The 72,089-nt window shown below is 36.1% G+C and overlaps 1 protein-coding gene and 2 long non-coding RNA genes across 8 annotated transcripts in view; 1 reads left to right on the top strand and 2 right to left on the bottom strand.

The window, feature by feature from the left end:
* Window positions 1-13,836: 13,836 nt before the first annotated feature.
* LOC113041755 (uncharacterized) lies at window positions 13,837-14,357 on the bottom strand. Its single transcript, XR_003275463.1, has 2 exons — window positions 14,314-14,357; window positions 13,837-14,214 (listed from the first exon to the last, which is right to left on the bottom strand). It is a non-coding gene; the product is annotated as an uncharacterized LOC113041755 (long non-coding RNA).
* Window positions 14,358-17,170: 2,813 nt separating this feature from the next.
* LOC113041756 (uncharacterized) lies at window positions 17,171-18,342 on the bottom strand. Its single transcript, XR_003275464.1, has 3 exons — window positions 18,312-18,342; window positions 17,390-17,534; window positions 17,171-17,221 (listed from the first exon to the last, which is right to left on the bottom strand). It is a non-coding gene; the product is annotated as an uncharacterized LOC113041756 (long non-coding RNA).
* A 47,353-nt stretch (window positions 18,343-65,695) lies between these two features.
* LOC113041390 (E3 ubiquitin-protein ligase Itchy-like) overlaps window positions 65,696-72,089 on the top strand; it is a 23,648-nt gene continuing 17,254 nt past the window's right edge. For 5 of the 6 annotated variants that reach the window (XM_026199868.1, XM_026199871.1, XM_026199870.1 and 2 more), the window contains exons 1-2: window positions 65,696-65,831; window positions 70,588-70,678. In XM_026199868.1, coding sequence (XP_026055653.1) covers window positions 70,609-70,678 — 70 coding nt within the window. In that variant the 5' untranslated portion in view covers window positions 65,696-65,831; window positions 70,588-70,608. Of the gene's footprint in view, window positions 65,832-69,376; window positions 69,570-70,587; window positions 70,679-72,089 lie in introns of all 6 variants that reach the window. The other variant, XM_026199869.1, reaches the window with a different exon arrangement.

Consider the following 72,089-nt stretch of genomic DNA (forward strand, 5'->3'; position numbering starts at 1 on the left):
TGGGTTCATTCATGGGCTACTGAATTGGGAAGAGTTGTAAACATAAAAAAATAAAAAAATTAGAATAAAAAAAAAAAACAGTACTTAGTTTATACGGAGAAAGTGGGCTACATCCTTGACATTTATTGAAGGTAATGGATAATGACCTGTTGTTGAGAGTTAAAATAAGACTCATTAATATAGCCTACTATTTGGTGACTACCTATATTTTATATGTGCAATTTGTATATTTGTTTTTGTGTGTGTGTGCATCTAACAATCAACATTTAAAAACGGGGAGTTTGATAAAAAAAAAAAAAAAATTCTAAAAATGGGATGTTCTGGGGTTTTTTTTAGTTTAAAAAAGTGAATAAATAAAGATGGATTTATGCTATTTCTTGTAACTGCTGCAATATGAATTGCTGTCAAGTCAAGTCACCTTTATTCATATAGCGCTTAAAAAAAAAGATAGTGCCAAAGCAATTGAACAAAATTAATTAATAAAACAGTGTGTCAATAATGCAAAATGACAGTTAAAGGCAGTTCATCATTGAATTCAGTGATGTCATCTCTGTTCAGTTGAAATAGTGTCTGTGCATTCATCTGCAATCAAGTCAATGATATCGCTGTAGATGAAGTGACCCCAAGAAAGCCATGGGTGACAGAATGGAGAAAATGTGTTATATATTGGAGGTCTTATATATTGCTTGGTAAATAAAAATGTTAACAAAATATGCAAGTACATTTAAATCCAGGTATAGCCTAATCATTTGCATGTGCAGACTAATTCTTGTTATAATCTATAAATTCACTAAATAAATTATCTGTATTATTTTTTCAGATTTTTATACATGTACATACGTGACACATTCATATTTGTTGGATCATGAATGAAGAGACAAGGAGTCCAGTGTGGAGACGAGGAGACTTTTATTAATGCGGTTTACAATTCAAGCATCAGATGAGAAATACCAGAGAACAGAAATCACAGATACATACGTGAAAATAATAAGAGATATATACAGATAGATATAAGAAATTAGCAAAAAGATAACCGGATGGTATTTATGAATACTTGATGATGAATAAATAACTGCTTCAAAGGCTTTATTTCATTTTCTGGAATATTTGCATTGGTTTCTATGGCAACGATGTTGAGTTGGAATGTCTAGGGCAGACGGATTCTAACAGTTTTACTAAATATGATCAGATTCCAATCAGATATGGACAAAAACCAAATCTGGTCCAACAATATTAATAAGGCTAAATTATCTATCGTGTTTTGGCTGATAAGAGCTTTGTTTAGAAACCGCTGATGAACCGCTGAAACTGTTTCCTGTCAGTCATGTGAAATGCAGAACTAAATGCAATATCATTTCAAAATAAATAAAAAATGCCGTTTTAGGCAGTGCAAGTTATTACTTTTACCAGACTTTATTAGCTATTACAACGTTATAAAAGAGCTTTAAATGTATTTTTATCTGCAAATACATATTTGTACACAACTGTTTTAATTGACATTTTTTGGAGTGTAATTAGATCCTAAAATAAACAGCAGCTGAATATAACAGTTTGTGCTCTGTTGTTCATTTCAGTATTAGTGAACTAAATAAAGTGGGTTTCTGAATCAATTACAATATCAGTTTGGAGAGATTGTGTTTGTTAAAAACTGACATACAGGCCTGTAGCTAAAGCATTTTACAGCTTGAGGACATGCAAACCATACAGCACAAAGCGTGAGATGTCTTCATCAAACTATCCGAACCATCAGATGTCATTCTGAACACCTGGATATCAGTGAAGCCCTAAGATTTGGAGTTTTACATCTTCACCAGCTGATCTTCACTGGTTTTTGTTTTTTTAAGACAACAAATCTGTAAAGAAAACTTATTTTAGTGAGGCTCAACATGGCAAAGCACAATATTCTTTATGAAAACCTGAGGAAATTGACTTACATTTCTGACAAAACAAATTAACAATTAGCTTTTCACTCAGAGCTCAATTTATTTAAATGTTGACAAATTGTAGTTAAACGTTTCAATTCCAATCAAATGATAGAACTCAACAAAACTAGAAACATTACATGTCTATAGAAATCAAGACCTTTTACATTACTCTTAGTCGAGTATGATTAAGAACAAAATGGCTCTAATTTTCACATTTCTGCATTAGGAGCAACTTTAAGCTTTAAGATTTTTGGTGAATAGAAATCAGACAACTCAATTCAATCAACATAAGAACAAATGTAATAATACTTGCCCTCATGATTATAGAGAAGAAACAAACCCCCAAGACCACCGAGATGAACACAACTGGAGCAGTGAACACATAAAGTCTTTGGCGTTCAGAGGAGTCTGGAGGTTTTGGGATGGAGGTTTGTGGTGGCTCTGTACTGGAGGACAACAGAGGTTCTGTAAAATACATCAGACAGAGACATATTTAGAGGATTATAATCCAGAAATCAAATGACCCTTCAATAAGTACCACCTTAAAACAAGCTTTTACTCTTTTCTAATCCAAATCTAAAGATGCAGTCACATTAGCAATATTTCCTCAGATAAGGTCTGTTGTGTTATCAATAGTGTCGTGATGTTTGAAGCACAGTTCACACAGAAGCCACTTTCAGATCAAGCAGTTTTCTGCTGGTCAGCACACAACCCACTAAACTGAACCGAACACAAGCTAAAGATGCATGGGCAACTCTTTTTAAATTCCAGATTCCTAATAAACTTTAAATGACTTTATAAACACAATTGTTACGTGTTTTTTTTTCTCCTCATAATTCTGATACAGATATATTGTGTTAACATACTCACTGTTGACAACAAGTGTAACTTTCTTCTCCGAGACATTACTTCCAGTGAGGATTATTACTCCATAGAGGCCTGTGTTATTGGAGCGGACACTCAGAAGAGAGAAGGTTCCTTCTTCAACTCTCAGTAAGACTCCTGCTGTTTCCACAACATCACAGTCTCCACGATGGACACAGCAACAGTACTGCGCTATCAGCTTCTTCTGACGTCCTCTTGTCAAAGTTATCTTCACTTGATCCGCTCTCTCCAGTCCAGCAGTTTTGAAGGATACGGTAACATTCTCTCCTTCAGCTGCCTCCAAATTCACCTCAGCATCACACACAGCGACTGTTTGGGACACAGAGAATATTTATTATGCTTTAGAACAGAGTTTCCTAAGATTTTGTCTTCCAAAAACAACACCGGTGAAATCAGCGCTGAGTCTGACATGCCGCAGAAAACACACGTTACACTGCCACAACCCACGACTCGGGCCCGTGCACGCGAAAGGTCAGATTTCGGTGTACACCTGTGTGGGCCAGTGGCGAACGGACCGAGGGAGGGGGTCCCGCTCCGTACCTCACCGAGTCACCGTCACTGCCGCGACTCACTGCTTCAAGTTTAACCAACTTCTGGATAAATCAAGCCCACTTACTCGTATATAGTAAGCGGAAAGTCTTGAATAAAAGAGTTGAATAAAAAACACACTTTCCATTAACCCCAAACACTTACCTGAAATTAACATGAAGACGGCATAAAATAATTTCATTTTATATCGTTCCGGAAAAACGCCCAGATTGGCCTCAAAATACGAAACGCTGCGTTTAAATGTAAAATGCCCGATCCGTGATCCGCTTCGATTGCCGAATAACCTCCAACATCACCATCAACTACACAACTGCACACACACACACACACCAGCGCGCAGGCTGTTTATAAAGCTTCCCAGCCAAAAACCCCGTCCAGCAAACATGTTGGTTTATTTGTACATACATTAATGTGGGCGAAACACCACGGACACACACACACACCGGCGCGCAGGCTCTTTCTCTTTCACCACAAACCCCGTCCAGGAAACGCGTTGGTTTATTTGTACATTTCATTGGTTGAGGTATGAGGGCGACACAGCACACACACACACACACATACACACACACGTTTGTTTTTGTGAAAAGTGGGGACATCCCATTGGCTTAATGGTTTTTATTCTGTACAAACTGTATATTCTATCGCCCTACACCAACCCTAACCCTCACAGGAAACTTTGTGCATTTTTACTTTCTCAAAAAAACTCATTCTGTATGATTTATAAGTGTTTTGAAAAATGAGGACATGGGTTATGTCCTCATAAGTCACCCTCTCCTTGTAATACCTGTGTCATACCCATGTCATTATACAGAGTTGTGTTCTGATGTGTCACAAAAACAAGAACACCGGCGCGCAGGCTCTTTCTCTTACACCACAAACCCCGTCCAGCAAACGTGTTGGTTTATTTGTACATTTCATTGGTTGAGGTATGAGGGCGACACAGCACACACACACACACACCGCCTCTGAGATGATGAGACGAGATCACAGTGACGCTATCACCCGCTCGAACACCACCCGATTCGAACGTTATCACTCGATTGAATGGGGCGTTTATGTGATAACGTTCGAATCGGGTGCGCACCCAACACAGCCTCCGGAACTCGACATTCTCAGAACGCTGCAAAACGAAAGTATTCTTCTTTTTAATCGTCACTAGGAGCCGCCATCTACCATATTTTGTAAACTATATTCTGCCTAACTCTTACAAACTGATGGCTGTCCCAAGTTATAAAGCTATAAGTGTCAAGCCATAACACGCTTTTAATACGACTTACTTTATATTTACTGTGAATTCAGCATTGAAAGTTAATGTGAATAAAAACATTGTAAATTAGGCTATTATCACACTTTCATTGTACAGAAAGAGAGCAAAGAACATTTTCACTGACAGTCTAGTTCAAGCACTCTCAAAAACACCCATTAAAACCACTGAAGCTGTTTACACTGGGAAATGAAAATCTTATAGTCATACACACTGCACTTAATTCCTTAGAAAGAGAAATACAGACGGCGAGCTGGTGAGGAAACCCCAGCATTTCCGCATTTCAGCGATGACTGATCTGAAGCTCAAACAGCTCAACCGCTCGCGTGTGATTGTGTCTTACTCAACAACAGCCAACGCAGATTTGATAGAAACGATATAATAACGCTGGTGTGAACTTTATTTGTAACTTCTGTGATTTAACCGGAATGAATATAGTCTCTCCGCAACGTCTTTAAGCAATACTGAAGCGCTCGTGTTTGAAGACGTGTGCACGAGCCTCCAGAGAACGTTCTGTCAATAATAATATTCACCAGGGGCGTGTCTAGGGGGAGGCTGGGGGAGGCAGTGCCTCCCCTAGGATAAGCCCTGCCTCCCCGAGAAACGGACTGTCCCTCTGATGATAAATAAACATTTAAAAGTTGATTGTTTTGTGCATATTTTTCCATCAGTAGCAGATGAGTCTGACCCAACAAAAATCCAGTTTGGCGCTGTTTGACAGTGCTCGCGTGCTTCAGGCTTACGGGCTCAGAAAAAGTGCATCATGTGAGAATAGAACGCCAATGAAATGTTTACCTGGCAGAGCCTTAGAGCAGTGGCGTGTCCACAAGGGTTGCACAAATGAGCTTTGCCACTCCAGTTGCCACCCCAAAACAGCGTATGGGATCGAAGTGCATTGAGAGCGAGACATCGTGATTTTGACTGAAACAGGTTTTTTTTGAAAGTCAGAGAATTCTGCGACTTGCGACTACGACTTTGAGGTCCAACGCTAAAGTGCCCTCGCGGTCCCGTCTGCCCCCTGTCCTCAATTTCTGCCGAGGGTAGTATATTAATATTTTTGGTTGTGGACAATAAAAATGTCTCCACGATCTGCTTTCGAAGAAATATTGTTGCATTGTGCCGCAGCGCACATTCTATCAGCTGCAGTTCTGGCGCCACGGAATTATTATAATACATTAACATAAGTGTTATCTCAGCGTAGTTTCTCAAACAGGATACGGCACTTATTCACAAAATTATTATTATTATTATTATTATTATTATTATTATTTGCATCTGCTTTAAATCCTTATTGCTTATTTAAAATTTTCATTCGTGTGCTTTTCTGACGTTCGGTTCTTCTAAGCACAATCAAAGTGCGGCACGAAAACGAAAAAGCCCTTCAAACTGTGCCTGATTTCTAAGTTATGTTCTGTGCTAATACTGTCGAAACACACAAGGTTTATGTATAGACTAAGTTGGATATGTCTAAAATGAAAGTAAACAACTGAAAGAGGGTGCATGTCTGTATGCATGCAGGTCTTAAAGGGACAGTAGGCAGTACATGCTGCCGTGTGAATTAAAGGGATAGTTCACCCTAAAATTTAATTTCTGTCATTGTTTATACACTCACATGTTGTCCAAAACCTATATTAACTTCTTTCTTGTGCTGAACACAAAAGAAGATATTTTGTAGAATCTGTGTACCCAAACGGTTTCTGGTTCACATTGACTTTGATGGTAGTAAAACATACTCTGGAAGTCACTGTGAACCAGCAACTGTTTGGTTTTCTTCAAAATAATGCTTATATTTAGCAGAAGAAAGAAACTCATTCAGGTTTTTTTCTTCACTATTAAAATTTTTGGGTGAATTATTCCTTTAATGTTAATAAAACACCAAACCCACAAAATCACTCAATACTCTTGACTGAAAAAAAAATAAATAAATAATACAGTTGCTTTAATAGGAATCAGTGTATATAGTGTTTTATTTTTATATTTGTTCATTAATTATTTTTAATGCTCCTGCTAAATACATTTCTTGTACCTGAAAATAAAACACTTTATTTGTATTATATCTGTATTTTTAATGTGTATCTTTGTTCTCATTTTTTAATAACAAAGATAAAATAATTACAAAGATTTTTATCTTCACCCATGCACTTTGGCCTAAATATCCGCCATACTTTTTCATATTTTGTTACCTTAAAATGCTTTATAATAGGGAAATTAGTTTGGCTGTGATGCTCAAACAGCTTGCAAAATAGAAAAACCAACATGACAAAGAATCAGGATAAAATCATGATTTCTAAAAAAAAAAAAAAAAAAAAAAAAAAAAAAGACTTATTAGATTTTTATTATATCCCCCACCCCCTGAGGGAGAACAAACCCATACAGATTCCACACCCCTGTAAAATAATAATAACATTTGCCTATGTCAAGCACCACTAATAATAAATAAAATTAAATAAACAAATAAAAAATAAATAAAACCATATTTAAAAACAGTTATGTTGCCTCTGCTAATGAGATTATAAATTAAATTCTTATAGTTTCACAAAAATATCTTTTATTTCAACTCTCTAAGTCTCCTTACCCCCTGTAGCCTAATATGTTCCCTTTTATCTAGGCCTACATGTTTACATTTATTCATTTAGCAGACACTTTTATCCAAAGCCACTTACAACCAGAGAATAACATTCAAATACTGTTCTCATACTGTTCAAATGAGCATATGCATTTTTTTTTTTTATTACCTGGGGCCGCATTCACAAAGAAACTTAGAGGCTAACTGGCGAATTTATGGTAGCACCTACGTCTGGAACAGCTTAGAAGAAACAAATTAATTTACCTCTTGTCTATACAAACCTGACTTCAGATTCATTTAAAAAAAAAGCCTACTCTGTAGCAAGTCTTCTCACAAGCAAACCTGTCACTCATCATCAGGCAATCACTGTGATCTGTTCTATATATGAATATGTGAATAATAATAATAATATCATCATCATATTATTAATGTTGACCGGGTTTAACTAACTTTTATGTGACAGCCCTATAGTCTAATAGGGGCCCTGTACCTATCTGTGGGTTCCTGGCTTAGAAAAAGATATGCACTAAAACAGATTGTGTGTAGTAGGCTATAGATTATTTTGCGCCAATTTTTTCAGTTGTTTATGTTGCCCCCCCAAAAAAGCTAAATGCCCCCCCAAACATGACATCCTGGTAACCCCTCTGATATTCACAACGAACATTCATCATGATTTTAAAAACAACAGATTCCAGCGACAGAAACGCATGTTTTCTCTGCATTCATTTGCAGGAATGTCCCTCCTAAGTGTGAAAATCAGCTTATTTGTGAAATGTTTGTTAAAGCGAGTTATCTCTAAAATGCACTCATCTTTCACTTTAAAAACTATAACAAAGTAAATAATGTTAGTTTACCTGAAATTAAACAGTACATGTTTTAAATAATATAGCATAATAAAAAAAGGATCAATAATTCCGTTATTTGGCAGAGTTATGAATTAGTTTTAATTAATTGTCCGTTCTGCTCGTCACAGAGCGGAACTTTGTCTTTGACACTGCTGACATGAATACATTTACATTAATAGGTTGCTTAAAAACACATGACATAAATAATACTACAGTATACAACATATATAGCTATTAATACTGAAACCACTGACATTATCTTGTGGTATACAGAATCAGTGGTAGAGGGTGTGAGATTCCTTTATTTCCTGTTTCTTCTGCATCTCTATTAAATCAAATGCAACTAGAAATGTTTGTGTTTGATATAACAATATTTCTAAAAGTTATGTTTAGTCAATTTAAGAAAAAAATTATAAAAAGTGTGAATAAAAACAAAACAAGGCATGGATTTATGTTAATTTTTGTGGCTGTTGTCCCATAAAATGCCCAACTTGTTTTTAAGTGGTTTTGGTCTTTAGCTAATTTTGCCCTTCATGACAACTGTGAGGGAGGTGGATTATTTAAAAATACTTTATCCGTTTAAATTATATCAAGCCTTAAAGTTCTGTATAATTAAGGGCTAGGCCACTGTATTGGCCACAATATCTTTACTGGGATTATATTTTTGTAATAAAAATAAGCTTCTGTTTCATAAACTTACTGAAAACAGCCTGCCTTTGAGGTCTTTGATATTCCAATATCATTATGCCTCAATTAGCTAGTTATAGATTAAGAGTTGTTGTTTGAGATGTGCAGATGACTTGCTGCTGTGTTCTTTTGTTGTGAAAATATCACTCTGGGCCGGGTTTCCCGATAACGATGTATCTTAGCTCTTAAGAGCGTTTTCTACGTGCAAACTTACGAACGCTCGCAGCAATTCCACGAGCGTTTCCCAAAAATGCACTTAACATGAACGCGCGAGAACGCGCTCTACGTGCTACTTAGGAGTCGCTGTCCATTCGCGAAGTGCTAAAATGTAACCTTATATGGAATCGTATTCTGAACGTTTAACCTAATAATTGTCATCTGTTTTGGATTACGAATCAATACAATCAAGTCTATATAAAGCACCTACATACAGGCGGAGACACTGACAAAATGGCTGAAAAAAAAAAAAAAAAAAAAAGATACCTTTCAAAAGGATGAAATTACTGTCCTCTTAGAGGAGATAGAGAAAAACAAAGATGTGTTTTTTTTTCATCTTGTTTTCCCCTTTTTATTTATTTCATTTATAAATTCATGTAAACAATAAACGAGTACAATAAAGTGTACAATAAAGTACAATCAAAATATTATTATATTACTGGCGTTGCAGTGTGTTAAATCTAGATAAAAGTGTAATCTGCCGGTTGTCCTGCAGGTGTCCTCATAAATCTGTCTTCTTACAATGCACTTGGGGATGTACGATTACTCCAGAGCACTCGTAGATCTACGAAGATTTTCAAGTGCTACTTAAGCTACGATGCTTTTGGGAAACAGACCGTAATATTAAGATCAATCGTACGATCGTTTTTACGATCAACTTAGGCTTACGATGCTTTTGGGAAACGCAGCCCTGGTCCATGCACTGTCTGCTATTTTATTTAGCCTAGAAGCTGGTTTTCTACACCACATTATGTATGCGACCTACTGTAAGACTTTGAATGTTAAAGTGCAAATGAACACCTGGACACTCTTACTGGTTTACTACTGTTACAATTAAAAATGATAGAAGGGTAAAAACATGTCAAGTGACATGATGGGAGAAACACAACCAATAAAACTGGTATAATCAAGCATTATCAGTCATATTGGCTTGGGGCCCAAAAATAAAATTCAGCTTGGGGCCCCATAAAGGCTTGGGCCCTGTGTGGTGTGCTTCTAAACCTGATCTAAAGACCCAGACTTTAAAGGCACGCAAATTTTGAATAATAATTACATCTTTTTTTTTTGTTTGTAATCATCCTTTTAATAAGTGATCACAGAAAGTATTTCATACATGGGAATTTTGATCTGTTGGCCCTTCACGCTGCTCTTCTTCATCAGACATCATCCTCCTCCTCATCATCCTCACTGAACGGACGCACTGAACTCTGGACTGGTTCTCGGGTCTCCTCAACAGAAAGAGGCAAATCCACAGAGTCACCATCCACTTCTGTGACTGCAAATTTAAGAGAAGATGAAACTGAAGTTATTATCTTAATTTAAAAAAAATAACTCGTGTTAATACATAAATACCACGTTCTTTCAATGAAGAAAAAAAAAACACACACACCCCTACAGGGAAAGACAGAAGTCATGGTCTTCCACACAGCAGACAGACAGATGGACACTGATGGACACACACGTGACTGTAGACCCCGGCGCGAGCCTCTGGGTGAACTAGCAACAAAAACAACAGAGATTTTATTATATATTTTGAGCACTGATTTGTAATTATTGCACAGCACTCATATAAACAAATTAACTCTGCCCACATGCACATCCAAAATATCACTAAAATGAATTACACTATATCCGGACATGAATACAAATGACATTTTAGCCATTTAAAGCCAGCCAAATAATAATTTTAAACGATAGTTGCATGTCTTAAACAGCTAAAACAACCCAGCATGTGTTCTGTCCAATATTAACCCAGCATTTTTTTGTGGAAAAGTAAAGAAAAAACAACAAAAAATAAAATCAGCCATCTCAGAAATATGGTAAATAAGAAAACTATTCAGAAAACATTATAACATCATATCTTTTCCATTAGACCAAACATTCAAAAGAACATCACCAAATTTTCTTGAAATGACATGCTATTTGAGTTAAAAAATTGTACATTATGGAATGACAAAATTATAAAACTTATAAAAGTCCTTAAATAGTTCGAACCAGTTTCTCCAGTGTTGTCCTACCTGACAGTTGGCATGTATCTATGGCTTGAGGGTGCTGCAGTTTAATGACAGACAGAAAGCGGTCTGCAAGGAGAGTAGAGCTCCTCGCTGCTGGATGGCATGAAGAGAGGAGGCGCGTGGGCGTTGATTCCTCAACGTCACAACTACTCATGTGGGTCATGTTAAAAGTGAAAGAACAGTTGGTTACAAAGGGATCTGTCACTAAAAGGCAAAACACTGCTCACTAAGGCAGAGGGTTTGTCTCGTTTGGCCTATGCAGCTCAGTCTCTTTTTGTGGATAAACCCACATCTAAATTAATTAATGAGGTTCTAATAAAACTCGTATGGAAAAATAAATCTCATTACTTGAGAAAATCAGTCATATTAAATGTGTATAATAAGGGGTGTACTTGGGTTTATGTTCCCACCAATATCAATGTCCGCCCTTGACCTTATCAATCCATCTGACCTCAAAGAAATAGTCATACCCTCTCAAGAAATCCCGGTGGACATTTCATCGTCAATTCACCGGTGAATCAACCTTGGATTATGTTTGATTCGTCAAATTGGATCAACGTTGATATTGTGACGTTGTTTCACTACTTTTCAACATTGGTAAATACTGTACGTTCAATTAGAGCCTAGTTTGCATTTAGATCAACACTGTACGATAATATTAAGACTCTAAATTAATTTGTGTATTTTTACCCATGTTAAAAGGTACGACGTTGAAACAACTTCGCATTATCAACGTTGATTCACTTTGCAAAAACAAACATAAGTTAAGTATAGCCTATTCACCGTCTACAGAACGACCATAATTCGCCCATGATGAAGGTAAACGTTGATATCAACGTTGATCTAATTTGCAAAATCAAACATAATGAAATGCCCGCTGGGAATTCTTGGGAGGGTATGACTGTTTCTATGAACTCAGATGTACTGATAAGGTCAGCTATAACACCAGAATTAAAAATAAAAAAATGAATTTAGGTCAAAACTCACTTTCAGTCAAGAAGCAAGTGTTTGAAATAAATTGATCCGATATGGATTATAATCACAATACATGGCCGAAATATTTATAAACAATGCGATGCAAAAGACGCCCCGGTGGGCGTGGTCGTCAGATTATGACGTGTGGAGCTCTGTCTCTACAGTACATCGATGACGCGTCCGTCTCTATTAAATTATTCATGAGACTGTTGTTCTTATCCTATGAAGACGCTTCCCTTAATTATTCATTATTTGCTATGACAGAGGCTTCAGACTGCGAGACCGCTACATTACCTGATAGAAACCTTCATGGATCGGAGGAGAGTGTTTGTTTTTGCTTTGTAATAAAAGTTCGACACATACGCGATCAATTCACTTTAATTTAAGGTTTTTACAGCTCCGTGACACAACTGAAGCCGAAGCTGTGTGTGCTGTCTGTGTCTCTTCTCCCTCCTCTGCTCATCAGCACCTGTCCACCTTTTTAGCTTTCTTTAAAACTGTGGTGAGAACTACTAGTGCTGAATATGAAGCAATAATGCTGAACAGTTTATTGGTGTCTCTACTGTGATGCTGAGGACCGAGATTTTCCTGTCAGGCCATACTCCAGAAAAATAGTGTATTTTTACAGAATTAATGTCTGTTAATGTTATTTAATAAAAACACTTAAAACACGCTATAAATGTCTGCGTCTCATTTCGGAGGCTGCGTACGTCTTTAAGGATTTCTTATTTAAGAAAGGTTACAATAAAACAATTGACTCTGTGAGGTTTAAAATACTATAATTTTTTTTTTTCTTTGCAATAAAAACGGTTACTTTTCTTAAATGAGACCCGATGACGTATATATGCCAGAATCGGGTGTAGTCCTATATGCGACCTCCGGAGTACAGTTTCTAAATGAGACATGATATCAAATGGTAGTCTATTGTAAAATAGTTTCCCAAAACTGTAGATCAATATATTTTGCACAAATTACTTTAAACTTCGCCTTTTTTCAAATTAAAGTGCAGTATTTAACAAAGCAGGGCAAACGGAAACAGAAAGCGCAATCTTTGGGCATTATTTGCTCCCTATAAAACAGACTAGGATAATGTCATTATGAACATTAACAATAATTTGGGATAAAAATGATGTGATTTTATGAAAAAAAAAATGTAAGTGGCACTCTGTTGTGCAGCAGGATTTGGAAAAGCATCCTGAGCCGCCGTAGATAGTCTTTAACTTTGACTTTAAATGAATGTTGTTCAACTAAATGTTCAAATCAAACTGTTAGCTGAAATATCCACAAAATGAAAAAACAACAACACTGAAATAAGAGCTTGCGGTTCAATCAGATGGCATAAAAGTTGACATTTGATTCATATTGCACATAAAAATGGAAAGCATTTGTTAAAGTAAAGCTACAGCCTGCTTAACTATATCACAAGAGCTGTGTAGAGCAGAGCAGTCAGCAGTGACCCCGACCTGACCTCAAAACTGACAAAAAGAGCTCGGCTGTATGGAAAAAAATATATATCAGTCGATATCGATAATCATGATACATTTCAAATCTTTATTTCTTTCAAGTTTGAAGGCAGATATGATCCTAAGAGATAGTTGCAGAATTTTAAACTCTTGATCAACACGACAAAAACTTTCCTATTTGAATTCTTTACACTTTACCAGTTATTTTTCCATAACAAATATAACAATAATAATAATAATAATAATAATGTCTTTCCACAAAACAAATTTAAAAAACTGTAACATCATTAAAAATTGTAACAACATTTTTTTTTAAATGGTCAAATGTGATTGTTGTGAAATGTGAAATGTGATTATCTGTATTATTTTTTCAGATTTTTATACATGTACATACATGACAAATTTAAATTTGTTGTATCATTAATGCAGAGACAATGAGTCCAGTGTGGAGACGAGGAGACTTTTATTAATGCGGTTTACAATTCAAGCATCAGATGAGAAATACCAGAGAACAGAAATCACAGATACATATGTCTCTACGGCTCAGTTCCCAGGTGCACCATGGACTTGTTCATCATTCAGACACAGGGAATTAGTTCAGCTTGCATATAAAGACTATGACTATATGCAACAGTACGAGAAGAGTAAAAACTTAAAATAATAAGAGATATATACAGATAGATATAAGAAATCAGCAAGAGATTAAATACGTTACACTGTGCATTTAAATAAAAAAATAAACATATATAAAAAATGTGCACAAAGAGATTTTACATCTCCACCAGCTGATCTTCACTGGTATTGTTTTTTTGAAGTCACCGAATCTGAAAATAAAACAGATTTTAGTAAGGTTCAACATGGCAAAGTACAATATTCTTTATGAAAACCTGAGGAAATTCATGAACCAGAGATGACCTTCATACCTGAAGACGGCAGCGCTTCATCACTGCTTCAACATCAGCAGATGACTTACATTTCTGACAAAACAAAGAAACAGTTACAAGATGCAAATCAAATGAAGCTGAAGACAAAGATAAAAACAACATTCATTCAACAAACATTCAAAAACAAGAAAATAACGTAGTTATTAACAAATTCAAACATAAGAACAAATGTAATAATACTTGCCCTCATGAATGTACAGAAGAAACAAACCCCCAAGACCACCGAGATGAATACAACTGGAGCAATGAACACAGAAAGTCTTTGGCGTTCAGAGGAGTCTGGAGGTTTTGGGATGGAGGTTTGTGGTGGCTCTGTACTGGAGGACAACAGAGGTTCTGTAAAATACATCAGAAAGAGACATATTTAGAGGATTATAATCCAGAAATCAAATGAGCCTTCAACAAGTACCACCTTAAAACATTACTGACCATGTGATCAGAAAAGCTTTTACTCTTTTCTAATCCAAATCTAAAGATGCAGTCACATTAGCATTATTTCCTCAGATAAGGTCTGTTGTGTTATCAATAGTGTCCTGATGTTTGAAGCACAGTTCACACAGAAGCCACTTTCAGATCAAGCAGTTTTCTGCTGGTCAGCACACGACCCACTAAACTGAACCGAACACAAGCTAAAGATGCATGGGCAACTCTTTTTAAATTCCAGATTCCTAATGAACTTTAAATGACTTTATAAACACAATTGTTACGTGTTTTTTTTTTTTCTCATAATTCTGATACAGATATATTGTGTTAACATACTCACTGTTGACAACAAGTGTAACTTTCTTCTCCGAGACATTACTTCCAGTGAGGATTATTACTCCATAGAGGCCTGTGTTATTGGAGCGGACACTCAGAAGAGAGAAGGTTCCTTCTTCAACTCTCAGTAAGACTCCTGCTGTTTCCACAACATCACAGTCTCCACGATGGACACAGCAACAGTACTGCGCTATCAGCTTCTTCTGACGTCCTCTTGTCAAAGTTATCTTCACTTGATCCGCTCTCTCCAGTCCAGCAGTTTTGAAGGATACGGTAACATTCTCTCCTTCAGCTGCCTCCAAATTCACCTCAGCATCACACACAGCGACTGTTTGGGACACAGAGAATATTTATTATGCTTTAGAACAGAGTTTCCTAAGATTTTGTCTTCCAAAAACAACACCGGTGAAATCAGCGCTGAGTCTGACATGCCGCAGAAAACACGTTAAACACTGCCACAACCCACGACTCGGGCCCGTGCACGCGAAAGGTCAGATTTACACCTGTGTGGGCCAGTGGCGAACGGACCGAGGGAGGGGGTCCCGCTCCGTACCTCACCGAGTCACCGTCACTGCCGCGACTCACTGCTTCAGGTTTAACCAACTTCTGGATAAATCAAGCCCACTTACTCGTATATAGTAAGCGGAAAGTCTTGAATAAAAGAGTTGAATAAAAAACACACTTTCCATTAACCCCAAACTCTTACCTGAAATTAACATGAAGACGGCATAAAATAATTTCATTTTATATCGTTCCGGAAAAACGCCCAGATTAGCCTCAAAATACGAAACACTGCGTTTAAATGTAAAATGCCCGATCCGTGATCCGCTTCGATTGCCGAATAACCTCCAACATCACCATCAACTACACAACTGCATACACACACACACACCAGCGCGCAGGCTGTTTATAAAGCTTCCCAGCCAAAAACCCCGTCCAGCAAACATGTTGGTTTATTTGTACATTTCATTGGTTGAGGTATGAGGGCGACACAGCACACACACACACACACACACACACACACACACCGCCTCTGAGATGATGAGACGAGATCACAGTGACGCTATCACCCGCTCGAACACAGCCTCCGGAACTCGACATTCTCAGAACGCTGCAAAACGAAAGTATTCTTCTTTTTAATCGTCACTAGGAGCCGCCATCTACCATATTTTGTAAACTATATTCTGCCTAACTCTTACAAACTGATGGCTGTCCCAAGTTATAAAGCTATAAGTGCCAAGCCATAACACGCTTTTAATACGACTTACTTTATATTTACTGTGAATTCAGCATTGAAAGTTAATGTGAATAAAAACATTGTAAATTAGGCTATTATCACACTTTCATTGTACAGAAAGAGAGCAAAGAACATTTTCACTGACAGTCTAGTTCAAGCACTCTCAAAAACACCCATTAAAACCACTGAAGCTGTTTACACGGGGAAATGAAAATCTTACAGAGTCATAGACACTTTACTTAAATCCTTAGAAAGAGAAATACAGTCGGCGAGCAGGTGAGGAAACCCCAGCATTTCAGCATTTCAGCGATTGATGACTCATCTGAACTCCCAACCCGATCTCACGGCAATTCGTACGAATGCGTACGAACACACTCGTACAATTTCATACGAACTCCTCAAACAGCTCAACCGCTCGCGAGCAGTGGCGGTTCTACATTGAAATACACCCTGGGCGAGACCCCTTCGACCCCCCCCCCCCCCCCCCCCACACACACAAAAAAAAAATAGCAAACAAAGTTCTGCACAAACAGCAATATTTTATTATAACAACTGTTTTCATATGATGTGAGATCATTGCATGCATGTTTCCAATTTGACATTCCTGCACTTGTTAAATTGATGTTCCTCTTGGAAAACAATTTGCAGCAGAAGCAAAAGAGGCTGTTGTTCTTAATTGAATAAATCAGCCAACTTCTTGCCATCTTTTCACCACTTACTAATGTCTTCTTAAAATATTAGTGGTGGCAACTTCTCCCATTACTCTCATTCCTACGGAAAACAAAGCCAGGTGGCACTTTACTTGGTCCTCTGTGAACCAGCTCAGTCCGAATCCTGTCAGTCAGATGTGAGGGCCAGTGGGGCTCAGTGGGGGTTCAGCTCCAGGCATTTCTATCAGACAGCATATTGGCATATTACTCAAAAACACATAGCAGTGAAAAAACACAGCCTACTCTTAAATTATCAGAAATATTAAAATTACATTAAATTGCAGTTGTCTTGTAGCCCACACACACACACATACACACACACACACACACACACACACAATATGCACACCTGAAAGCTCATGCTGGGTAGAAGTAGAGGCAAAGAGGTCTTCATCCTCAATATATGATATTTGTGGAGACGTGTGTAGCAGAGGAGGTGGTTGGCTCATCCTGACAAGTGGCAGAGGATGCTCCAAAATATTTTAGAAGTGCCCCTGAAATTGCAATTTAACTGCATTTGAAATCAAGAGACCATAGGATAATGTTTTATAAAGCTAAAACAGCCTGGGGTCAAATTGACTCAAAACATAATAGAAGGGTTACATAAACATGCTCTTACACACTAACTGGCTGTCATTACACGCTATATCCTCCTAGACCCGGAAGAAAACATTTATTTATTTTATTTTCCCCCCATGTCATCACATTGTTTAGAGCATAGAAACAAATAGTAAAAAAAAAATACATTGAAAAATTATATTTTATTCACGTTATGCTATGGTCACTGGGACTCAGTTGTTTAAAAAAATAAAATGACTTTAAATTATATGTATAGGCAAAAACAAAAACTTTTTGGGTTTCAGGATATTTTTCAACCAAAATTTGTATATCAATCTAACTTTTCATGGAGGTGGCATTAGGTTACTGCCTCAAATTATACGCATGACACACTTTTAGTTATGACTTGTAAAACTATACTTAGGAAACTATACTTAGCATACTGTGTAGCAAATAAAATGGCGTTGGTTATTTACAGGGCCTAATGTTAAACCAACTGATGGAAATGATAACTGAACTTTTAACAGTTTTATTGCAAAGCACAATATTATAAATTAGATCTCGTGATTGAGTTGAAACCAAATTATTGTTGTATAAGCATAGCAAGCATCATAGCAAAAAGGCTAACACAGAGTTATACCCACCACCAATTAACATTAGCCCTTCATTCATGAAATGGATACTGTAATCATACAGAGACAATAGTTGCATACCTTTATCTTTTGCTCGTTTCTCCTCTTCTTCTTTTCTTTTTTTTCGAAATTGGGCACCTGGCTTTGACCTTTTCTTCTCCATCTCTGTTTATTTGGCACTCGACAATCAACAGATTTCCCATGCCCCCAACTGTCACTCAGGACCAGAAGTCAAGACTAAACCAATTCACCTTGATGGCCGCATAATCGTCTTGTATTACCTAGTTTCATTTGCAGGAACTATAGGCCTGTATTATAACATTATGAATGAAATGTGCGTTATTTGGAAGAAAGTCGAGGTGTGTGACTGACTTTAGCCTATTATTAATTATATTACTAGTGTGGATCCCCCGTCCCCGTCCACCCCCGCCCTGTCCGTTCCATTTGAGAGAGACCCAGAGGTGAAATGTCGCAAGCGCAAGTGCCTAAAACCGCTACTGCTCGCGAGTGATTTTCTCTTACGCAACACTAACTACTTTGTACTTCGCTCCACTTACTATTTTTTTCAAGTAACAATTAACAAAGATTTAATAATGAAAATATATGAAATAGGACTCACTTGTTGGATTTGTGTGCATGCTCGATGTTCGCCGAAGTTCATTCTGAGCGAGCGACTGAAGTGCAGACGGAAGTGCTGTAGTGACTCATTCCGTAACAGAACTATAAGGGAAATTTATTTAACATGGGAAGTCATCAAGAATGCATACATGACTTGGAGGTTCACAAAAAAATAAAAAGACTGAAATGGAGAAGAGGTGTTTAACCTACATTAAGAAACCAATATCCTCTAATGAAGTACACAAAAATCTTGCTTTGGGACTTTTCATTCCTTTTGACGTCTCCAAATACATTACAAATTATTCTTTAAACACCACTAATCGTGGGGGAGTTAAAATAAATTTCAGCAAAAGCAACAAATTAGGCCCATTTATTACATATAGGCTATCTTTTTATGCTTAAATGACAAACCAAACTTAACACTTTCCCAGGAGAGGATCAGTCTTGCATGTAATCTTTGGTGCATCCAACAGAATGCATCATTCCAGAATGTTTGTACTAAATTACTATGAAAAAACAGCTGTTCTGCTGTTTCTATCTCCAAATTGCATAATTGGCATATATTAGAGTCCACAGAGTTAAATCTTACTGATAAAAATTATTTTGCAGGATAAATATGATTCATAATTTTAAAATGCACCTCTTTACATTTAAGGTTTGACAGTATGTAAGAAAATTAGTTCTAATTCCAGACACTCTTTTCCTATCATAATGACAAAATATAAGATCTTTTTACTGGTCCTGGAAGATAGACAACTCTTCCAAAATCTTTTATCAGCAAAGTTAACATTTTCTATCATAAGATCAGGTATTTTGGGAATTATGGTTGAATATTTTACTTGTTCCCTAACTAATTTAATAATCTACAATGGTATACTCAGAATTATTTCATCATACATTTTAGAGGAGCAACATATTTACCACAAAAATCATCATAACTAAATATATGTGTATATGCCTGTCTTCCACCACTCATCGATGAACATAGATTTTATATTCACCAAAATACACCTGTTATTCCAGATGTTATGTGGTCTTAAATCGTTTAAAAATCCGTTTCCAGGGGCATAGAATTGCGAGGATGCCAGGGACATGTCCCTACCAATATCCAGCCACTGTCAAACTGTACCTATAGCAATAATTTAGTTCAACAAATTAAACCTACCTATGTATATGTTTTTGTTATATCGGACGTATCTGAAATGTCATACCATTGATATTACCATTGATATTAAGAAGTTAAAGTAAAAAAAAAAAAAAAACAGACTAGTCAACATGTAAGAAAACTGCGTGCTTTCAAGCAAGCGCATTTATTAAGAGGAATGTAGTTGTACACCAGAAGAAAAATGCAGTGATGCGTTTAGACCAACTCACATGTTGTAACCAATTCAAGACAGCAGTCCAAAACAGTTCATATAGAAGTTCACTTCAGGAATTAACAAAGTTGCATTGATGAGTTTGAAGCACAGTATTTGACAAAGCAGAGCAAACGGAAACAGAAAGCGCAATCTGGGCATTAGCTCCCTATGTAAAACAGTCTAGGATAATGTCATTAGGAACATTAACAATAATTTGGGATAAATATAATGTGATGTTATAAAAAAAAATAATAAGTGGCACTCTGTTGTGCAGCAGGATTTTGAACAGCAGTCTTTAACTTTAACTTTAAATTTTAAAGAGTGTTTGAAATAAATTGATCTGATATGGATTATAATCACAATACAAGGCCGACATATTTATAAACAATGCGATGCAAAAGACGCCCCGGTGGGCGTGGTCGTCAGATTATGACGTGTGGCACTCTGTGTCTACAGTACATCGATGACGCGTCCGTGTCTATTAAATTATTCATGAGACTGATGTTCTTATCCTATGAGAAGACGCTTCCCTTAATTATTCATTATTTGCTATGACAGAGGCTTCAGACTGCGAGACCGCTACATTACCTGAGAGAAACCTTCATGGATCGGAGGAGAGTGTTTGTTTTTGCTTTGTAATAAAAGTTCGACACATACGCGATCAATTCACTTTAATTTAAGGTTTTTACAGCTCCGTGACACAACTGAACCCGAAGCTGTGTGTGCTGTCTGTGTCTCTTCTCCCTCCTCTGCCCCTCAGCACCTGTCCACCTTTTTAGCTTTCTTTAAAACTGTGGTGAGAACTACTAGTGCTGAAACAGGGGTTTTCATGACCCTTTAATATGAAGCAATAACGCTGAACCGTTTATTGGTGTCTCTACTGTGATACTGAGGACCGAGACAGCTTTTCCTGTCAGACCATACTCCAGAAAAATAGTGTATTTTTACAGAATTAATGTCTGTTAATGTTATTTAATAAAAACACTTAAAACACGCTGTAAATGTCTGCGTCTCATTTCGGAGGCTGCGTACGTTCTTTAAGGATTTCTTATTTAAGAAAGGTTACAATAAAACAATTGACTCTGTGAGGTTTAAAATACTATAATTAATTTTTTTCTTTGTAATAAAAACGGTTACTTTTCTTTATTGAGACCCGGTATGCGACCTCCGGAGTACACAGTTTCTAAATAAGACACAGTCTATGATATAAAATTGAAGTCTATTGTAAAATAGTTTCCCAAAACTGAAGATCAATATATTTTGCACAAATAATTTAAACTTCGCCTTTTTTCAAATTAAAGTGCAGTATTTAACAAAGCACGGCAAACGGAAACAGAAAGCGCAATCGTTGGGCATTATTTGCTCCCAATAAAACAGACTAGGATAATGTCATTATGAACATTAACAATAATTTGGGATAAAAATGATGTGATTTTATGAAAAATAACTTAACCATTAGTCTTTCTTATAGTACACATTTATATCATAATAACCACAGTTAAAACCACACATAACACCAAAATACCATGGTAAAACATCACTTATTAGTTTGTAGGTATGAAAAACACATATAGTGTATGTTAAATAACATTTCTTTGTCTTTATCTTTCGATGCTGTCCGACCATTCTCAGTCCTTGCATGAGCTCATGGACAGAAGTTGAAGATGAAGTCAATTTTCCTGTTCACAGACTTCTTCAAAGTTTATTATTACATTCACACATTATAGTTGCATTGCTAGGGTTGGTGTATTAATGAGAGATGGATTACATACAGTATGTGTGGTGCACACAAGCAAAGAAATATACGATGCATAAAATGGAAGTATATGGTCATGAAAATCTGGACATATTAGGAGCACATTTGGACAAGGATACCTCAGCTCTGAAAAGAAGGAAAGACTGAACTCAATAATCTTCGCCCTATAGTCCCCGTCCTGGTCTGAACATCTGAACTCATGATGAAATATACATGTGTGTGCATGTGTGTATACATTGAGATAGAGAGAGAGAGAACACAGAAGGGAGGAGAGATTGCAGAGAGAGAAACTCACAGAGCATGATATAATCTAACAGTATAAAGGCACAAATGTTATAGATTACGTGAATAATATATCACAATTCTATCTGAATATCTGCATCTCTGACACAATGGTTTGTGTTACTACAGTAAAACCATTGTAAATTATGATGATTTATGATTGAAAAGGCTTCTGCTATCCGTCAGTGCTGTTTCATCTGGCTTTAGTTTCCATCATTTGTGTCATTCAGAAGTCATTTGTGTTCTTCACTGAATGAAATGCTTCACGCTGGATCTCTGGCTGCTTCAGCATCACATCCCTGAGAGTCAACACAGAAACACAGATAACAATCAAATCAGATAAAAAAAGGGTCAAATCTAAATTTACACAGTTTCAGGTTTACACGTGTAAACCACATTCTTTAACATTATTTTAAACATTGAAAAACAAGCAGATGATTTTACTAACAATCAAACAGGCCACACTATTTTAAATCAGGTAATCGATCTGCTCCTGGTTTTAGTTTTAAAATTAATGTAGATTAACTTTCATCCAAACATAAATATCATCCTCAATTTTTCAATCCTTTTCACTCAGAGCTAAATAAATGTATATGTTGACTCACAAGTGTTGAATTAACAGAAACCAAGTAAAAAGTTTTAATTACTTCTCTTTGGAAAAAAACAGAGAAGAGAGACAATCAATCAGAATTAATACTTTCATCAACGACTAAATGTTGTGCAGAACATTTCTTATACAGAATCATCAAAACTTAAGTTTCTGCATTAGCAACTAATTTCTGTCAATATAAAATAAATAAAATTAATACTTGCCCTCTTCCATATATAGAGGAAATAAACCCCTAAGACCCCCAGGATGAATGCACCTAGAGCAGGTAACACGTATAGCCTGTGTCTTTCAGAGAAGTTGGGAGGTTTTGAGGAGGTTTGTGTTGGTTTTGATGAAGTTTGTGTTGGCTCTCTACTGGAGGAAAATGCTGGTTCTGGAACAACAGGAACAGAAATAATTAGAGAATACTAAACTGAAAACTAAATGACCCTTCACTGAGTACCAAAGTTACTGAGCAGTCGAGCAGCTTTCTGCTGGCCAGCACATGACCCACTAAACTGAAATGAACAACTTTTTTGACATTCCTGCAGATTCCTTTTGAAATAACTGGATTTCATGAATTTTCATCAAGCTGTAAATGTGCACCAGAATGATCATGTGTGTTTGAACACATTCCAGCTCAAGTATAACATTGACTTAATTTTAGCAACTTTACGAACACAATCGATACCATTTACATTCTTTTCCTCAATATTCTGATACACATGAACAGATATATTGTGTTAACATACTCACTGTTGACAACAAGTGTAACTTTCTTCTCCGAGACATTACTTCCTGTGAGGATTATTACTCCATAGAGGCCTGTGTTATTGGAGCGGACACTCAGAAGAGAGAAGGTTCCTTCTTCAACTCTCAGTAAGACTCCTGCTGTTTCCACAACATCACAGTCTCCACGATGGACACAGCAACAGTACTGCGCTATCAGCTTCTTCTGACGTCCTCTTGTCAAAGTTATCTTCACTTGATCCGCTCTCTCCAGTCCAGCAGTTTTGAAGGATACGGTAACATTCTCTCCTTCAGCTGCCTCCAAATTCACCTCAGCATCACACACAGCGACTGTTTGGGACACAGAGAAAATATTTATTATGCTTTAGAACAGAGTTTCCCAAAACAACCCCATCAATAAGGCAAAAGTAATATGAGCGCATTGAGGGATGAATTGTTTTATTTAAGAAATTCTTTAATGCTGCATGAGAAGCAGCCTGTTAATGGCATACACATGCATGAAAGAAATAACTTCTTATTAAATAAAAGTCATTTTGTGAGTTCAATAAAATGCATATAACTGTATGACTGCTCCAGGTGTGCTCCACTGGATGTGATGATCTTTCAGTTTACTCTTCAGTTTTGTTATCCTGATTGTTCATTGTGAGGGATGTGAGAAATATCCCTATTTTAGCTTCACTTCACTGGCTTTCCCTACATTTTAGGATTCAATTTAAAAATCTTCTCTTTGTTTTAATGGTCTTGCCCCCTCCTTCATTTCTGAGGGTTTGTCCAGCGGTTCTCTCAGGTCAGATGATCATCTGTTCCTGAACCAGTCTCTGTTGTGCAGTCATTTGTCTTTTTTTAAATAGTTTCTAAAAAACACATCTTATCTCCTTGGCTTTTGACATGATGCTGATATGGTGATGGTTCTTTCCCTGATCTTGTATGTACATACAATAAAAGTTCTGAAATAAGAAATAAACTTATACTGTTCATCGATGATTGTTTTCACACAATGAATATTTAGACTGTATCAAATGTCCAATTAAGCATTAATTATCAATGTATTAATTCTAAGAGAGTTAGGAAAACAGATTAAAGATATAAATATAAACTGGCAAAAATATAAACTAGTTATAAAATGCCCAGGGAAGAAAAGATTATACTTTAATGGAGATATGAGAACATGCATCAGATCTTTTCTGTCTCTTATCAGTTTCAGGAAATGACGCAACACACACACTTAAGAGATCTGCCGTGACCACAGACCTCGACAAAGCATGGGCGTAGGTTTAGGGGGGACACTAGGTAGTCCCTATCAATATTTTGAGATGACAAATTTGTCCCCACCAATATTTACCAAGCTCCTTTGAACTGCTATTTGGATTCTAACGGCCACGATGACAGTACAAGAAACGCCATAATTTGATTGGCGGCGGGATATCTGACAGGCTACACGCGCGGGCCGGGAATACTTTTGGGTACTTGCACTAGGAGCGAGCAGGTGGTGCGCGCGCGCGTGTCTGTGTGTGTGTGCGCGCGCATGTTGACGACGCCGACGGTAAGTTACCAGGACTGTCTCTCTGCCACATACAAAGGCAAGAGTAAAAACATTTTAATATTTCGTTTTTTTTGTTGCCCCCCCCCCTTTTTTTTTTACATTGTAGATGCCACACAAGAAGAAGAAAGGGGACATAATAAGCTTTTCCATAAAGCAGAGTCAGAGTGTAAGTAGGCAAAATAACTAGCTAGCCACAAAAAAACTAGCAGTAGTGACTGACCAGGCTTTCAAATGCAGATTCTGTGGAAAATAGTATTAACTGGTGATAGCATTACCCTGATAGAATGCTACGTTAGCAAGTAACTGAATGTCAATTAGCCTTTACCTAGAATCTTGCAGTCAACATAAAGAGTGTACTGGATTGTAAATAGTGTTTATAATAGAAAAATGTTATATTTATTTAGATTTGTTTCCTTGTGTCAGAGTATTTTTTGTTGGTGTAAATACTAATGTACATAATGTTAATAAAACGTTTGGTTGTTCAGCATTCAACAGGCTCAGGTTTTTTTTTTTTTTTTTTAGATTAAACAGTTATACTAGCTCTTTAGGGACAGTATACAGGATGGTATATCGGGGTCAGGAAACAATATAATGAAATGAAGCAGATTCACTTCTGTATTGTGATATTCTGCATTGCCAACAGTCTGAAATAAAAAAGGAAATCACCATTAAATCGCTGGTGAAATCGCCCACCAAAGCTGAGACCAAACCTATACGCCCATGCCACAAACACACACACACACACACTTTACAGAGATCTGCAGTCACCACAGACCTCCACAAACACACTTTAAGTCACGTTCACACCAAGGATGATAACAATCAAGACAACGATAAAGATATAGTTCTAAAAATCGTTCTCAATATTAAAGAATAGCAGTCAACACTACAGCAATAAAGATAAAGACAGAGAAACGATATCTTCGGAATGACTTTGAGAACGATTTGTTTCGGATGAACGATACAATGACATCATCAGAATCCAACAAGCGCTTAGAATAAACACGATATCATCCGCTAATATCATTATCTTTCTAGTTGTAGTTCTTAGTGTGAACGTGGCTTTACACAGACACATATTCTGCTCTGACAACAAAGAAAGACACAACACACAGACAGAACAGGGTTTGAGAAGAGACGGGGTCCAGCTCCAAACCTCTTATATTCCCCATCACTGAGCGACTGTTAAGAGACTTCACAAACAAGCCTCATAGTGAACGAACAGCCCAGTTTACAGTGGAGTAAAAACAAGCATCTTTCCAGAAACCCCCAACTCTCCACTTACCTGAAATTATTACGAAGACCGCGGGAAAGAATGTCATCTTTAAGACGGTTCCAGAAAACATCCCAGCTGCGCTTCAATATTCAGCGCTTGAATGTAGAAATGTTCCTCTGCTTATATTGTGTCCTTGATCTGTCAGCTTCTCCTCCACAGCACTGCACCATAGACTGAACTGAACACCAAACACTGAAACTTTCCCTTTAAACAGAAGGCGGAGACCGGGGGCGGGGCTCTGATTCTGATTCGACATCTGTTCCCTGGACTTGGAGGAATGGTTTACAGAGAACAGAATGAGAAGACAATACGAAACACGCTCAAACAGGTTATAGTCTACTTCCTCTGATGTTTATCAGGTGGTGTCAATGTATAGTGAACATGTTTCTTATTGTTAAAAGTTGTTGAAAGGCAGCAGCGGTGGCAATAAAGGAAGGAAGTTAAAGACCATCCAAGAGAGAGGTTGAGGTAAAAAGAAAAGAAAAGCGGAAACATAGCAAGGCTTTGAGGTCTGGTTTGGGGTTTAAGAATTGTGCTTATAACACCAATACTAGCCTACAAATACAAGTCATCATATACACCAGGGTTCAGCAACCTTTTCGGCATGACGTAGGCTACCATTATTAATCGATACTGAATTCTACATTAGATTTCTCAGCAAGGAGGGAGTAAAATCGCTGTTGTTTTTAAGAAACTAAACTCAGCTTCATTGTTTTTAGTGAGAGACAAACGCAGACAATTTACACATCTCTCTCTTTTTCTCTCTTTGTCAAAATGGCCATATTTGATACAAAAAAAAAAAAAAAAAAAGAGTAGACCTCACTGGATATAGCTGTCGGTCATTTAACATTTCGATCTTAAAACATATTATTACAAGTTGATAAATGTTAAATGGTAGCCTATGTGCAGCGGTCGCGCGCCTCTGTAGACTAGCGCAAATTAATCCTCACAGTTTAATGGTAGACTATTTATAGCTCCTAACAGGCTGTGTGACTGTGAGAAGTTATTACCTCAAAATATACTTCAGTATGCCGTGTGACAGCGATTAACCCTCTGCTTGCCACTGTTGGCACGCGTGCCGTATTGCCGATCCACTTTAAAAGAGACATGTAGATGTTTGTGAAAGATGTTTTCTCTGTTTTGGAGGGTTGAACGCTGTTAAATTATACCATATTTACTGCATAAAATTTGTGTAAATATTTTACTATAGGGGAGGATCATTTTATCAGTTTATAAATCATGAAACAATAAAACTGTTTTAGTTTGTGTTACTAATCATTGCTTTATAGAGGACAACTTACTGCTCTTATGAATGTTTTAAGCGTGACTTTGTGAAAATGTACTAGCCACTAAATTAAATAGCATAGAGTTTTTCATGGCTATGTTTGCCCTTTCATTTCATTCTTGTTCTAGATCTCTGTGTACTCGTGTTCAATATTGTTTTTGACAACTTAAGGTTATGTTGTAGCTGTTTTGTAACCGTATACACCAACTGTAAACCTACCCCTTACAATGCATATGTGACTTTTACTAACCACATAAGTCATCAGAGTAGAGAAAAATGAAAACCAAAAAAGGGAAAATGAGTCAAAACAATACCACACTCTTCTCTCTGATTCAAGTAGTTTGAGATCTGATGACGTAATTGTGTAAGATTCTTCTTCTCTTTCTTTCTGCCTTTAATGTCTAATAAATGTTTCTCTGTCATGTCATCTCATCGCAGAGAGAGTTAGCCTCCAAATGGACGTGTCACAGACTCACAAGAGATGTCTGAAGTTTCTGTTTGAGGTTTTATGTTTTGTTCAGTTCAGCATCCAAAAGCCAGCACTCAGTTCATTTCATTCAGCACTATTTACCTCTTCTCAGTGCTGAAATTGTCATGGCTCCTTTGTTTTTATTGTTTAAATGCTTATCTCCATGTAAAATTATTATGTTAATGAATTTAAAAACAAACAGTCTTTTAGCCCTCTTTTCAGAAACATGTGCCCTGGGTTTATAAAATAATTGGGGAAAGTTGCCACAAAAAAAAAAGAAAAAAAGAAGAAATAAACAGTATAATGAGCTGGTGGTGAATGCAAAATAAGAGTGTCGTTAATATAGACTGCTATGGGCTGGTTTCACAGATAGGACTTAGACTTAACCAGGATAAGGCCTTAGTTCTTAAAGTAATGTACATTTTTACAAAAAAATCCTGGTGTTCATCTTGAGACTAAACAAGGTCACAGATTTATTTCAAGATCAATAAGTGCATTAATCGTTTTTTTCAGTTGACTTGAAACACCTCAGACTTACGTTTTAGTCTAGACTTCTATAATGATATTTTATTTATTTGTGCAATTTTACATTTACATTTTGTTTCGTTTTGTGTGTATCAACATATAGTTTATTTAGTTTGATAAAACAATATTTAAACAATTGATACAATTTTTAGAATGTTTCTGTCGATTTAAGAAAAAAGTATAAATGAAAACATTTTATTTTTATTACAATTTTTATGATCTTATAATTTAACTGAATGATTTAACTATTTGATTAATGAAAAGTGAATGATTTCAGGAAACCCATAAAGAGCAAAACTTTTAAAGGCATGGACATTTTTGTAATCAGAGATGGAAAGCATTTCATACAAAGTCCAGAGAAACCGGACTCTTGACTCTTGACTCTGGTCTGGTCTCCTCAACAGAGAGAGGAACATCCACTTCTGTGAAATCATTAGCTGTCAATATAAGAGAAGATAAAAATGACAGCTTAAACACAGTGTATTATATTTATTCAGGGACAAATTAATTAATAAATGAATACCATGTATTTTGAAGAAAAAAGAAAGAAAGACAGCAGAAGACATACCCCCACAGAGGAAGAGGTCAGTCATCATCCTGCAGACAGCAGACAGACAGATGGACACTGATGGACACACACCTGTGACTGCAGAACCTGGACAGAAGTACATTACAGTTCCTGTACATTACAGTTACTCATGCTAGCAGTATAGAGCCATCTGACCAGCTCCAGTTTCACTTTAGATTTTAATTTAAGTTCAGACAGAGTCAATCAATCTGAAGAGTTCACTGAGAGGGATGCACACTGGTGTATTCTGTCCTCTAACACTGACCCTCACAGAAAACTTTCTTCAAGCCAATGACTCACTAAACATCTCATTTTTCCTGGGTCCCACTTTATTTGAACTATACTTAAATATTGTATTGCAAAACACTTCTGTTGATATTGAGGTGGGATAAAAGGATAGGTTTAAGGGGTTAAGGTAAGGGATGGCTCAACAGTGTAATTATAAATGTAATTACAGAAATTAATTACAGATATATTTACATTTTTAAAATATAAGTACAATGTAAAAACATGTACGTACACAATAAGTGCACTGTACCAAATTACTAATTTATATATTAGTAAAGACTGTTTAACGAACACAGTGGCATTCTCTGTCGTATGAACCACATTATTTCAACAATATAGGACTGTTATTAATGAAGGAATAACTTCTGCTATTTACCCGATTATTCATCTCTAAGATGCTGCTGTATTGATCATGGCACCTGTGACTAATCTACTATGTTTTCTGGAAACACAGAACGACGGAACTTGCGACCATAGTTGTCTAACGATACTTTTGGGAAACGCACCCCTGGGTAGAGTTTATTAATTGAAACAAAACCAGAGGGCAAATCTCTAAACTCTGTCACTCAACACTGATTATTATAAAACAGAAACCCACATCACAAGACAAACCGATCAGAATGGCAGATGTTTTTACCACAGGAACTTTCTTGGTAACAGTTAAAGTATTACAAACAAAAGTAATATTTAGATATAATAAACAACACATATTTTGCACACAAATACTTTGAACTTCACTCTATTTATTTTTCAACCTTATTATTATTATTTTTTACAAATGTACAGTTTATGTATTTAAGTTTTAATAAAAAATAAAGAATAGTTTATTGACTCACTTGTTGTATTGGAGCTTTGCATGCTGGATCTGATTCCAGACCTTAAATCTCTTTCCTGCACTTGGAGGAATAGTCTACTTCTCACAGAGCAGAGGATAAGCAAAGTAATACTAGATACTCATACTTTCTCTGATAGATAGCAAGGGTGGAGTGCCAATGTATGGCATGTTTATTGGTCCAAAGTGTTGAAAATTGGCCAATCATCAGTCAATCGTCAGTCAAGCCCGTCCCACACTCAGCAAAGTAAGCTCAAGGAGAATTAAGGGGGAAATGCCACAGGAAATCAGCGAAGTGCACACATATTTACAGGTCCATCCTTTGGTTGACTCTTGTGGCTCTGTGGTAAGGCTGTGTGCATTATGAGTCAACTCTCATTGGTGATCTGCTGTATGACTGTATAAATGTGTATGTATTACTAAAAAGACAAGGGGCGGTAACGTTTTGCTGTATCTCTTTGTGCACACACACACACACACACACACACACATATATATATATAATTATTTAAATGCACTGTGTAGCTTATGCTGACTGAAGCCCTAAAATTTCATGTCTTAAAACTCCACCCGCTGATCATCACTGTTTTTGTTTTTTTGAAGACACTGAATCTGTAAAGAAGACTGAATTTAGTGAGGCTCAACATGGCAAAGTAAAATATTCTTTATGAAAGTCTGAGGAAATTCACAAACCAGTGATGAGCGTCATACCTGAAGACCGCAGCGCTTCATCACACTGCTTCACCATCAGCATTTGCTCCGTCTTTGATTCAATACAAGGACACATTGGATCGCTGCCATGGTTGGTCGCTTACTGGACACCACCATGCTTACCCAATTATAGATCTTAGCCATTTAGAGCCAAATTGTTTGCCAAATTTTAATTATCAAAAGTGATTGCCAATTCAAAAGCTTTAATGACATTACGAAATAGCCTAATTACCACCATATTAGTTCTGATACCACATAAAGTAACTATAAAGGCCTGTATCCATTGCGAACATAGTTTATTATTAGTCTTAAAATGTCCATAACATAAAATCATTGTTGAGCCACAACATTGTCATCATACTGCTGGAGCACATTAAGCAGCAGCAGGACCAGCTGGGGTCAAAGGTCAATCGCCTGAGCAGCAGGTTGCTCAAGAGCCAGAGTGTCCCGAATGCATTCAGCGAGTCTGTTCAGTGCCATTATTTACGTTCTCTGCCTCCACAACAGCCCACTTCTGGATTGATGACGCGTTTGTGAAAAACCTCTTCACACACATTTCCTATCAATGTCTATGAAAGACGATCGAACCAATCAGAGTAGGTATGGGGAGGGGTGCTTCTTGAAGATGATGGGAATTAAACAACATATATTTTGTACACAGATACTTTAAACTGCACTGTTTATTGACTCACTTGTTGTATTGTCAAGTCAATTTTTACCTTTATTTATATAGCGCTTTAAACAAAATACATTGGGTCAAAGCACTGAACAGCATTCATTATGAAAACAGTGTCTCAATAATGCAAAATGATAGTTAAAGGCAGTCATTGAATTCAGTTATGTCATCTCTGTTCAGTTAAATAGTGTCTGTGCATTTATTTGCAATCAAGTCAACGATATCGCTGTAGATGAAGTGACCCCAACTAAGCAAGCCAGAGGCGACAGCGGCAAGGAACCGAAACTCCATTGGTGACAGAATGGAGAAAAAAACCTTGGGAGAAACCAGGCTCAGTTGGGGGGTCAGTTCTCCTCTGACCAGACGAAACCAGTAGTTCAATTCCAGGCTGCAGCAAAGTCAGATTGTGCAGAAGAATCATCTGTTTCCTGTGGTCTTGTCCTGGTGCTCCTCTGAGACAAGGTCTTTACAGGGGATCTGTATCTGGGGCTCTAGTTGTCCTGGTCTCCGCTGTCTTTCAGGGCAGTAGAGGTCCTTTCTAGGTGCTGATCCACCATCTGATCTGGATACAGACTGGATCTGGTGGCTACAGTGACCTCGGAATAAGAGAGAAACAGACTAATATTAGCGTAGATGCCATTCTTCTAATGTAGCAAGTACATCAGGTGTATTGGAGCTTTAAATGTTCCCTAGACTTGGAGGAATAGCCTACAGAGCACAGAATAAGAAAAAGGAGACAATAAGAATAATTCTCAAATAGATTATAGCCTACTTCTGTTGATGTTTAGCAGGCGGTGCCAATGTATAGGGAACATGTTTCTTATTAGTAAAAGAAAGTAGTCAAAAAAGAAGCTGCGGTGGCAATAAAGGAAGAAAGTTAAAGACCAATCCACCCAAATATACATGTTGGTGCGTTCCAGACAGACAACTATATACATATTGGTTATAATTAATTAGAAAGAGGTTGAGGCCATCAACATGGACATAGCAAGGCTTTGAGAGTTAGTGAGGTCTGGTGTGAGGTTAAGAATTGTTCTATAACACCAATACAAATACAACTCATTATATACACCAAACACTTAAAAAGAGACAGACATGTACATGTTTGTGAAAGATGTTTTAAATTATACCATATTTACTGCATTTAAATTGGTTAATATTTTACTATAGAGGAGGATAATATTTTCCAGTTGTTTATTAATCATGAGCAATAAAACTGTTATAGTTTTTGTTAATAATCATTGCTATATAGATGACAACTTTGTCTAGTGCTCTTATGAATGTTTTAAGCGTGACCTTGATGTACTATGCTACTAAATGAAATAGCACAGAGTTTTTCATGGCTTGTGTTTTCTATTCATTTCATTCTGTACTTGTTCTAGATCTTTGTATTAGTGTTTAATGTTACTGTTTTTGACAACTTTGATTACCTTTATAGATAATTTCATGATATTTTTTGCATTTGCATTTTTACCGAATGTCCTGTCAGGAATAACCTGTCCATGGGCTTTTTTAGTAAAAGTCGTCATCATCTTCACCTACTCAACCCTAAACCTACCCCTCATGCAAATGCTGTCATTTCTGCAGTTCTGCATGAGAATCATTTCGCAATATTGATGTGCCTAACCTCAAGACAGGGGCACTTTTGAGGTTTTAGTCATTGTTATGTCACATGCATGTGAAGTCAAACAAGACCAACCTGCGGCAAATGACTTTTCTCTGATGAAGTATTTTAAGATCTGATGTAATTCTCTCTTTTTTCTGTAGTTCTGCACCCTCCATATGTCTAATAGATGTTTCTCTGACTCATCGCAGAAAGAGTTATCCTCAAAATGGACGTGTCACAGACTCACAAGAGATGTCAGAAGTTTCTGTTTGAGGTTTTACTTTTTGTTCAGTTCAGCATCCAAAAGCCAGCACTCAGTTCATTTCATTCAGCACTGTTTAGCTCTTCTCAGTGCTGAAATTGTCATGGGTCCTTTGCTTTTATTGTTTAAATGTTTATTAATATAGACGACTGGTTTCACAGATAGGGCTTAGACTGAGCCAGGACTGGGCCTTAGTTTAGGATATTAAAGTAATTTTTATAAACATGACAATTTAAAAAAAATCCTGCTGTCCATCTTGAGGCAAAACAAGGGCACTGATATATTTCATCTGCAGCTGCAGCTCATTTGCGCTGCCTTTAAGTTTGGCTGGATCCTGTTCATGTTGTTGGTTCGTTGATTCTCGTCTGTCTTTCTTGTCCCTCCAGTTTGGGATTCTCTGGACATTATTCCTGCGCTGGGTTTGAGTTACCGCTGCTTGAGTGGTCTGGACGAGATTCATCTGGAGTTATGCCATCGTCTTCCTACCTTCTCATTGCTGACTATCTGAGCTACAAATAAACCATTTTTACCTCGCACTTGGATCTAGTGACACGATCATTGTGACATCAAGTATAAGCTGCTTAAGTCATAAAATGTAATTAATATAAAACAGAATTTAAATCCATAAAATGATTCCATGATGAGAACCTCTCAAATGCTCTTTATAGGACCTTTTTTTTTAGGAAGTTTTTTTTTTATTATTCAACCGTTAAATAGGGCTCTATATGGAATTATTAATGGGTTCCAAATATGAAGTGCCTGAAAAAATCCATTATTGTTTTATATGGAGCATTTTCTTCTAGAGTGTGTGGATGTGATAACATAGGTATGTTAGATTAAATGTTTATTTATTAATTAAGCAGAGTATTCTAGTAATCTAGACATTTCTAAAACCACATTAAGAATACTTCCCAGAATGCCTCAGTCCAATACTGAACCATACTGAACAGTACTGTGACCCCAAACCATGAGAAACTTGAACGGTTACATCTCTCCACACAGTGTGTGTGTGTGTGTGTGTGTGTGTGTGTGTGTGTGTGTGTGTGTGTGTGTGTGTGTGTGTGTGTGTGTGTGGTTTACAGACAGAGCTCAGGTGTCTCTCAACACAAAGACAGTCATTTGTCTCCATCTAGTGGTGTAATGATTAGAGTTAGAATAGAGTTAGAACTGATCTCAGTGAATGGAGTCAATGGATTGGAATAACTTTCAGAAATTAACATCCACATAATAAACACAGAATATATTGGGTGTTTTGGAAGGTTACTAAAGTGGGCAGTAATTGAATTAAAATGTCACATGATTTCTCTACCATTTATGAGCAAGAAGTATCAAATGAGATTTGATCATTAGAGCTAAATCTAAAATCCTGATCAGTTTCAGTAGTTTTGATTAAACTGATGTTCTCTCCTCACTAGATGATAGCTTGGAATACATCAATACTAATAAATACAAACTAATTCAGACGTAATTCAGAAAATTCAGTTCTAAAATATTAGTTCTAAACCATAACCACTAATATCAGTCCATCAAATGTGTGGGAACTCTTGTTTTTTAGCTTTGAAGGTGACTTTTGTAAATTAAATCAAATGTGATTATTTCAAACAGCTTTACAAAGAATGATTGAGAAGAACCCAAATGAACAAATGAACAAACTGAAAGATTCTGGGCCTGTCCAAATACACACACTTGTGGTCTCGGCCTCCTGAGAGCACATGGACGTGATGTCAAAGCACAGCGCTCTTAACACACACTAAATCACACTGGACTTGTCCAAATACACACACTTGCACTTACACACTTGCACTTGAGCCCTTGTCTACTTACAGGACGTATTTCCTGTATTTCGAGCCAAATGTTTCACCACTCGCGATGACATCATTTCAAGATGACCACCAAACGAACCCCATGAGACATCTGACCTCTGTGACAACAAAAGATATTACCTAGAACACCATTACTGTCACAAGAAAACTGTTTCCTGCCAGGTTTCCTGCTGGAAAATTGTGTCCAGACTGACTCACTTCACAAAATCTCCATCTCTATGAATACAGCACTAAATTAAAAGCCACACAGTGAGGAGTAAACTTCTGCACAGAATAAATTGTTATTTTGTTATTTATCACTGCCCAGACAAAATAAAAGTCATTTCTATTTGAATAATGTACATATAAAGGGAGATATGGGAAACATCTCTTAGTATCCACTAAACACCTACTACAACTTTTGAAATGTAAAAAGTTATATTTACTTGAAGTCCCCCTGAGATTTCATGTTCATATTTCTATAATTTAACAACACTGAGTTTCTGATGTTGCTTAATGGTCACGTGACATGCAGGTAAACAAATAAAATACTTTATTTTAAAAACATTTTCATTTAATTCTATTTTTATTTACATTTTAATGATCTTATAATTTAACCGAAGGATTTAACAATTTGATTAATGAAAAGTGAATGATTTCAGGAAACCCATAAAGAGCAAAACTTTTAAAGGCATGGGGATTTTTGTAATCAGAGATGGAAAGCATTTCATACAAAGTCCAGAAAAACTGAATTTTCAGTTCATCGTTTTTTCTCTTGACTCATCAAGCTGCTCTTCATCTTCATCATCATCATCATCCTCAGAGAGTGAATGGATGCACTGAACTCTGGTCTGGATCTGGTCTGGTCTCCTCAACAGAGAGAGGAACATCCACAGATTCACCAACCATTTCTGTGTAACCATTAGCTGTAAATATAAGAGAAGATAAAAATGACACTGTATTATATTTATTCAGAGACAAATTAATGAATAAATTAATACCATGTATTTTGAAGAAAAAAGAAAAGAAAGACAGCAGAAGACATACCCCCACAGAGGAAGAGGTCAGTCATCATCCTCCAGACAGCAGACAGACAGATGGACACTGATGGACACACACCTGTGACTGCAGAACCTGGACAGAAGTACATTACAGTTCCTGTACATTACAGTTACTCATGCTAGCAGTATAGAGCCATCTGACCAGCTCCAGTTTCACTTTAGATTTTAATTTAAGTTCAGACAGAGTCAGTCAATCTGAAGAGTTCACTGAGAGGGATGCACACACAGGGCTGTGAGGTTAGAGAGGCCTGAAATCGTTTAATTTGTATGTTCGTTCTATTTATTTATTTGTGCTATTTATACAATGTTTAAATTTTTTTGTAGGTGTCCAGGAACTAATTTAAAATAGCCCTGCATAGTCTTCACTGTAAAATAAAATACACAGTCAAACCAAAATGTATTCAGACACCTTCAACATTTTATCGCATTATCACAGTTTATTTGTTATAGTTTAGAAATTGGTAATAAAATATGACAAGAACTCAGAGTTAAACAGAACAAATTCATCTTGATAATGTGAGATAACTTTGATAGAAAGATATTTAATGGAATCAACCAAAACTGTTCGTATGATATATTTACACAAATATCAATACTTTGTTGAACAGTTACCAAGCAAGCAATGCTTTGGTTCAGTCTTTGGTGTGAAAAGGTTGCATTAGCAATTAAAAAAAAAAAAAAAAACACGTTAGCAAAACACGGTCAGATCAAAGTGTAATTTTTAGTCCCTAATGTATTATTTTTAGTCTACAGTTTAAATTATTTTTGGGTATAATATGACACAGTTTGCTTTATTTTGCTATACTCACTTACATAACCTGCTAGTAAAACAATAATCAAATATATCTGATTTTTGGTTTGACTGTGGATACATTCTTTATTAAAACTACAAAGTAATTCAGTGAAGAGCAGTAAGTGATTTACTTTCATTTTCATACATTAAAGACACCGACAGCAGAGCCGGTAAATTAGGCGCGGTCCCTTTAAGAGACAATGCATTCATTATAATGATACACATCCCATTTCATTCTCAACTGTTTACTTTCACTTAAGACATAACCACAGACTTTTTCCAGTACACGCAGGTACTTTTATTAAATATGAGTACAATGTAAAAACATGTGTAAATGCATTGTACCACATGATTCATTTAAATGTAAGTACATAAGGGCACTTAATATAAAGTGGAGCTGTTTCTGATAGGTCTTGTCTGCTTTAAAAGAAGATGAGGCCAAATACTTAATTACTGTCCGTACCATTATACCATAGCAAACCCCAACAGTAAATAAGTGTCGTATAACACTACTCTTTAATCCCAGATGACTGTTCGGCCCCAGATAATATAGATAATAATAGATTTATGTTTTGTTTTGTTTTGTTTTTGCCTCAAAATAATTCTTGTTCTTATTATAATTCTAATTATTTATGTAGGCATAAAAATTTTTTCAAGAAGATCTACAATTATAGTTCCTGTGGCTCAGTGGTGGAGAATTGCGTTTTTTAGAGGAGTCAGAGTGAAACTTTGAAAGCGACTGTAAGAAATCTCCTTCCTGAAGTCAACACCTTCTTTCTCCTTTCCCGGACCAAAGGGCGCTCACAACTGTTTGGCGCTTTGACATAAAGTGCATTTCAGGCATTTAAATAGACATTTAAATTAACTTCTATATAGCAAAAAAAAAAAAAGACAAAAAAAGAAATTTAGCTTATAGTTTACAATTATATGCAATCATTTAATATTGCGTTTTTGTAGCTATAAATTACCTATTGGCATAATAGGCTATATCACAAAAAATAACGAAAGTAAGATAAAAATAATTACAAAATAAAAATAAAATAAAATAAATCAAGCATAGTCTTGGCTCGCTTGTGTCGGCTCTGAGTTTGTCGCTTTGGGACGTTTTCAGGAAATTCCAAAAATAGGGCGTATGTAAATGTTTTGTCAAAATTAGCTATTCATTCAATTATTATTCTATAACATCTTGTCTATCATCTCTGAAAATATATTGGTAAAATTAACTTGTTTAGTGCAGGAAAATAACGATTTATTGCAGCAAGCAGAAAAGGCTTTGTCTTTCTCTCATGTTAAGAACACTGCAGAGGTTGCTTTCTTATAGCGAAAGTGAAACTATTGACATTTGCCAAGCATGGTAACCCATAGTCGGAATTGGTGCTCTGCATTTAACCCATCCAAGTCCACACACACACAGCAGTGACGTGAGAAGTGAACACACACCCGGAGCAGTGGGCAGCTATATTGTAACCTTCGGGTATACAGTATAGCGCTCCAGACAGACAGCGATCGTTCAGTAGAAGTGAAAGTGAAACCTGTCTCACTTTAACCCGTTTTTCTCAATCACATTAATTACCCATATTTTTTTTTTTTACGTTCAAGCTATGGAAAAAATGAAAACAGTTTTGGAAAGGACTTGAACACAGCTTTCATATACCATAACGAATGAAACTCTAAACTTTGTCACTCATTATTATAAAACAGAAACCCCCTACACAACACAAGACAAACCGATTGCAGATGTTTTTAACCCACACTCCAAACCCGGATTTTGTTTTAAATAAACAAGTCGTTATAAATTATTCTTCCTTGTTTTTTGTAAAAACAATTAGTTGTTTAAACTATTCAGACGAAATGTTGAATGCAGTGATTAACTTTCTTACAGTTACAGTCAATATATATATATAACTTATTAGATTTATTTTACTTTTTTATTTATTTATTTATATTTTGTATTTTGTATTTTTTTTTTTTTAAATTAACAGTTTATGAAAGTTTTAATAAAACAAAGAAGAGTTTATTGACTCACTTGTTGTATTGGAGCTTTGCATGTTCGATCTGATTCCAGAACTGAAATCTCGTCCCTGGTCTTGGAGGAATAGTCTACTTCTCACAGAGCTCAGAATAAACAAAAGCCTATATTTCTAGAAAAATGATTCATACTTAAATAGAATATACTTTATCTGATAACAAGGGGGAGTGCCAATGTACAGGGGGGCATGGTTATTAGTCAAATGAGTGCCAATCATGTCCGTCCCACAGTTCACTCATCAAAGCTGGAGATGATGTTAACCGAAAAACTTGCAGAGGCTTTTGTGGTTTAGTTTGTGGTTTTTCGCTTAACATTCATCTCGAGCCTGCAGAGGGTTTGTGCTGAGAAGGAAAATCACAGATGGAAAGTAAATTACATAGTCTACCATTCAATATGTGGTTGTTATTTCTGTTTTTACACTGGAGGGCAGTATGTGATGAATGATATAAAGAGCACAATGAGGAAAGGAAGCTGTGAAGTGATGTAAAAATATTTGTTATTATGAAAATGTCAGCAGTATTTATTGAGAAACAGCCTCTTTATTTGAGAATACAACATCTGCCTCCACCCTAAACCTACCTCTTACTCATATCCCTTAATCATTCCTCCACCCTTACCCTTATTTCGAAAAAAACAATTCTGGGAACTAAAGGCGCCTCGGATATCCTATTGATTTTTTAATTACTTAAAAATTTATTTTACGTGCCTCAAAGCTCTTTTTTTCTCATAATAGGGTTCATTGAGGAACCGTAGTCTTTGCAGTTTGTGCAGGAGCTCATGTGATCCTTGAAGCACTTTGTGGTCGGTTCTGAGTTTCTGGAGTCACCCTTTCAAGTTCTCTGAGGTCCCGCAGGAACTCAAAAAAAAAAAAGGTTAGCCCCATTGTAAGATCTGTTAACTTTAAATTATTGTTATAGACACTGTTAATTAAATAAGTTTAAATTATTCAGAAATAATTGTTCAGCTGTCTTCAAGAAGAAGAAAATACAAGATGGTTGGCATCCTCGCGCGCTTACTCTTTGCGCGCGTGTGCGTGAAGCGCGATTTCAAATTCAAAGAAGTAACGGCTCCTTTCCTCAAAGAATCAACCGCTGCTCAATGTGAGTAAAGGCTCCGAAATAAATACACAGATGTAATCCTAGGGACGCTACATTTGACATCTATCTCTCTTCTGACTAGCTGTTATCAAAGTTGTATTTTGCTATTTGAGCAAATGAGAATGCAAAAAATATATATGTGTGGTACTCTCCCGTTCACTGATGTCAAAGTATGCCCAACTATATGACAACTTCCTGCTGAGAAACCCAGCAATGTGAAAAAAAAGTTTACATACAGCTATCTTATCAATTTATTAAAATAAAATGTCCTGTGTGAATTCTGCAGACTAGGTTGGCTATTGCACGAAAGATGCATCCAATTGAAATGCATTAGTTTAAAAAACGTGCTGCAATCACGAAAATAACGAAATAAACTTGTCCCTGCCACGAATAAATTGATTAAATTACGTGACCACATCACGAACTGCCGAATCAGTGACCCCCATTTAGTAAAGGAAAGAACTACATATCATTTTATTTATAAACTTGTAATTGAATTTATTCGTTTAAATTGCGTTATTTTTAGGTAGGCCTACATTAAATGTTTATTTTAAGTTCTAATATATTTGAGTGACATTTATTCGTTTACAGTTTTTAAATGTTTAAGTATTTGTTTTAACAGTATTAAAACGGATGTTTCCACGAATGGTATTGTGATGTACAGTATTGACTATTTAATGTGATAATTTATTTGAACCTATGGATATTGTTGTTGTTTAACAATAAACAATTTATATGCATTAGTTATATTTTTTCAGTTTTTTTTTTATTATTAAAAATGTCAATAGCAGGAAAAATAAACTACAATTTTGTATACATTTTATCTATAAAATCTTTACTGTGCTGTAGCCTATATCGTTTTATGCAGAGCAACATGGAGGCGCGCGGTCAACTTTAACGAATATCACGGTCTTTTCGCGTAATGGAAAACGCCTGATACTTTACATAAAATAAACGATTTTATTAATAAAGATACAGAATACAAAATACTTTGGATGTTAAAATATTTCCTTAGAGCGTTTTACTGATTATTTTGGGCAGGTTATAAAGGCGGTCGCAATATATTTCGGCTATGAGTGAAACGCAGGACAGCGGTCTCAGCCGTGAGCAGTTCCCCGCCGAACACGACTCCAGCTCGGCCACGAGAACCAGCGCGACGCGGCGCAGTTACGGTGGAAACCGAGTAACAGGGACAGGTTAATAACACGTAAAATACTTATGTTTAACGTTTAATTGTTACTTTTAATGTTTGTTAACCGAGTTTAAATATGGGCAATATATAACCTATTAAAAAACGATATAAACAATGGTGTAAATGATAAATCAAGGAAATAAAAGGAAGTTATCAAGCAAACCAGTGGTTATGTGGAGTAGGCCTATGTTAGAAATATTTAGAGGATTTAAATTAATATGTAAACATAATGTATGAAGTAAAAAAATAAATAAGCTAGTTAAATCAACCCTTTATGCTAAATTTAAATAAATATTCTAATGGTTTCTGCCCATCTCTATATTTACCTATATTTATTTATTTAATTGGTTTTGTAGTTTAAACAACTTTAATGACCATATTTGATTAACATAAAACCTAATTCATAAATTTCTCGCGAAATACATGCATCATATCTTGTGATTTTCTATTAGCCCAAACATTCAAAAGCACATCGCCAAGTATCTTAAAACTTTTTTTTTTTTTTTACATCCTGGATTGACAGAATTATAAAACTGATAAAAGTACTTAAATAGTTTAATAGGTGTTTGAATATCAGTTTTGTCCTGACTGTAGGCGTGAAGATGGCTTGAGGATGCTGGAGGACTGCAACGTTAGTAAAGCACCATTTAGACACGGTTATATGGCATCGTGAAGCACATTTATTTTTTTAAGAGTGCATACAACATTCAACACACACTAAACTATATATTTCATCAACGGCTTATGGAAACTTAATGAAACCCTAAAGTGATTTTTTGTTTGGATGATTTGTAAATCATACCTCAAGATAATCAAAAAAGTCTTGACTGAGAGTAAAGGAATTAAAGTGTAATTAAGAACAAATACGGACTGAAAAGCAATTCAAGATGCTCCAGCGTCTTCAAATGTTAAAGAACTGTGAGCATTGTTAGTCCTTTAAATTATTATGGACGTTTTTTTATATACACGCAGAGTTGAAACAATATAGCCTTTCTCAGTTATTTTCTTATTTTTATTAAGTGTTACAGAAAGTTACTATACAGAAATATATCAACAGAAATAAAGACCAACACTGAACTTTTTTTTTTTTTACTATTGAATTTTTGCACACATAAAAAAGTATTACATAATTTACGTCTGTTACAAAATGAGATGTGGTGTCTGATCAGAAGAAAACAAGAAACAAAACTTAACACAACAAAGAACCCACAAACCACAACCCACAAGGGCCACTGAAATAACACACATACACACACACACACACACACAGAGAGAGAGAGAGAGAGAGAGAGAGAGAGAGAAGTGATATAATAAAAACAACAGAAAATTAAATAAAATCTAATCAAATGAACCTAGGGTCTAATCCGATGGTCCAGATTTCACAGTAAGGGTAAACTTAAACCTAAACTAACCTTTATGTGGTTGAAAACACTGAACAGTGACATGAAGCGTTAGTTTGTTTCAGCTTTGGCATGATAAGCTGTGATGCGTTTTTTTTTTAAACAGGAGTATAAATTATGGAATTAATTATAGGCCTGTACTAAAATATAATAACACTGCAGTCATCAATGAAAATTAAGAGCAGCTTTATTTCGTACATGGATTTTCAAAAGCGACCTGTTACGTAACTTTTCATGTTTTTCACTATAATCTTAAGGAAATAATAGTTATGTACCTTTATCAGCAAGTAATTTGATCTTTCGTCTCATTGTCTCAGAGGATATCACCCGTTAACGCAGAGTTAGAAAACTGTCATATTTTTTTTTTTTACTTTCACTTTCTCTATAGTACATTGACTGATGTTCTCCTGCATAACTCTTGCACAGTTTGCGTGCTGCTTGCCTGACCCCTGCTACATAATATAAATTGTTTATTGGCCACATATTAGGCACTTTTTTTTAGGTTTTAAATGTTTATTTTTCAATGTTAATGAAAGTGACAACACAAACAGGAACATCATTAGGGGACAAAATGAACAAAATGAGGGGCACAAATCAGAGTTGTAAGAATAGCCCTATCTTCTTGATTTAGGGAAGTTCATATTTAAATAAACATCTGTAATTATCCTGACTACTTAATATAGGCTATAACTCAGCTTTAACATGCAGGAACACACAAGCACACTTTACCTCATGCTAACTTTGAGGAACACGATAAGTCTCTGAGGTTGGTGAAACATTTTGGATGAAAGGGTCTCATAAAGAGACACACAAATATAATCTTCCCTGAACACATCCTTAGCCCAAATGATACTTTCTGGACATATTAAGGAGGCTTTGACATACGTCTTACTTAGCTTACCAGCCTATTGAGGTCTTTGCTATTCCATCATTATGCCTTAATTAGCTAGTTATAGATTAAGAGTTGTTGTTTGAGATGTACAGATGACTTGCTGCTGTGTTCATTTGTTGTTAAATAACACTATGGTCCGTATATGCTCTGTCTGCTATTTTATTTAGCCTAGAAGCTATACTTTTCTACAACACATTATGTATGCGACCTACTGTAAGACTTTGAATGTTAAAGTGCAAATGAACACCTGGACACTCTTACTGGTTTACTACTGTTACAAATAAAAATGATAGAAGGGTAAAAACATGTCAGGTGACATGATGGAATGGATGATAATTGGTATCAACCATTATCAGTCGTATTGGCTAAGGGCCCCAAAAATAAAATTCAGCTTGGGGCCCAAAAAGGCTTGGGCCCTGCGCGGTGCATGGTTCAGTTTCCAAAGATGCACGACTTCAGTTGGGAGAATCTGTTACTCTGATTAGAGAGTTGCCATGTTTTAAAGACACATTTTATTCTCTGTATGAGTCAATATCAGTTTCAAGGCATCGAGGACATCAGCTAACGCTCTGAGGAAACCTGATCTAAAGACCAAACTTTAAAAGCATGGAAATGTAGAATAATAATTACATCTTTTTTTTGTAATCATCCTTTTAATAAGTGATCACAGAAAGTATTTCCATGTTAATGAACATATACCAACACAGCAGACAGACAGATGGACACTGATGGACACACACGTGACTGTAGACCCCAGCGCGAGCCTGAACTAGCAGCAAAAACAACAGAGATTTGATGTTATCTTTTGAGCATTTATTTGGAATTATTGCACTCATATAAACAAATGATTTCCAGATAAACCTAAATTTATAACTTTGCTTATATGGGTTAGGGTTAGGGTTAGCAAGTAAAAAAAAAAATCTTGTGAGCTTTCATTAGCCCAAAAATTCAAAAGAACATCGCCAAATTTCCTTAAAGCTGCATGCTATTTGAGTTGAAAAAATGTGTTTCTATTCACATCATGGAATGACAAAATTATAAAATGTCATAGGTGTCTGACTATCCAGTGTTGCTCTACCTGACCTTAAGCATGAAGATGGCACGAAGAATGATGCTGCAATGCTGACATCCACAGAGCGGTCTGCAACGAGAGTAGAGCACCTCGCTGCTGATTGGATGACTAATAGGAGGGACGATGACGTTGATTGCTCGACATCACAGCTTTTCATGAATGTGTGCCAAGTTAAAAGTGAAAGTATAAACTGAAGGAGCGTAGGCGGAGAGTAAGGCCGGGGAAGACTTAGCAGATGTAGGCCTACGTGCAATTTAAAGCAGAGATTCCTTTTTGAAGTGATTCCGTTTGAGTTTAATTTTAAAAAGGTGAAGCAAATATCAATTAGTCAGTACTTTCAAAGGCCTAAACTGGACATACCAATTGTACTGCATCAAGAAACCAACTCTAGCAATACAGTCTTAAGAGCCATAATCTGAATAACTATAGCCTATCTAACATTATAGTTAAAGTGCATGAGTAGGTATAATTTTAATGTGTTTGGATTTATATGTTTATTTATTAAACACCTCTCATATTCATTCTGTAATGGTTTGCTCCGCTTTGTTTTGGATTGTCTTTAAGCGCCCTTTTTTGGGTGCCCCTTTTGAAGCTACACATTTTTTTTTTTTTTTGACCGGTGTTTTTTTATTTATGTTTATTGAGCAAGAACATCCAGTAAACGATTGGAATAAAGACCTTAGTACATTCTTAGCCCGAGAGAAAAATAAATTATCGCTATTTCAAAAAGTAAAAAAAAATGCTCATTAAGAAAGTTAAGGGCGGCTGGCGACAAACGATGCCTGGATTCATTGAAGCACGTTTCATGAACCTCAGCGAACAGCAAGTGGAGTTTGTGAATATTTAGGAGAGCACGAATGATTACAGCAGCTTAATCTAACTAAGATGGTTTGCGTAAAGATCGGCTTTCTAATTAAGAAGAATGGCGGATGATTGTGTGCGGACGAATATATCGTGTAATGGCCACAAGAGGGCGCCAAAGCTTACTGCAACAGCAGCTGAAGAGATGAATGAATCGATTTAAGAATTAAAGACAAGGGAAACTGGAACAGTTAACACGAGAAACAAAGGAAATTGACAGATTAATGCAAGACAGAGAAGATGTGAGAACTGATGGAAAGGAACTGAATGTCTTATGTCAGTTTGCCTCTTGGGTAAGACATAAGCATTGTGGGTAAGACAAACATAATCAGTCCTGTGTAGGCTGAGCACGTCCTGATTTTGCCAAGTCCGATGTGTTCCTAGGTCAACATATTTTGTTGACCCTGGAACAACATTTTACTCCAAAAATATATTCTTAACCTAATCCCTACACCTAAACCTAACCTTAACCATGAGTAATCCCTGAAATCAGAGGATATGATAGATGAATGACACTGATGTACAAGCACCAAACACTGATTTTAAGCGTAAGCTTCACAAAATCTAAAAACTGGTTCTTCAAATCTGATTGGTTAATCACAATGTTGTTCCAGGGCCAACAACGATGTTGTCCCAGGAACATGTCTCACTTGGTAAAATCAGGTTCTGCGTAGGCTGACTTGGGCCCTAGGTAGTACGCAAATAGGTACTATAGGTACCGATAGGGGCAGTGTGTTTGGGATCTATATGAGTACAGTATTGACTTTACTCTCTAGAGAAACAAGCATGTCACCGTCTTCAGAATATAGTCTTTGAACTTCTGCTTGTGCAGTAGCTCTGTATATTTCTATGGCATCGCTGTCTAAGTAATTTAGCTTGTAAAGTGGTTGTAGTTATAGATTAAACAAAAGTTATCATGAACAATGTAATGTTTAAAGCAAATGTCTTAACAATTGACAGTGGAACAGGAAGATTTTAAAATGAGCGTTTCATGAATAAATCTGTCAGATCACAGAACACAACAAATGCAGCACTACAAGAAGGCTAATATCTATCCAAATAATGAGATTAGAGTGGCTGTGAGATGAAGAACTCAAACCTCTAGCAACAGCTGCCTGATTCCACAGAAGTGTTCATCCAGGTGAAGTTCATGTTTCTGAAGGAAAAATCCAATGTAGATCCAGAAATTTTATTTGCAGCATATGATACAGGAGTTCAGAATAAAGTTGAATTCAGTTAGCACAGTGTTTTGAGTTCAGCTTTCTTTTTGGACCAACAATACAGACTCTTTTCAGTCTAATCTATGCAAATGACAGATCTTGACATACAGGTGCATCTCAATAAATTTGAATGTCATGGAAAAGTTCAGTTATTTCAGTCATTCAACTCAAACTGTTAAACTTTGTGTATTAAATAAATGCAGTACTTGGTAGGGGTTCCTTTGCTTTAATTACCGCCTCAGTTCATCGTGGCATGGAGGTGATCATTTTGTATCACTACCGAGGTGGTCTGGAAACCCAGGTTTCTTTGACAGTGGCCTTCAGCTCATCTGCATTGTTTGGTCTTATGTTTCTCATCTTCCTCTTGACAATACCTCATAGATTCTCTTTGGGGTTCAGGTCTGGTGAGTTTGCTGGCCGGTCACGCACACCAACACAACACCATGGTCATTTAATCAACTTTTGGTGCTTTTGGCAGTGTGAGCAGGTGCCAAATCCTGCTGGAAAATAAATCAGCATCTTCAGAAAGCTGGTCAGCAGAAGGAAGCATGAAGTGCTCCACAATTTCTTGGTAAACGGGTGCAGTGACCTTGGTTTTCAAAAAACCCAATGGTCCAACACCAGCAGATGACATTGCACCACAATCATGACAGACTGTGGAAAATTAACACTTGACTTCAAGCAACTTATGAGCTACGAGCTTCTCCATCCTTCCTCCAGACTCTAGGACCTTGGTTTCCAAATGAAATACAAAACTTGCACTCATCTGAAAAGAGGACTTTGGACCACTGGGCAACAGTCCAGTTCTTCTGGATCAGTGGTCCCCAACTTGGTGCCCGCGTGGAGTCTCTGAATCGGTCGCCGAGCACGTTCTATAAATAGCCTGAATTGTCATCTTTCAATTTTTTTTTTAATGATAATGGCATAAAATGAGAAAAATAACTATTGGTGACAGTTCATATACCATTAAAACTTAATAAAATAATTCAATAATTTAAAATATTTAGGATCTGCACGTCGAGTCAACTTAAGTTAGTTGACAGAATCATGAATCATTGCCACATAGGTTACATTACTGTTTTGGTGATTGTTAAGGACTGTATAATTTGACTGGTTTTTGGAAGGTTGTGACCACCAGGGGGCATCGATTAGAATGCAGACGAGAGGTTCCGTTTAGGTGTTTTATTGAAATAAAGATTGAAAGTATATGTGTGTGTGGTTCTGAAATAAAGATACAGACATAAATCAGTAAAAATGTAAACTCTATATAAATAACAAAGAATTATTACATGCCTAACAGGTATATAATAAAACAAACACAATCAAAATTAAATTATAGTTTTGGTATGTATGTCTTGAATGCAGTAGTACACGATATCTCTATTCAAAGATTACTTACTTTGCTGCACATTAATTACCACACTATATAATATGCCAAATTCAGCTGAACATATAATAATTATGGACTGCAGAGTTACTCATTAAATTAAACAACGTTACACATCGTGTAAGAAAATAAATTATTCAAATTAAGGCACATAAAGTTTGCATAGCTACACTTCCAGTAATAAACATCATTCTCAACAATTAAACACAAGAGCAGTGCGAAGCTCCGCCATTATACTGTATGACAATGAGCAGCGACATTATTGAGGTAAAAAGTGAGGTAAAAATAACAACAAACTTCAGTGTACTTACTGGTAGTTGCACGCACACAATACTAGGAACTTTTAAATAAGTACAGCAAAACTTTCTTATATTATTTATGAAATAACATTGCACAGTCTTTCAACGTCAGCGATCTCTTCCAAGTGTCTCGAAACTGAAACTAAAGCTGTCTGCTTCCACGAGCCGCAGAGTGCAGTGACACTTCTGATTGGCTGATTCTCAAACAGTCAGTTTTATATGCCTGAAATGAGTCGTCCTTCGTCACAATTACGTTGTGCAAAAAACAAAACAAAAAACGTAACCTATGTGAGTTGAGGCAGTCGCGGGTAGACGGTAGGCTACATACATGAGATAAATTGAACTATATATATATATATATATATATATATATATATAGGCCTATATATAAAAAGATTAATTATTGCTAATGATGCAAGTCATGCAAAATAGAAGGCTGTATGCCTCATCTGTGGAGCTAGCATTGCGGTTACCAAGAGACACAATGCGGAGAGACATTTCACCACAACCCACAAGACCTTCAATGTTCGTTATCCACCAGGTACATCACTTAGAAAAGAAAAACCGAAGCTTCATTTAGAGTTGCTCATTTTTTAACGAAACACAAAAACACTTTCTCTGATGGTGAAATGGTCAAGGGAACAATGACTGTGACAACCAACACTCTGTTTAAAGATCACAAGAATGGAAATGAAATAATGTCCTCAGTGTCCGTCCGATGTTCAACTCTTTTGAGCGCGCGCTCTCTCTCTCTCTCTCTCTCTCTCTCTCTCTCTCTCTGCGTCTCCTGCGCGCACCTCTCTCTCTCTCGCTCGCTCGCTCTTCGTCTCGCGCGCGCGCACCTCTCTGTCTCTCTCTCTCGCTCTGCGTCTCGTGCACGCACCTCTCTTGTTCTCTCTGCGTCTCGCGCGGCAGAGGAGCAGCGTTTTAATTTAGTTAAACACAGACATGCAAGTATATCCGAAATCATTCAGTGACTATTTCATATTTATGCCGCTGTTCTTTCTCCCTTTCCCCCCGTGATTTTGTCGATATCGCGAATATAAGACAACCCCCACATTTTCAGCCTATTTTTAGGACAAAAAAACTTGTCTTATATTCGGGAATATACGGTAATTATAAATTCAATTGTCATAATATTTAACAATATTACTGTTTGTTTTTGTAGGCTATTTTTCAAAAAAAAAATTCAAAATCTTTATTAATAGTTTTACATTTCACTCTATTTAAAGAGTGACACTTCAAAGGCATGCATGGAAATGTTGAAAAAGAACAAAGTCGTTTTGTAATCATTCAAGTTATGTTTTTAATAATGTGAGTTTCCAGCACATCATTTCATCTGTTGGTCCTTCACGCTGCTCCTCTTCATCAGGCATCATCATCATCCTCTGTGAGTGAGTGTATGGACACACTAAACTCTGCTCTGGTCTCCTCAACAGAGAGAGGCAAATCCACTGAGTCATCGTCCATTTCCGTGTAACCACTCGCTGTAACATTTTTTAAAAGTTCAATATTACATGGTGTATTATCTTCATTCAGAAACAAATGATACAAAACTATTTTTGAACGTTAAATTAAGAAATAAAACATACCCCCACAAGCAAAGACAGTAGTCAGCATCTTCCAGACCGCGGCTAGACAGAAGACGGATGCAGCTCCTGTAAAGTAACAGCGACATCTGGCGGCTGAAGATTTCAACTTCAAGTGATTTTGAAAAAAAAGAATGAAATCCTCTTTTGTGATAATCCTTTTTAATAAGTGATCACAGAATCGATTTAATTCAAGAAAATGTATATTTCCAGGTTATCGTTTTGTCTCTTCACCCTTCAAGCTGCAAGGCCCGACATTATTCATTATTATTAAATACGCGATAAACATTCGTATTTATAAACAGTTGTAGAAATTCGTGTTTTAAAGGGTTCTGGGTTCTCCGCCCTCGAATTTTCCGTCAATATGATATATGATATATGATTTAAAACCAAAAAAAAAAAAAAAAAAAAAAAAAAAAAAAAGATTACAAAACCCAATGGCAAACAATTTAGGCTAAGAGAAACTAATGTTTAATCTGCAGGAATGTCCCACCGTCTCTCGTCAGTGCGGGATTCGGGAAGTGCGGCTGAAACTAAAAGGACGTTAAAAAAAATAACTTTCTGAGGTTAAACACTAAATATTTTGAAGATGGACCATCGCCTTCAACTCAACCTTGCCAAGACAGAACTGCTTGTGATTCCAGCAAACCATCTTCTCATCACAATTTCACCATCAAGTTAGGCACATCAACCATAACTCCTTCATAAACAGCTAGAAGCCTTGGAGTCATGATTGATGATCAGCTGACTTTCTCAGATCACATTGCTAAAACTGTCTGATCCTGCAGATTTGCTTTATTTAACATCAAGAAGATCAGGTTATTTCAGATCATGCTGCACAACTCCTTGCTCAAGCTCTTGTTCTGTCCAGGCTGGACTATTGCAATGCTATCTCTGCAGGTCTTCCAGCCAATTCTATCAAACCTTTACAATTAATTCAGAACGCGACAGCCAGATTCATTTTTAATGAGCCAAAAAGAATACACACCTCTGTTTATCAATTTTCACTGGCTTCCAATAGCTGCTCGCATAAAATTCAAGGCATTGATGTTTGCCTACAAAACTACCACTGGCTCTGCACCCATTTACCTAAATTCATTACTTCAGACTTATGTGCCTCTAGAAGCTTGCGTTCTGCAAGTGAACGTCGCTTGATTGTTCATCCCAAAGAAGCACAAAGTCACTTTTATGGACTTTTAAGTTAAATGTTCCTTTCTGGTGGAATGAACTCCCCAACTCAATCCGAGCAGCTGAGTCCTTAGCCATCTTCAAGAATCGGCGTAAAACACATCTCTTCCATCTTTATTTGACCCTCGTACTTTAACACTCACTATTCTAATTCTATTCTTAAAAAAATCTAACTACCTTTCTAATCTTTTTGTATTCTGTTTTCTTTTCATTTATTATGCAATTGTGTGTGTGTGTGTGTGTGTGCTTTGGATAAAAGCATCTGCTACATGCATTAATTTAATATATTTTTAATATTTTTTTTGGCAAGAGTTACAAGCCAATTAGCTTAACTTTATTGTCCATTCTGCTTGTCAAAGAGTGGAAATGTGTTTTTTACTGACAAGAATACATTCACATTAATATCAACACATCACATAATATATATTTTTTTACATATTAACATTTTATATAATTTTAAATAAATAAAATATATTAAATAGTTTAATGACTCACTTGCATTGGAGTTCTGCATTTTCAGTGTGACTCTGCAAAGTGCGAGGTGAATGCCGACATCCACTATAGCCTGCATGCATGGTCTACAGACCACACAGACTCTTGGAGAGTATAGGGTACTTTTTAACCACTGACATCAACTTGTGGTATAGAACCAGGAAGTGGAAGTCTAGAAATGCTTTAATAGTGACAGATAGTTTCCATGATCTACAGGGAGTTTCATATCTCCATCTTGATGTGGCATGGGAAAGAGAGTTTGCATGCAGATGGACGTGTCCTTGTTTAATAAACTATATTTCTAAAATGTCATGTACTGTTGCTTAATTCGTCTTTTTAGTGAAAGGTGTCAATGTGTTGGAGATTGCCCCTTTGAATACTTGGTTTGGTTAATATTGAACCAAATATCGTCTGATGCCAGTTAGTGACGGTCGTTCTTAAACGATTCGGTCATTTTAAACAAATCTTTAATGTGACTCGGGAAGAACGAGTCGTCTCGGGGAGTTATTCGTTCAGTCGCCCATGCCCAAAATTCTAAAGTTTTTGTACAGGAATTAGTCAGGGGGGCAGGGTTTCATATTTTTTTGAAGCACGTGCTCCCGAACTGATTCAAATGATTCGCGATCCCCAAACTGACTCAAATGATTCGCGAACCCGCTTTGAACTCCCGAACTGACTCAAATGATCCGCGATCCCCAATCTGATTCAAATGATTTGCGATCCTGCTCCGAACTCCTAAACTGACTCAAATGATTTGCGATCCCCAATCTGATTCAAATGATTTGCGATCCCGCTCCGAACTCCCAAACTGACTCAAATGATTCGCAATCCCAAAACTGACTCAAATGAATCGCGAACCCGCTACGAACTCCCGAACTGACTCAAATGATTCGCGATCCCAAAACTGACTCAAATGAGTCGCGAACCCGCTACGAACTCCCGAACTGACTCAAATGATTCGCGAACCCGCTACGAACTCCCGAACTGACTCAAATGATTCGCGAACCCGCTACGAACTCCCGAACTGATTCAAATGATTCGATCCCCAAACTGACTCAATTGATTCGCAAATCCGCTACGAACTCCCTAAAATGGCTCAAATTATTTGCAAATCAGCTTTGAAATCCCAAACTGACTAAAATGAATCACGCTCTGAACTCCTGAACTGACTCAAATGATTCACAATCCGAAGTTCCCATTCAAATCAAATGACACCGCCAGCGCTACTATTGGCTTAGTTCTCTAATTTCAGAACATTTACTGCTTCCGTCCAACCATACTCTTAGTGGTAATTTGCAGGTCGTGTCAAAATGTAGTCAATTGTTAAATGTAGTAATTTACTTCCAAATATGATCATTTTGAACTTCTGGTACAATACTTGGACATTTCTAATCTGGCAACACTGTCTGTTGATGTTGGGCCTGGGGAGGGAGAAACATCCTCATCAGGTGTGTAACATTAGGCCTTGTGTCCGGCTGTCCATCAAGCCAAGTTTTTTTGCTAAAAAAAAATTAAGAAAAGGAGCTCTGCGACATATTGCTAGCTAGCAATGTGCAATCAAAAATTATCTGTTTATATCATAGACTGCTGGGGTCACAGTCAGCTAATGTTTTCTGATTGGTTGGCAGTCCAAATGTCGGCAGATATATTTTAACAAAAATAATTTAAAATGTAAATTATATTTTAACATTTTGAGCATTATTGCACCATATATTGGATTCTTATTTCTGTGCCCCTGAGAGTATGATTTAAAATGTTTAGTGACGTCACAGAACTGACTGCCAGATTCAAACAGCTTTCGTGCGTTGGCTTCACTGAGCCAGAGACGGACACTCAGCGCTTGTAATATATCACAATTAATATGCAGTGTTTTCAACCACATTATGTTTATTTTAGGTTTCATACATTTAAATATACATAATCACTAGTAAAACAATACATTGGTAGGGGAGAGCAGGGGCTAAGAACCATTTTGTTTTTCAGAAAAACATCATTTTTAAAGATAATGTTGTAGACCAAGATATATTTCTGCTGCGGCCAGTAACTCAGAAGTGTGGTCTATCAATACCAGGTGGTATTTTGTAGAAATGTAGAAAGACTTCAGTATAATTTCATTTTGAACATAAGTTGCACATTGTTACTTTTAACCCTGTCGGTTGGGACGAAAGTAACACAACATTATAAGCTAGATTTATTTCTGTTACTCTTGTTATTCTTAAGTATACCTGATTGTGACCTTGTTAATATGTAACTACAAACATATTTTGTCCATCTTTGCAAAAAATTTAATTAAATGTTCATTTTGAATTTAAGTTTCATCAGATGTCTCAAAACCTGACTGTTTTTTTTAATTGTCAATTTCAATGTATTTTTATAAAACACTTTTTTTCAACAGAATTTAAAATATACAATTTTAACTTTTATAGTTATAAAAAATAACTCCCAAACTGACTCAAATGATTCGCGATCCCAAAACTGACTCAAATTAATCGCGAACCCGCTCCGAACTCCCGAATTGACTCAAATGATTCGCGATCCCGCTACGAACTCCCGAACTGATTAAAATGATTCGCGATCCCCAAACTGAGTCAAATGATTCGCGAACCCGCTCCGAACTGACTCAAATGATTCGCGATGGCCAAACTGACTCAAATGATTCGCGATCCCGCTACGAACTCCCGAACTGACTCAACTGATTCGCGATCCCCAAACTGACTCAAATGATTCACGGTCAATACTCCAAACTCCCAAAATGACTCAAATGATTTGCAAACCCGCTTTGAACACCCAAACTGACTCAAATGAATCACGCTCTGTTCACTCCCATTAAAGCCCATCAAAGTCCCCACTCTGAGCCCATGCCCAGTTGACACCCACATAGCCCAGATAAATCTAATCTGGGGCCCATATGGACATGTTGGCTGGGTGGGCGCCGCCATTGTCTAGCGGACCCCCACCTGCTGTTAGCATTTCATTGACTCCCATTCATTTTGGCGTCACTTTGACAGCGAATAACTTTACATCTGAGGCGTTTAAAGACTCCATTTGTCCATTAATTATTGCTAAAGAAACACGAAAATGTATAAAAGGCTCCATTACCCGGTATCTTACGTTATGTTCCCGTAGAAGCAGTTTTTGTAAAAAAAAATAATGATTGCGGCATAACCAGCGACTCTCTGTCGCACAGAAATTACCGCATGGACAGGAGGAGAAGCTCCAAGGCAATCTTTAACTGACTATGATGCAATCGGGGGGACGTGGAGGCAAAAAGTCAAGGGAGATAATTAATCAGAATGCTTTAAATTTGCTCCTGTTCACGCTCGCCTTCTCTGCAAGATTCGGTGGGTGATTCAGATTTCTCTTCGCACAGCGATTAGAAGACTTACAGATTGCTCACGTGACATCTACGTCATCAAGCTCAGTTTGAGTCTGCGCAGTACGCTCGACCCCCAGGAAGTGCTTGCTTCCTCCATTGAATCCAGTGGGGTCGCTGTGTCCATTTCTTTTACTGTCTATGGAATTAGTCTAGTTCATTTCTTTCAGTCAATGCAGTGGGAGCCGGAAAGAGAAATAATTAGTTCATATCTTGAGTCTTTCGGGACTTCGAGTCACTCCTCACGTGACAGACCCATAAGCTTTGACCATAGACTGGAGTTACCCTGGCAACAAATCTCTGTGTATATTATTATTATTATTATTATTTGTCTTTAGGTTTTTAAGTGTACTACCTTAATGTTTTAATGATTGTATTGTTTCGTAATAATAATAATAATAATAATAATAATAATAATAATAATAATAATTGAGACTGTATTAAAGGCTTTATCCTTTATCCTATCATTCGTTCTTTTGTCACATGACGTGACAGCATTGGATAGATGAATTTAAGTATTTTCTGCACTATAAAGGCACACTTAAAATCCTTTAATTTTCTTGAAAAAAGACAGACAAAACTGTGTCACAGTTTTTTTTGGGATTCGTCTATGAATAGGAGATTTAGCCTGAGAGATTCTCCATAGCGAATATGCCAGAATTGACTGTATGGTTGGATTGGGGAAGAGAGGTTGAAAATGTAGTTGAAATGACCTTTTTTGGTTTGGTCGGTCTTTGTTTAATCAAATATGAAATTGTTTCACCATCTAGTACTGATAAGTCTGAGATGGTGGGGTGGATTTCTGGGTCCAATTTGGAAGTGATGGTGAGTTCCGAGCATCTGAGAAAACCAAAAAAGGCTAAGATAAACATGGCATTGAGTGTGCATTATGGGTTGTCTAGCATCGGGACAGGTGGGCTGGGATCTTTGAATCCCTTTGATCAGGAGGGAGGTTTGTGAACCGTTTATCTCATGGGAAGGAGCGCCGTACATCAGTTTATGGAAAAACTAGATGCCGCTCAAGTAACCTTTGATTGACCCGACTTGAAGGCCCTTAACACTATTAAGGTAGGAAATAAAAGAGGAGACTGAAAGAAGAGACATCCCTGCAGAATGATGTGCATTGCAAAATTTAAATGTTCGAGCAGGGATAGGAGCATTTTGAACAATCTTATTTTTCATGGAGAGTAGAAGAGTTGAGAATTATTCAGCCAATTTTCTATTTGGTCAGGGATGCTTGGAATTTGTCTGAATCCAAATAAATTCCTAGGAACTCAATGGATGTTGCAGGGCCCATGGTTTCTTCCTCTGCGATACGAATTGCAAGCTCAGAAAAAATTGTGAGGATGTGCGTGGCTGGGATGGCATTGGGAGACGAGCTTATAAAAAAAATCGTCTAACAGGTGGATGAGGTGGGGAATGGCATAGTTGTTCGACAAAATCCAACCGACGGCTTCTGATAGCATGAGGCTGATTTTGCATCCGAAAGTTAAACACACTGCGAAATATTTCCTGAAATAATATTTCATGGATCTGGATGGATGGGCATTACTTTGAAAGCAGCTGTAATGTAAATTTTTGCAAGGCAAGCACCCTGACCAGCGATTTTGATCATGTCAATAGCCTGATCTATGTCGTGGTATTTAAGTGTCTGCAATGGGAGCTGGAGGCAACTGAAAAGGAAAAGGGTTATGAACAGGGATCGTTGGGACGGCCAAGCAGCAGTAGGAGGAGGCCGGGGAAGAAGTTGGAAGTCTTGCCGAGGTCGACGAAGACTGGCCTCTCTGCGTCTTTGTGTGCGGCCGCGTGAAGAAGCCTGGGGTTCAGGTGTGACGTCCGGTGTAGGAGTAATGGTCATGGGACCGGCGGAATGCGAAGGTGCATCCCTGGTGATGTTAACATCCTCATCAGATGAAGAGAACTGAGAAGCTACTAAACTGCTGCAAAACTGTCAATGAATTGAGGTGAGACTCCTGAGTGTTGTATAAACCTGAGTATGCTCTCCACCTGTGTTAATTATCTGAACGGGCTCCTCACGAACTTTTATAATAAAACCTAATTTAGTGATTATGGTTTGTTATGTGAGTTGAATGACGGTAGTTTTATATTGATAATTACAGTTTTCAGCTAGGTTTTTTTCTTTTGGTTTATAAATACTGTTTTCTGTGTTTTTTTTATATTGACTTGATCTATTCCTGATTTATCTTTTAATCTTTTAATCTTATTTTTTTGCTATATACTGAGGGCTTTTTTTCTCCACGTGTTGGTTGTGGTTTGAATAATGTTTGCTGTGTGCAGTGAGACTTTGTGTGTGAGTGATAAGAGTTTACTCCAGTGTGTGGTTGTATTCCTTGTCCTTTAGACCTCAGCCAAAGCTTTTGATTGTTTTATTGTATGTTAATTTTGTAGTAACTGACTGCTGAAAGACCGTATTTCTTCTCTGATAACATAACATTATTTTTATGGCCAGATTCTGTGGTGTGTCTTGCCTGGTATGCTCTGTTTATTGTAATGTGATTTTAGCATTAGACTAATAAAGAACTCTTGTGTATGTTTCATGTCTCTGTTCCTTACTAGTGCAACCAACTTGTGTGCATCAATATAAAGACTTCCTTTTACACTGAAATGCCATGCGTTTGCACTGAAAAGTTCACGCACTTCCACATCACTTGCATATACAGTACAGACCAAAAGTTTGGACACACCTTCTCATTCAAAGAGTTTTCTTTATTTTCATGATTATGAAAATTGTAGAGTCGCACTGAAGGCATCAAGGGCTATTTGAGCAAGAAGGAGAGTGATGACCCGTCCTCCACAGTCACCGGACCTGAACCCAATCCAGATGGTTTAGGGGTGAGCTGGACCGCAGACAGAAGGCAAAAAGGCCAACAAGTGCTAAGCATCTTTCAGGGAACTCCTTCAAGACTGTTGAAGACCATTTCAGGTGACTACCTCTTGAACTCATCAAGAGAATGCCAAGAGTGTGCAAAGCAGTAATCAAAGCAAAAGATGCTACTTTGAAGAACCTACAATATGAAATATTTTCAGTTGTTTCACACTTTTTTGTTATGTATATAATTCCACATGTGTTAATTCATAGTTTTGATGTCTTCAGTGTGAATCTGCAATTTTCATAGTCATGAAAATAAAGAAAACTCTTTGAATGAGAAGGTGTGACCAAACTTTTGGTCTGTACTGTTATATGTATGCACACAACTAAAACATGTCTTTCTTATCTGAACTTAAAATATATATATATATGAATAAGTGATTAAAACGGTCTGTCAGTGGACTATTCTCTGCATTAACGCAGCCCAGCTGTGAACAAAATGACTCTTGGTCTTCAAATCTGTCTCTTCCACAGACACATTCACAAAAAAAACTTTTTATACAGTCTATGCAAAAAACACATACACACAAAACATGCTGGTGTTGAATAAGCTGCAGGAGGCTACTTGCATATTCGTATATTCTCTCATTATTCTGCCCAAAAACACTGTCATGAATAAAGAATGGTATCAAAACATCCTGCGTCCTATTTCTTCCAATGATCTATTTGGTGATGATCCGAGCATTTTCCAGCATGATGGAGCGCCATGTCACAAAGTGAAAGTGACGTGACATACAGCCAAGAATGGTGAGACACAGAATTCATGCTCTGCATTTAACCCATCCAAAGTGCACACACACACACACACACACAAACACACACACACACACACACACACACACCTGGAGCAGTGTGCACCCATTTATGCTGTGACACCCAGAAATCAGTTGGGGGTTTGTGGTATTGACAGCCCGAGACTCAAACCCAAAACCTAAGAGTTAGGAGTCAAACTCTCTAACCACTAGGCCACAACTTCTCAAAAGCAGGACTGATATAGTGATATAGAAGTGGCTCAGAGATCATAACACTGAAATTTTGGATCCCATAGAGAACCTGGGGTCAGTCCTCAAAAGGCGAATGAAGAACAAGGGTCAACACTGTAAATATTCACTCATTATGTATTTTTTGCCAATAAAAGCCTTCTGATATGCTCATCATTGTTTTTCAGTATACCATAGAAACGTGAAAGAAAAAAAATCTACAAATACTGAAGCAGCAAACTTTGCAAAACACACTTTATGTCACTGCCAAAACCTTTGGCCATGATGGGCTGAACTGAGGATCATTAGGCTTTCAATGCCACTTAATACAATCAGTGACTACAATTGTCAAATTACATAAATGAATTTCTCACTTGATTTTAACCACAATTCACTGGTTAGGAAATATGCAAGAATTGATAAAGTAACTCATGGGATAGCTGTTCCCTATGCTTTCTTCAATGATTAAGTTGTGTCAGTGAACATGAAAACTTTTTTCAGGAAGAAGCATCAATACATAGATGGCTTCATACAGTTCATAAAAAAATGTCATTGCACAAGGGTTCAAATCCAAACTGTGATCAGACCAAATCATGAGACGGAAACTTGTTCTCAAGCTACTTCACATTCTGAAAAACAACATCTGATCGTTCCTCTTTTGAAAACAACTGTTCCATTCTGTAATATTCACTCATACTCATACTTTCCACAGCTCCCTACATCATGACACATCTTCCTCCATGCTTCAGATGTGCTACAGATGCATTTATTATTGCATTTCTCACCAGATATCTGCAGCATCACCATTGAGTCATAACTCCACACAAATCGTAATGATGTTTTTCATTTGTAGTACATTTGATTTATTTCTTTTTTTATTATTATTACCAGGAGTTTATGGTTATGAAGACCATTAAAAGCTTACCGTTAAGCCATTTTGGACTTTTGGACAATTTTTGCCTAAGGACTACGGTAGAAATATATATTTTTAAAAAGTACTTTTAATTAAGCTTTATAAAACACATACTTTGTCCGTGCATATTATGTGTGTATTCGGAAACTGCATCTGGAGTGTTTGCTCTTATACTTTAAACTACATACACATTTTTAACAGTAAAAAGGCTTTTAGAAAGTGTTGCTTGTGATGTTCCTCATTTGTAAATTACTTTGGATAAATGTTGTCTGCTAAATGATTAAATGTAATAGTTGTCAAAGCTAACAGAATGCAATCTTGTTGCTATGTCAGATTATGATTTATAATGCCAGAAATTTGATTAAGAAAGACATTTCAGATCACTCATACAAATGAAATTAAAGCATTAAATAAACACAGAAGTATAAAGGCAGTTTCATGTCAGAATTATTATTTTTTTGTGCTTCACTTAAGTCAGTTAAAACATTTTTTTCATTCTTCATTCTTGTATCTCAGAAGAAAAGAAGGCATGCATAGAGCAACTAAATATGATGCATATTTAATGCATTTTCACATTGTTTCAGATCTAGTGAATGGTAGATGGGATGAGGTGAAGATGATGCACAGATGAATAACAGGAACGTTTCTACAAATTATGAAAAAAACTGACAGATTACAACTAGATCAAGAGAGTGGATCATTGACCATCGGGGATATTAGTATCAGTTTATGAAGTATTACTCAGTATCAGATTACACGTCTCTGAGAGGAAGATCACAGTCGATGTACACTGCTACCAAACAGTAAATAATGCATTCATATTATCTGCTGAATGGCAAGTGCTAAGCTCAGACAAAAAGGTACAAATGTTGTCACTGAGCCGGTACCTTTGAAAGGATACATCTTTTTACCTTATTTATCCCTAAAGGAGCATATACATACCTTAAAGGTGCAATTTATTTTGCCTACATTTGCATAAATGTATCTTTTAAAAACTTACATATGCCGCCAGTGACAGCTTTTGTACCTTTTTTATTGATCTTTTTTAGAGTGTAAAGCAGAATTAATCCACAGCAAAGTGTGGATTTTACATGATTGCATACATCATAAGTTTCCATCAGCATCATATTAGAACTATAAATAGTGTTGTAGACAAAAAAATATATCACTTAATGAATAAATATCTGTTTGATTGTATGGTTTCTGGAAAATGTGGCTTTTAAAAGATGTACACCTTTTTTCCTGTCCTAAAGCTCCCTTAGAAAAAAGAAGTTTATTCAAGTGTGCTATTAGTACACTTCTTTAAAACTAAAAATAGGAAAGTATGCTTTTAGTTTACTTTTTATGTACTTCTCAGAAATGGGTCTTATGTGCTCCTCAGAAAGAATTTCTGATTATGATGAAGACCATTAAAGGCTTACCATTTGGGCATTTTGGACTTGGCCCAATTTTTGCCTAGGACTAAGGTAGAAGTATATATATAAAAACACTTAAGTACTTTCAATTAACCTTTACAAAACACATACTTTGTCCGAGCATATGATGTGTGTGTTTGGAAATTGCATCTGGAGTGTTTGCTCATATATTTTAAACAAAATATTTTTTATCCTTCTTTCACAGGTTTTTGTATATAATATATTAATATATATATATATATTAGAGGTGGGCATAGATTAATTTTTTTTAATCTAGATTAATCTCACTGTGATCTTGAAATTAATCTAGATTAATCTAGATTAAAATGGCTCATTCAAATTATGCCAAAGGCATTCAGAATATATGTGTTACCCAAATAAAATTGATAAACAGTAAGTCTTTGAGAAGGGGTTTATCAAGCTAGGTGGTGCATTAGAAAAGGGGCTCATCTCCTGTTTCCAAAATGCATCACAAAGTGCTTGAAAAAGCTGTAAACTAATTCCACATTGAACAAGGTGCAAACAACAGTACGCCTGTTACATGCATACTCCGTCTGCATACGTTGCTTATTTTTTTACGCACCCATGTTAATGGATTCCAGTTGTGTTCCAGGAGCGTTGCGTCTGCAGCAGTGCAGCGATCGTTTATGTACCGAGTAGCGAACTGCAAACGCGTCCTGTGTGAAAGCACATCGAGTCCGTGCTGCACCACATACGTAACGCACACGGACTGCATACGCACTGCAGACGGAGTATGTGTGAAACAGGCGTGAGCCGTAGATGTGTGTGTGAACCAGGGGTGAGGGCCATAGCTGGGATCCGCGGGGACCTGGTGAAGTTTAGATTTTGAAGTTTTATTTACCAGTGGGCCCTGTTTGAAATTGTTAAATTTGTATGTTCGTTTATTTTTGTTTATTTATACATTATTTACACAATGTTTAAGTTTTTTTTTCAAGTTTATAGGTGTCAAGGTACAGAAACCAAATAATTAAATGTAAAATAGCACTGGATAGTCTTCAATGTAAAAATTAAATATACAATCAAACCTACATTTATTCAGACACTACATTCATTTCTCACATTATTACAGTTGCGCTATATATATATATATATATATATATATATATATATATATATATATATATATATATATCTGTTGTCTGAATAATTTTTGGTTTGACTGTTAAAACTACAAAGTAATTCAGTCAAGAGCAGTGAGGGATTTTCATTTTCATTTTCTTGGATTAACATTACAGCAGCCAGAAGCTAAAATTAGGCGCGGTCACTTTAAGAGACGATGAACGCATCCAATATAATACACATCCCGTTTTTTCCTCAACTGTTTACTTTCACTTAAGAAATAACTGACAGTTTTTTCGAGCATAATTTCCAAGGTGGATATTTGGACATATTTTGTATGTATTTGTCGGCACAAGAGCAAAAAGAAGCAGATTCGATGTTCAAGTGTTTTGAGACGCCTTTCTCTTCGCAGAAGAGAGCTCGGTTCAGTGTCGCTGTCCGTGATGCGCGGCTCTCTCTCTCTCTCGTGCGCACCGAACACAGCGCACGAGTAACCAGCTTCTCTGTTCAGCTTTTCCGTGTCTTGTGTTTGGATGCTTTAATGTTTAAATCAACAAGCGGTAAGGCGTAAAAACACGTGAAAAAGATAAGCTTTCATGACGATGCGCAGCAGTGGCCCGTCAACTGTCCTGAGCATCTTTTTAGGCTGTCCTCGGCGAGTCAGTTATATAAAATATCAAGGTGAAAGTCATCAGCTTGCTTAGTACAGACCCAGCTTCCAACCCAACTTTGAGAATAGTTTAACGCCGATATTGTTTTTTTTTTTCGATAAGAGTCTCACGTTATGCTAATGCCTCTAATATATATATATATATATATATATATATATATATATATATATATTTACATAGTGAAAGGATCTTAGAAAGTGTTGCTTGTGATGTTCCTCAATTGTAAGTTACTTTAGATAAATGTTGTCAACTAAATGATTAAATGTAATGTATAGTTGTCAAAGCTACCAGAATGCATTTTTTTTTTGAGTGTAGTATAAGCAGTATTGATCCCCAGCAAAGTGTGGATTTTTTTCCTGTCCTAAAGCACCCTAACAAAAAATAAGTTTATTCGAGTGTTCTATTAGTATACTTCTATCAAACTAAAAAAAACAGGAAAGTATGCTTTTAGTTTACTTTTTATGTACTTTTCAGTAATTAACTTTATGTACTCCTCAGAAATATACTTAAAATGTCATTTAAGTATACTTGACTTATACTTACAAAAATTCTAAATATATTTGAGCTATACTCCTAGAATCTGTCTTTTCATTATTATACTGTAGAGGGCGCTAGTACACATCTTCTGCACAGAATTTCCAAAAAAAACACAAGTAAAGAAGAAAAAAGAAACACCAGATACTAACACATGTAACATTATCATCTGACTTGAAACAGCATCAAAACTGTAACGTTATTAAATAAAATGACCGATGAAGAGGTAATAATTAAAGTCAAGCTTTCAAAATGTCATTTCTTTTTTTTATTTACACTTTCATTAAAGTGTTTAAAAAATAATGCATGCAGCTAGTATAAAATGTTTTTGTTCCCAAGCAACATAGTCTGTTCTTTCTTTGGATGTTTTGTATGTTCAGATATTCATGTAACGACATATATACACATTAAAACCTAAATAGCGACATAGTAGTGTACTTAAAGTGTGATGTGAAGTTCACAGAAAACATATGTGTATACTTGCAGTATAAAACTACTAAACTAGTAGTTTACTGAGACTATACTTCACTAAGTATTTAATTAGTAAACTATCAGTGTACCTAAAAGTTCACTTTTAGTATAATTACAGTACAAACTACAAACATAGAGGTAAACTAGTAGTGTACTCAATATTTGCTACTGTTATACTTAAAGTATACTTTTATGTACAGGAGAGTGGGCCAATTTAGTTTCAAGGAGTATTGAAACAGTACACTTATGAGTATACTACTAGAACACTGATATTTGTATACTTGCTACATAAAGTATACTTTAAAATATACTTGAACTTTACTTAAGTATACTTAATGCAATAAACTTGACTACTTTTTGGTAAGGGCAGCACCTGTCTCTGTACCAGCTATTGAGAGCAAATCATTGGTTATTGTGCACAGGTGAGTCTTTTTTGTTGTTTTGTCAGTTCACATGGTTGCTAACTCTCAACTAGATTTGAGTAAATCAACAAAATGTTGATCTTTATTATTGAAATGTAACATATTCAAAACAAATGTTTACCATGTACTTGGTGGGAATCATCACCCTTGTGATTCTGGTTGAACATCTGAGGTTCTGCTTCTTCTGTGTGTGAAGGTGAATTGCACAAGAGTTTGCAAGGTGTAAAATCTGACATTGGTTTGCAAAGTGCTACCATTGGGGTACACAGGTGTAGCACCCCTTGTTTACATTATTCCTTATTTATTTGCTGTGGAGATAAAAGTATGTGCTAAAATAATATAAATATATTTGAAAATAAAGTGCTTGGAAATTAAAATGCACGCAAACATTTATGTAAATAGTATAACGTAAATATATTTGTGTCTGTGAGTATATGCAATATTTCTTATTAATGTAGTAGCCTAATTTTTTCTGTTTGACTATTGTAATCATTGATAATATAGGCTATTAATTACCGTGGTAGAATATTGAATATTTTACAGTGTTTGTCATGTTAAAATTCTTCACAATGTGTTTTTAATGCACAGGAAATTCAAATTTGTCATTATTTGTTTGCAAATTTTCACTAGGTTTTCTCAGCGCTGCTCAGGATGGACCAATCACAGTGGATTCTGATTACTTCAGAAATAAAAAAAAACTATATTATTTATACATTTCCAAAACTAAATTAATATATTTATGCACAAAAAAACGAATCCTTCAAATTAATATATTAGAAAGATTATACTTGTTTCCTAATATAAACTTCTGTAATAAGAAAAAACGTCTTGAAATTTGAACACGGGTCAATGGAGAACCGGCGCTCTGAGCCATAGAGCGCCCTCTGCTGGAATAAAGACAGTTATTGTCTCGAGCGGAAGAGCTGATTTCAGATCAGCGTCTTTGGTGACGTATTGACGTGAAGATGGCGGAAGTTCGTTCTTGATCTAAACCTGAGTCGCTCTGTACGGATTGTCTTATAAACTCTTTGAAGTCGGATCGTTTCGGCTTCACATCTCACATCTGACCCGCTGATATATTCGGGTAAGCGATGACCAGCTGATTGAGACTGTGTGCTGTAGTTTACTGTCTAATACGCGCTTATGTGTTATGTGGATTGCGTTATAGTGACACTGAGTCGTGTCGACAGCTCGCCCAATCACGTTGACTGTTTGTATCTCAAATAAATAGCTCTGTTTTGACAACGAGAGTCAAAGGGAATCAAAAACATGTGCCTGAATATGTGTCGGAGCGTCTGTTGTTTACTGATTGTGTTCGGGTCATGTATGAACACATGTCGCATGTTAATTCTGTCATGTCGTTCAGCTTGAGTTTGATCTTGGCTTTGGTTTCCGCTGATTTAATGATATCAATATTTCCTAGCTAAAGGGGTTTGTGCTGAAGCTGCTCAAGTGATATCCATCAACATTTACCAAAATACCGCGGTAAAAATGGTTTATGCACACACAAAATAGCTACTGGAGTTTTGTTACGTGTTATTAACCACAACTATCATCGAAAACATAATGGTATATAATGATATATACCATGATAATACTGTGGTATTGTACTGCTATGGTACATATAATGCACTTTTGTAAGTTAAGAGAGAAAAAAGTAACACAGTAACTAATTATCATGGTAATATTGTGGTATTATTTAAATTACCTCGGAATTTAATTTGAATATCATGGTGTTTTAATCAAGTCCATGACCCAGTCATTACCAAATAATATACTTAACTATACCATGGTATCACTATAGCCAAGTGTTATTTTGTAAAGGCATGAAAGCTGCTTAAAAGAAAAGGAATTGCTGATTTATAGGAGTTTACACTACTAGCAATGATTATCATAACTGGTATTTTGGAGGAAACTATTACTAGTATAGAAATCTGGTATATCTGTTTTATGTTGATCTGAATTTGTGTCGAAGAAAAGGCTGTGTAGAGTTCAGTGTTTGTCAGTTTTATGGCTGTGACTGTGTTTAATATAGTGATTTCGATCTGATGGGTTTTTTTGTTACCGTATGATTCATCAATCACATTAAAATGCATGTTAACTGGAGGAGACGCCAATAAAAAAATTGACAGTCAGTAACAGTTTTATGAGTAATCATTACTTGTAATAACACATTTCTTATAAATTTGTAATGAAATAACTTTTCAGTTATGTAACGCAAATTACTTTTTTTTTTTCTGTTTATTCCGTGTGAGTGAAATTGAGAGTAAGGTATAATACTTCAGCCTCAGGCTTATTTCAATTATTGTACTCATTTCACTTTTGGTGTGAAAGGGCCTTTGCATTTGCGACAAACAGTGTTTGGGTAATGCATTTTAAGTAATCAAAGTAACGTATTCAGATAACTTTTTTTCAAGTAAGTAGTAAGGTGGCACATTACTTCTTAATTTACAAGAATATATTTTTCTAAAAAGTAACCCCAGTTACGTTGTTTTCCCACTTACTGACTGACAAGTCTCCTGTCCCCATATAGCGAGAAATCATAAGTACAGAGGCGTTGTGTGCGCTGTGTCAATGTGCGTTAACGAATGTGCGTTAATTCATCCCACTATGAAAAAAAAATAAAAACTAATTTAGTGTTCATAAAAATTTATTAAAAAGTGTAATGCAAACTCAGAATAAGACGCAGACCTGAAATAATTAAATATGTTAAATAACACAAATGTATCTAATCCCATTTTATTAACAAATGTCTTTTCCGCTGACCTTTTGATAATCCAGTTGAACCAATACTAATAAGCAAAAATTACTGTAAATAAACTAACAATTGTGCTTCATTGTTTTTGTTTTTTTTGTGCTGAAGAGTGTTGAACCTTCTTCTCCTGTGTTCTACTCTACAGACGTTAATTTACTTTTCCTTCATCATGAGGTTTATTCATTACACTTTTTGGTGTGACTGTGTTATTATATTTGCTATAAATAGAACTTCTAATATTAAAGACAATCAAGCCCTGCTCATATTTAAAATATAACGCGAAAGTAACGCAAACATAACACATCACTTTCCATAAAAAGTAACTAAGTAACATAATTACTTACTTTTTTAGGGAGTAACGCATTATTGTAATGCATTACTTTTAAAAGTAACTTTCCCCAACACTGGCCACAAATATAACTTTTATTTTTTTTGTTATTACTTTCCGTAAAAGGTGATGCAGTTAATTACTGTTTATGGAGTAATACAATATTGTAATGCATGACTTTTAAAAGTAGCTTTCCCCAACACTGGTTTGTAGTTACTAACAATAAGTATTTAAAAGTATCATGGTATCTCTTTTGAACATGGTTATAACGTTTGATTGTAAAATTTGAGTATTGATTTGATCATACAGTAATGATACAGTATTCTTGAACATCTTAAATAATGAAAGTAATTGACAGCGATTATTGATTAATCAGATCACCTCACATTTCTGTGGACAAAACACAGTTTAGAAATAGTGAAAGTTAGAGACTATATGTATTGAACAAAAATCTTGCATGCTTACCCGATTAATCGAGTAAATAATTGACAGATTAAACGATTACCAAAATAAACGTATTTTGCAAATGTATATTCGGTTATATAATGCCGTAACAATCAAATATTCCAGACAGCCATGTGGTAAATAAAAGTAATATGATATTATCATTTCATACCATCACTGTACCACACTGCAGTGAATAATGAAATTAATCGACAACATTATCGATTAATCAGACCACATCACGTTACAGATCTATGGACAAACGCACATTAAATACAACAGAAGACTGAGACTATATAAATAAAATTAGGACAGCTCGCCCGATTAATCGAGTAAATAATCGACAGATTAATCGGTTACCAAAATAACTGTTTGTAGATTATTTATAGATTTAGTTATAATATTCCAGAACAGCCATGTGGTAAATGATATGAATGTATCACGGCCGCAGTATTATTCGTTAAAAGTATTGTTGAGTTTTGAAGATATTAATAGAAGTTTGTGAGTTACGTTTTGTGTTTCTAGTGTGTTCTGGGTGGATGCCAGGTGGTTAATCTTTCTGATATACTCAGTCTCCAGATATATCTCGGTTCTTTTTTTTTGTCCGTTTTATCGCCACAAACACTCCCTCCATCTGACAGATAGCCCCGCCCCCAAACTCACGCGATTGGTGGAGTCTGACCTTACGTTGAGTATCTCTATCAAACAGATTGACGTTGTGAAAGGGTGTTTGACTCTTCAATGATTACCTCAGTGACTGAACATTAAACTGACAGCAGATTGTGTCGATGTTAGAGACGACGCAGAAGCTTGTGACTCGTCTTTGGTTTTCCTGTTTGGATTCTCTCTCTGGCTGAGTGACATTTAGATTATGAAGGAACAAGTCTGTCATAATCTCTAACCTAGAAGCTTATCAGTGCCATTTGCAAAGCTTTAGCTGTTGTTTTTTTGTCTTTGTCTGTGTCGTCTGCGCTGGTCTTTCCTCAGGGCTGTTATTGTGGCTCGACACGCGATCAGCGATGAATAATTAACCCTGAGATCAGCTCGAGTGAAAGTTTATTCAGATCTTTCTCTGATCTCTCTCTCTCTCTCTCTCTCTAAGCGTCTCGGTTTGATTGTGACGTAACTGGAGGAGAAGTCACCGAGCACAGCGTCTGTTCTCTGGGATCTCCTTACAACAGGAAACAGAGGAACACTTTCATAGCTATGAAAGACCAATCTATTTTTGCTCTTCTCAAAAGATTTTGAAGTCGATGTGGATTGTTTTCATCATTTACTGCTGTTTGGAATATATGGTGAGCTCGATTCGTGCTTTTCAGGTCCACTGTCATGCTGGATTAGTCGTGTATTTGTTGGAAAAATTGCATAATTTTTTTACTGTCTCGTCACAGTCATCCAATCTGACCTAGTTTACCTGGAAACTTTTTAGCTAGGTTTTTACTGTGCATTAAATACTTAAAATCTGCTCGGCGAAAATAGAGACGATGTTTTCTCTGAATGCAAATAAATCTTAATATTATGTGTTATATAAAAATCAAAAACCAGGGCTGATAAATACTTAGCAATTGACATTATAAAATAATGTTTAAATTGGCAAGGATGTGTTAAATTGCTTTAAAAGTAACATTAAAGGTGTTTATAAAGTTACAAAAAGAATCCCATTTAAAATAAACGTTCTGTTCATCTAAATATATTCTAAAAGAACATGTTTCCACAAAAATATGAAGCAGCACAACTGTTTAAAACATTGATAATAATCAGAAATATTTCTTGAGCAGCAAATCAGCATATTTTCATGATTTCTGAAGATCATGTGACATTGAAGACTGGAGCAGTGATGCTGAAAATACAGATTTGATCACAGAAATAAATTACATTTTACAATATATTCACATAGAAAGCAGTTATTTTAAATAGTAAAAATATTAAACAATTTTACAGTTTTTACTGTATTTTTAATCAAATAAATGGGAAGCACAAGAGACTTCTTTCGAAAACATTAAAACTTTTGCTTACATGGGATCTTTCATATATATATCTCGTTCGCCTGTATAAAAAGTAGTGTACAAGTTCTTTACAAGTTTCAACTTAGTCTAACTCTAACCACAAGTCTAAGCCTGATTTGTGTGTGTGTGTGTGTGTGTGAGATTCATGCCATCAGATCTTTGCTAGATTAATGTTGAACCTCAACTAGCAGAACTGTACTTTGCTTTGTTTGCCACGCAGCTAGATAATGTCTTAAGAATGCACCGATGTGTGTGTGAACATGCCTCAGTGTGTTACGTGTTGTCTGGTGTGTTTTTGTGCTTGCAGGTCTCCGTGTAGCGGTGTGTCATGGCCAGCAGTGTTGCTAAAGCAGGTCCTGCTAATGGCCTCCCAATGAAGGCGCAGCTGCAGATCATGGGTACGTTTGCATATTCATCTGATGGGACATTCTTCCTCATCCGCTGGACTTTGATGTTCTGTCTCATTAATAATCACCGTATTGCAATTCTGATGGTGTCACGGAGCAGTAAAAGAGCCGCGGTGAACGGGTTCAGTTTCCGCTAATAAAAGAGAACAAAAGGCCAAAAAAATCATAAAGAACATCATACACATATAAACACACATTCAGCAGTGATCTAGAACTAGAGTGTTAATAGTAAGTTAATATAATAATAATACTGTTCTAATTGTATTCATATAATTAATACTACTAATTATATACTAATATATTTTTTCTGTTTAATAAAGAAAGTTTGTGAATGTCCTAATAGTTCTCTGGTATATTAAAAGTTTCTTTCTCTGTTTGTGCTTAATGGCATAAATTTAATTTTTTTTGGTAGGATTTTGCAACTAAAAGAATTCTCTAAATTTTATTTAATCTCAATTGTTTCAGTTGGCATTAACAGTTTGCTCTTGTGAACATAATATCTCATGTTTCATAATCAGTATGAACCAGTTTTTTTTAATTTATTTATTATTTAATTTAAATTAAATACTACTCGTATTTTGAATTAACTTTAATTTTTATTTTCCATTTTGGTTACATTTTTAGTAATTTTGTTATGTGCTTTTGTCATTTTTTCTTAAATTATTTTACATTTATTTAATTATTAATTAATTTCTGTTTTAGTTTTTATTTATTTCCAGTAATTGCTTCCTCTTAAACTTATTTCATTTGCCAAGGGAACATGTCTTAATTTTCACCTAATATTTAGATTTTATTTTATTTTATTTTTTTCAATTTGCAAACATATTTTAATAGATTTAGTAACTATTATAACCCTGGTAAATTTACATTTTAAAAGATATTATAGGTATTTTTCTTTTTTTTTCCTTGTTGTGGAATTAATTTTATTATTAAAAAAAACTTTTTTATTTTCTGGATGTTTTATTAAACAATTTTGTGACCCTGGAACACAAAACCAATCTTAGGTCGCTGGGGTATATTTGTAGAAATAGTCAAAAATACGTTGTATGGGTCAAAATTATCGTTTTTTTCTTTTACGCCAAAAATTATTAGGATATTAAATAAAGATCATATTTAGTCAATTTCCTACCGTAAATATATAAAAACTTAATTTTTGATTAGTAATATGACTTGCTAAGAATTCATTTGGACAACTTTAAAGGTGATTTACTCAATATTTCGATTTAAATTTTTTTCAAATAGTTATATCTCGGCCAAATATTGTCTGATCCTAACAAACCATCAAGTTTCAAGTTTATGTACCATAAAACAACTTTGGTACAAGATGTACCAAAGTGATAACTGAAATGCCACTAGGGGGACCAAAAATTATCATTTAAGTTTTCTCTTCATTAAGATTGAG

This window comes from Carassius auratus, chromosome 23 (genome assembly GCF_003368295.1).
Source record: "Carassius auratus strain Wakin chromosome 23, ASM336829v1, whole genome shotgun sequence".
Lineage (NCBI taxonomy): Eukaryota > Metazoa > Chordata > Actinopteri > Cypriniformes > Cyprinidae > Carassius > Carassius auratus.